The 61114-nt window shown below is 49.6% G+C and overlaps 2 protein-coding genes across 5 annotated transcripts; one reads left to right on the forward strand and one right to left on the reverse strand.

The window, feature by feature from the left end:
- The first annotated feature begins 16831 nt into the window (after positions 1-16831).
- LOC119340076 lies at positions 16832-22016 on the forward strand. Of its 3 annotated transcripts, XR_005164353.1 has the most exons (4): positions 16832-18493; positions 19048-19153; positions 19401-21449; positions 21601-22016. XR_005164353.1 is itself a non-coding variant. In XM_037611988.1 (3 exons), exons 1-3 carry the CDS (start codon positions 17158-17160, stop codon positions 21641-21643), a joined length of 1485 nt encoding a protein of 494 aa, XP_037467885.1. In that variant the 5' UTR covers positions 16832-17157; the 3' UTR covers positions 21644-22016. The 3 variants fall into 3 exon arrangements, 2 of the variants coding, with proteins under 2 accessions (XP_037467885.1, XP_037467886.1); XM_037611988.1 differs by lacking the exon at positions 19401-21449; XM_037611989.1 differs by lacking the exons at positions 19048-19153; positions 19401-21449.
- A 16516-nt stretch (positions 22017-38532) lies between these two features.
- Positions 38533-43017, reverse strand: LOC119337325 (probable protein phosphatase 2C 54). 2 transcript variants are annotated; one of them, XM_037609439.1, is made up of 4 exons: positions 42635-43017; positions 40662-40862; positions 39938-40149; positions 38533-39425 (listed from the first exon to the last, which is right to left on the reverse strand). In XM_037609439.1, exons 1-4 carry the CDS (start codon positions 42638-42640, stop codon positions 38855-38857), a joined length of 990 nt encoding a protein of 329 aa, XP_037465336.1. In that variant the 5' UTR covers positions 42641-43017; the 3' UTR covers positions 38533-38854. The 2 variants fall into 2 exon arrangements, with proteins under 2 accessions (XP_037465336.1, XP_037465335.1); XM_037609438.1 differs by having other exon boundaries at positions 42639-43016.
- Between the last annotated feature and the right edge of the window lie 18097 nt (positions 43018-61114).

Raw genomic sequence — 61114 nt, forward strand, 5'->3', positions numbered from 1 at the left:
GGCGCGCCCCGCGCAGCAGCAGCTGGCCCCGCCCGTCATGCCCGGCTTCCTCGCGCCGCCCCTGCCCGCGCCTGCCCAGTCACCAGCCCCGACGCAGCCGCCCCTGCCGTACGGCGGCGTGGGGGAACTCGCCCCTGACCTCCTGCTCGAAGGTACCGCGGTTCAGTCGATTTCTTCCTGACGAATGTTCAGTCGATTCAGTTGTTGTGTATATATGAGATATATGTTCGTTGTTCATCAGTCGTACGTACAGATTTACCAGCATACGCGGGCAGATCAATATATTTTTCTAGACGTTTTATTGGATCGTGAGATGATTGATTTAGTACTGCTACTAGAAAGAAGACTGAAAATGCTGGGCCAAGTGCACGCATGTTGGGAACGTAGTTAAATTGAGGAGTTTGTCCGTTGCTTGGCCTGGTATTTTTACCAAAAATGGTGTGAGTCCCTGTACTTATTATTAATGGGAAATCTTAACATCACACTGGGGTTTATTAGTCTCCAATTGTATATTCTCAGCACTCAACTGATTTTACTGATACTGTAGTGGACATGACACGTGAGCACCCCTCTTCAAGGAATGCAATGCTTGTTTCTGTTTTATATTACATGAACTAGAAGGAGCTTCCACCTTTGAGTATAGAAGTAGTATTGAAATTGAAGACCCTAGTATTACTGTCTTGTTTTTCAATGAAATGGGAGGCCCATGCAGTAAGTCACATAGGCACCTGGGAGGCTGGGATCATGTGTGCTTTGTAGAGTACTAGACCCAGCTCACCCTCTGTTAGATTACTTGTTGGGCTGCTACTTTGTGTTTGCTGTGCAGTATATTAGACATCCTGAATTTGGCATCTAGCCAAGAACAGAATGCAAGTTGCGCCATTCTTATTATTGCTAAACTGTTGTGACGCAATTTTTAAAGAATGCGATCTTCTAAGTATTAATCTGCTAATGCCTGTCCTCACTCTGGTCTTGACAAATATACCATATGAATATTTTCCATTTTGCAACCAGGGATTGCTGAGGATTCCATAGACAACATATTGTGGCTGCAAGTGAGCGGCTGGTATTTCTGCATGTTTTATTACTAGAATTATAATTGATTACCCAGGGGTCAAGTTATGTTCCCTTCGCGGTTGGTAGCATCACCCCCTTTGAACGTCGTGTGACTGTTAGTTATGCATCTGAGTGTTCAGTCTGTAGGATAATAGGATCGTCAACTCCCCTATTTCCTGTTGTTAGTAGTTAATCTCGGGGAAGAATTTTTATGGAAACATGGAGGACGATGCTTTTGCTGTGCAATTGTTTATCACCCCTCGTAACATGTATATTTAGCGGTTACTACTAAAAGCTTTGCATTTGAGTGCTGGGTAGGTAGGATCTTAGGATCCTCAACCCTTGTACACTGTTTTAACTGGTTCTGCATCTGTACATACATGTGTACAGCCGTAAATCCAAGTGTACATGCTGTTTTTTGCAGGCTTATTTCAGGTTGTGGTTGTTGGTCCTAAAATATATCCGTCTATTTTTTTATATCCTCGTCCACTAATCTGGGCACTCGATTTACTCGAAGCCTTGTGAATCAGGTTATGCAAACCTGTTGCATTTAGCACCATCAAAGCTTGTTACTACATCAGTTGCTTGCTCCAAGTGTCTTGTTCTTGGATTCTTTGATTTTATCCTGGTGTGCACAACGCTGGTATTTGTGGATAAGCTGAAACTAGTTTCTCCACCATATGCTATCTAGCTGTTGGGTGCTAATTATAGTTACTTTATATGAAGAAACACTTACCTTGCAGCCATCTAATATGCAATTCTAATAATATGTGATGCCCGCTTTTTTTAGTTGTATATGCCATTCGTGCATGAATTCCTTTTCTTATGTACCAACTTTAGAGATTCTAATTATCATCCCTGATTGACATACTTTAGAGATTCTAATTCATGTATGATGGTATCAAAGGGGATCATTGTACTCATAATAATAACTAGTGGAGTTGAGAGGTTTACTTTGCTCTGCATTCTAAAGTAACATATTTCTGATGCCCATATGCTACTTTGCTCTGCACAAAAATATCCTGTTAAATCATTGCATGTATTTCAGGTCTTTACAGTGGCATTGGATGGTCAATATTAGGTAAACTGCCTGGTTTGGGAGCACGTTTGGCTGCCTGGATGCTGCTGTCAATTTACTCTTGATCGATTTCTGCCTTGACAATGTAAGTACTTCCATTGTTCGACTGTTTGCCGCGTTCATCAGCTATCCCATTTGGTTTGTTTCCTCCAATTAACTGCTGCTCCTGCTGCTGTTACAGCTGGCTTGGTGGCCTTGTGTTCTCTTCCAAATCCTGGTAATTAAGCCTAATAACATGTCCACTCACTCACTTGCCTCTAAAATAAGCTCCCACTCCTTTTCTGAATTGAATTAGGTCTCTGAAATTTAAGCTTATAGAACCTACAGTGTCAATCAGGTCTCTAAAATTTAAGCTTATAGAACCTACAGTGTCAATCAGGTCTCTGAAATTTAAGCTTATAGAACCTAGGAAAAGATTAGAATTAAAATCTAACAGTGCTGACTGATGGCCACAGTGCTGTTTTGCTGTGCTTGATAAACCCGAGACTTCTTTTTATTGTAATATTGAAGTTGTTTGGTTCTGGCCTCAGCAGCAGTACACTCTAATTTTGGTGGCCTTTATGTTCATTATTTTACATGAGCTCCAGGCCTATTTTTTTGGAGTGTGAAGTCGTGAAGCCAAGTGTGAAGCTATGAAGCCAAGTGTGAAGTAGTACTTAGCAAAGAGTTTTTGGTTCTGTACTTAGCAAAGAGTTTTTGGTTCTGAAGTGTGAAGCCACGTGTAAATTGTAATATTGTAAAAGTCTAATGTAGTGTTAATGAATTATATCTGTTCTGTCCTATTTGAAATAATGATTATGTATGTTGAAAAGATGTGAAATGGAAACTTGACCAGTGGGACCCAGTTATTATGAATATAATCTGAGCAATTTTGAAATTTCTGACATGTGTGACTGATGTATGGCATTATGACTAGTGGGACCAGGGCCAAAATATAATTATTGAAATAGAAAATAAATGTTTGTAAGAAGGCTAAGGCCAAAAAATAAAGAAGCTGAAATATTGGGCTTGGCCGATGTAGCCAACAAGAATTTGTTGGGGAACGTTGCAGAAAACAAAAATTTTCCTACTCGTTTCACCAAGATCATCTAGGAGTTCATCTAGCAACGAGTGATCAGATGCATCTACATACCTTTGTAGATCGCGCACGGAAGCGTTCAAAAGAACGGTGATGATGTAGTCGTACTCGACGTGATCCAAATCACCGATGACCAGCGCCGAACGGACGGCACCTCCGCGTTCAACACACGTACGGAACAGCCACGTCTCCTCCATCTTGATCCAGCAAGGGAGGGAGGAGAGGTTGAGGGAGATGGCACCAGCAGCAGCACGACGGCGTGGTGTTGATGGAGCTGCAGTACTCCGGCAGAGCTTCGCTAAGCACTATGGAGGTGGAGGAGGTGTTGGGGAGGGAGAAGGAGGCAACCAAAGGCCAGGGCGTTCAGGTATGAAGTCCCTCCTCTCCCCCACTATATATAGGGGTGCCAAGGGGGGGTGGTGCGCAGCCTAGGAGATCCAATCTCCTATGGCCGGCGGCCAAGGGGAGGTTTCCCTCCCCCCCAAGGCACCTAGGAGGTGCCTTACCCTCCTAGGACTCTTGTCCCCTTAAACCCTAGGCGCATGGGCCTATGTGGGGCTGGTGCCCTTGGCCCATTAGGCCAAGGCGCACCCCCTTACAGCCCATGTGCCCCCCCGGGGCAGGTGGACCCACCCGGTGGACCCCCGGGACCCTTCCGGTGGTCCCGGTACAATACCGATAACCCCGAAACTTGTCCCGATGCCCGAAACAGGACTTCCCATATATAAATCTTTACCTCCGGACCATTCTGGAACTCCTCGTGACGTCCGGGATCTCATCCGGGACTCCGAACAACATTCGGGTTACTGCATATACATATCCCTACAACCCTAGCGTAACCGAACCTTAAGTGTGTAGACCCTACGGGTTCGGGAGACAAGCAGACATGACCGAGACGGCTCTCCGGTCAATAACCAACAGCGGGATCTGGATACCCATGTTGGCTCCCACATGCTCCACGATGATCTCATCGGATGAACCACGATGTCGAGGATTCAATCAACCCCGTATGCTATTCCCTTTGTCTATCGATATGTTACTTGCCCGAGATTCGATCGTCGGTATCCCAATACCTCGTTCAATCTCGTTACCGGCAAGTCACTTTACTCGTACCGTAATGCATGATCCCGTGACCAGACACTTGGTCACTCTGAGCTCATTATGATGATGCATTACCGAGTGGGCCCAGTGATACCTCTCCGTCATACGGAGTGACAAATCCCAGTCTTGATCCATGTCACCCAACAGACACTTTCGGAGATACCCGCAGTCTACCTTTATAGTCACCCAGTTACTTTGTGACGTTTGGCATACCCAAAGCACTCCTACAGTATCCGGGAGTTACACGATCTCATGGTCTAAGGAAAAGATACTTGACATTAGAAAACTCTAGCAAACGAACTATACGATCTTGTGCTATGTTTAGGATTGGGTCTTGTCCATCACATCATTCTCCTAATGATGTGATCTCGTTATCAATGACATCCAGTGTCCATAGTCAGGAAATCATGACTATCTGTTGATCAACGAGCTAGTCAACTAGAGGCTCACTAGGGACATGTTGATGTCTGTTATTCACACATGTATTACGATTTCCAGATAACACAATTATAGCATGAATAAAGACAATTATCATGAACAAGGAAATATAATAATAATGCTTTTATTATTGCCTCTAGGGCATATTTCCAACAGACATGACCTAGAACTATTCTCGGTCAATAACCAATAGCGGAACCTGGACGCCCATATTGGTTCCTACATATTCTACGAACATCTTTATCGGTCAAACCGCATAACAACATACGTTGTTCCCTTTGTCATCGGTATGTTACTTGCCCGAGATTTGATCGTCGGTATCCAATACCTAGTTCAATCTCGTTACCGGCAAGTCTCTTTACTCGTTACGTAATGCATCATCCCGTAACCAACTCATTGGTCACATTGCTTGCAAGGCTTATAGTGATGTGCATTACTGAGAGGGCCCAGAGATACCTCTCCGACAATTTCCTCTCTAGTCGGTGCTGGCACCTCAGGAACATTTTCTTGAGTTGCGCCATTTTCCGGTTCAAGAGGCAATACTTCATCAAGCTCTACTTTCCTCCCACTTACTTCTTTCGAGAGAAACTCTTTCTCCAGAAAGGACCCATTCTTGGCAACAAAGATCTTGCCTTCGGATCTAAGGTAGAAGGTGTACCCAATAGTTTCTTTTGGGTACCCTATGAAGACGCATTTTTCCGATTTGGGTTCGAGCTTTTCAGGTTGAAGTTTCTTGACATAAGCATCGCATCCCCAAACTTTTAGAAACGACAGCTTAGGTTTCTTCCCAAACCATAATTCATACGGTGTCGTCTCAACGGATTTTGACGGAGTCCTATTTAAAGTGAATGCGGCAGTCTCTAAAGCATAGCCCCAAAAAGAAAGCGGTAAATCGGTAAGAGACATCATAGATCGCACCATATCTAACAGAGTGCGATTACGACGTTCGGACACACCATTACGCTGAGGTGTTCCAGGCGGCGTGAGTTGTGAAACTATTCCACATTTTCTTAAGTGTGCCCCAAACTCGTGACTCAAGTATTCTCCTCCACGATCTGATCGTAGAAACTTGATTTTCCTGTCACGTTGATTTTCAACCTCACTCTGAAATTCCTTGAACTTTTCAAAGGTTTCAGACTTGTGTTTCATTAAGTAGATATACCCATACCTACTTAAATCATCAGTGAGGGTGAGAACATAACGATAGCCACCGCGAGCCTCAACACTCATTGGACCGCACACATCAGTATGTATGATTTCCAATAAGTCGGTTGCTCGCTCCATTGTTCCTGAGAACGGAGTCTTGGTCATTTTACCCATAAGGCATGGTTCGCATGTGTCAAATGATTCATAATCAAGAGACTCTAAAAGTCCATCAGCATGGAGCTTCTTCATGCATTTGACACCTATGTGACCAAGGCGGCAGTGCCACAGGTATGTGGGCCTATCATTATCAACCTTACTTCTTTTGGTACTCACATTATGAACATGTGTAGCATCACGTTCGAGATTCATAAAGAATAAACCATTCACCATAGGAGCATGACCATAAAACATATCTCTCATAAAAATGGAACAACCATTATTCTCAGATTTAAAAGAGTAGCCATCTCGAATTAAACGAGATCCCGATACAATGTTCATGCTCAAAGCTGGCACTAAATAACAATTATTAAGGTTTAAAACTAATCCCGAAGGGAGATGCAGAGGTAGCGTGCCGACGGCGACCACATTGACCTTGGAACCATTCCCGACGCGCATCGTCACCTCGTCCTTTGCCAGTTTCCGCTTATTCCGCAACCCCTGCTTTGAGTTACAAATGTGAGCAACTGCACCGGTATCAAATACCCAGGAGCTACTACGGGCACTAGTAAGGTACACATCAATTACATGTATATCACATATACCTTTTGTTTTGCCGGCCTTCTTATCCGCTAAGTACTTAGGGCAGTTCCGCTTCCAGTGACTGCTTCCCTTGCAATAAAAGCACTCAGTCTCGGGCTTGGGTCCATTCTTTGGCTTCTTCCCGGCAGCTTGCTTGCCGGGCGCGGCAACCTCCTTGTCGTCCTTCTTGAAGTTCTTTTTACCCTTGCCTTTCTTGAACTTAGTGGTTTTATTGACCATCAACACTTGATGTTCCTTCCTGACTTCTACCTCTGCTGATTTCAGCATAGCAAATACTTCAGGAATGGTCTTTTCCATCCCCTGCATATTGAAGTTCATCACAAAGCTCTTGTAGCTTGGTGGAAGCGACTGGAGGATTCTGTCAATGACCGCATCATCCGGGAGATTAACTCCCAGCTGAGTCAAGCGGTTATGCAACCCAGACATAGTGAGTATGTGCTCACTGACAGAACTGTTTTCCTCCATCTTACAGCTGAAGAATTTGTCGGAGACTTCATATCTCTCGACCCGGGCATGAGCTTGAAAAACCATTTTCAGCTCTTCGAACATCTCATATGCTCCATGTCTCTCAAAACGCTTTTGGAGGCCCGGCTCTAGGCTGTAAAGCATGCCGCACTGAACGAGGGAGTAGTCATCGAAACGTGCCTGCCAAGCGTTCATAACGTCTTGTTCCGCAGGGAGAACGGGTGCGTCACCAAGCGGTGCTTGTAGGACATAATCTTTCTTGGCAGCTATGAGGATGATCCTCAGGTTCCGGACCCAGTCCGTATAGTTGCTGCCATCGTCTTTCAGCTTAGTTTTCTCTAGGAACGCGTTGAAGTTGAGGACTACGTTGGCCATTTGATCTACAAGACATATTGCAAAGATTTTAGACTAAGTTCATGATATTAAGTTCAACTAATCAAATTATTAGTGAACTCCCACTTAGATTAGACATCCCTCTAGTCATCTAAGTATTACATGATCCGAGTTAAACTAGACCGTGTCCGATCATCACGTGAGACGGACTAGTCAACATCGGTGAACATCTTCATGTTGATCGTATCTTCTATACGACTCATGCTCGACCTTTCGGTCTTCTGTGTTCCGAGGCCATGTCTGTACATGCTAGGCTCGTCAAGTCAACCTAAGTGTTTGCATGTGTAAATCTGTCTTACACCCGTTGTATGTGAACGTCTGAATAAAACACCCGATCATCACGTGGTGTTTTGAAACAGCGAACTGTCGCAACGGTGCACAGTTAGGGGGAACACTTCTTGAATTTATTGTGAGGGATCATCTTATTTACTACCGTCGTTCTAAGTAAACAAGATGCAAAATATGATAAACATCACATGCAATCAAATAATAAACGTGACATGATATGGCCAATATCACACAGCTCCTTTGATCTCCATCTTGGGGCTCCATGATCATCTTGTCACCGGCTTGACACCATGATCTCCATCATCATGATCTCCATCATCGTGTCTCCATGAAGTTGCTCGCCAACTATTACTTCTACTACTATGGCTAACGCGTTTAGCAATAAAGTAAAGTAATTACATGGCGTTTCTTGATGACACGCAGGTCATATAAAAGAATAAAGACAACTCCTATGGCTCCTGCCGGTTGTCATACTCATCGACATGCAAGTCGTGATTCCTATTACAATAGCATGAACATCTCATACATCACATATAGATCATTCATCATTCATCACAACTTTGGCCATATCATATCACAAACCACTTGTTGCAAAAACAAGTTAGACGTCCTCTAATTGTTGTTGCAAGTTTTACGTGGCTGAATTAGGGTTCTAGCAAGAACGTTTTCTTACCTACGTTAAAGCCACAACGTGATTTGTCAACTTCTATTTACCCTTCATAAGGACCCTGTTCATCGATTCCGCTCCAACTAAAGTGGGAGAGACAGACACCCGCCAGCCACCTTATGCAACTAGTGCATGTTAGTTGGTGGAACCGGTCTCACGTAAGCGTACGTGTAAGGTTGGTCCGGGCCGCTTCATCCCACAATACCGCTGAAGCAAGAAAGGACTAGTAACGGCAAGAAAGTTGACAAATCTACGCCCACAACAAATTGTGTTCTACTCGCACAAGAAGAACTACGCATAAACCTGGCTCATGATGCCACTGTTGGGGAACGTTGCAGAAAACAAAAATTTTCCTACTCGTTTCACCAAGATCATCTAGGAGTTCATCTAGCAACGAGTGATCAGATGCATCTACATACCTTTGTAGATCGCGCACGGAAGCGTTCAAAAGAACGGTGATGATGTAGTCGTACTCGACGTGATCCAAATCACCGATGACCAGCGCCGAACGGACGGCACCTCCGCGTTCAACACACGTACGGAACAGCCACGTCTCCTCCTTCTTGATCTAGAAAGGGAGGGAGGAGAGGTTGAGGGAGATGGCACCAGCAGCAGCACGACGGCGTGGTGTTGATGGAGCTGCAGTACTCCGGCAGAGCTTCGCTAAGCACTATGGAGGTGGAGGAGGTGTTGGGGAGGGAGAAGGAGGCAACCAAAGGCCAGGGCGTTCAGGTATGAAGTCCCTCCTCTCCCCCACTATATATAGGGGTGCCAAGGGGGGGTGGTGCGCAGCCTAGGAGATCCAATCTCCTATGGCCGGCGGCCAAGGGGAGGTTTCCCTCCCCCCCAAGGCACCTAGGAGGTGCCTTACCCTCCTAGGACTCTTGTCCCCTTAAACCATAGGCGCATGGGCCTATGTGGGGCTGGTGCCCTTGGCCCATTAGGCCAAGGCGCACCCCCTTACAGCCCATGTGGCCCCCCGGGGCAGGTGGACCCACCCGGTGGACCCCCGGGACCCTTCCGGTGGTCCCGGTACAATACCGATAACCCCGAAACTTGTCCCGATGCCCGAAACAGGACTTCCCATATATAAATCTTTACCTCCGGACCATTCCGGAACTCCTCGTGACATCCGGGATCTCATCCGGGACTCCGAACAACATTCGGGTTACTGCATATACATATCCCTACAACCCTAGCGTAACCGAACCTTAAGTGTGTAGACCCTACGGGTTCGGGAGACAAGCAGACATGACCGAGACGGCTCTCCGGTCAATAACCAACAGCGGGATCTGGATACCCATGTTGTCTCCCACATGCTCCACGATGATCTCATCGGATGAACCACGATGTCGAGGATTCAATCAACCCCGTATGCTATTCCCTTTGTCTATCGATATGTTACTTGCCCGAGATTCGATCGTCGGTATCCCAATACCTCGTTCAATCTCGTTACCGGCAAGTCACTTTACTCGTACCGTAATGCATGATCCCGTGACCAGACACTTGGTCACTCTGAGCTCATTATGATGATGCATTACCGAGTGGGCCCAGTGATACCTCTCCGTCATACGGAGTGACAAATCCCAGTCTTGATCCATGTCACCCAACAGACACTTTCGAAGATACCCGCAGTCTACCTTTATAGTCACCCAGTTATGTTGTGACGTTTGGCATACCCAAAGCACTCCTACAGTATCCGGGAGTTACACGATCTCATGGTCTAAGGAAAAGATACTTGACATTAGAAAACTCTAGCAAACGAACTATACGATCTTGTGCTATGTTTAGGATTGGGTCTTGTCCATCACATCATTCTCCTAATGATGTGATCTCGTTATCAATGACATCTAGTGTCCATAGTCAGGAAATCATGACTATCTGTTGATCAACGAGCTAGTCAACTAGAGGCTCACTAGGGACATGTTGATGTCTGTTATTCACACATGTATTACGATTTCCAGATAACACAATTATAGCATGAATAAAGACAATTATCATGAACAAGGAAATATAATAATAATGCTTTTATTATTGCCTCTAGGGCATATTTCCAACAGAATTAACTTGAAAAAAGCTTGAATTGTTGGGCTAGGCCCATGTAGAAAACCGAATTGGACCGGGCTAAATCTTGTGCCACATCAGCTTGCCACACTGGATGCCTACGTGGCCTGGGGAGGTTGCTAGTGACCAAAACACCACAGTAGGAATATTTTGGTCGTAAACGTCTTCGACCATTCCAGAAGAAAGGTCGCTATAGTCAGTTTATGACGGCCAGCTTTTGACCTTCTGTTTTTGGTCACAAAAGGGTCGCAAATGGAAATTTGTGACCTTCCAGTGACCAATAGTGGTGGTCACAAGTTGACATATTTCTTGTAGTGAGGGTTTGGCCACTAGGGTTTCTCCGATCGCTCATCGTGTCATTAGCCCTTCCCAATCCGCTTTTATAAAAGGGAGATTCATACTGGACGGGGTTCTTTGCTTGCATGAGGTTGTTCATGACTTGCAGGCCAAGGGCACTCGGGCTGTAGTTCTTAAACTTGACTTTGAAAAGGCTTACGATTCGGTGAGCTGGAATTTCCTTCGTCAGGTTCTTCTTGCTAAGGGTTTCAAGGGTGCGGTGGTCCATCATTTTATGCAGCTAGTTACGGGTGGGCACACGGCGGTGGTGGTTAATGGTCAGACTAGTAACTTCTTTGCTAATGGTAGGGGCCTAAGGCAAGGAGATCCAGCATCCCCTCTGCTTTTTAACTTCATTGCGGATGCCCTCTCCCATATCCTTCCTCGGGCGGCTGATGCCGGTCACATTACGCCTGTTAGCTCCCACCTTATCCCCAATTGCATTCACCTTCAATATGCGGACGATACCATTATTATGGTGGAATTGAATGAGACCTGCCTCACAAACCTGAAGTTTATCCTCTTATGTTTCGAAGCGCTTTCGGGGCTTAAAATTAATTTCTATAAGAGTGAAGTGATTGTAACTGGGGTTCATACTGTGGAAGCATAGAGAGTGGCGCACCTCCTGAACTGCTCTCTAGGTTCCTACCCTCTCAAATATTTAGGCTTACCAATTTCTCCTCTCAAACTTTTGGCAAAAGACTTCGCTCCGGTAGTGACTAAGGTTGGTAATAGAGTTATGCCGTGGAGAGGCCGGTATAATTCCTAGGCGGGCAAGGTTGCCCTTACTAATGCGTGCCTCTCCTCCCTCCCAATGTTTCTAATGGGCTTCTATCTCCTGTCGCGAGGGATTCATGCTGGTTTCGATAAGCATAGGGGTGCCTTTTATTGGAATTCCTCTGACAATAAGCGCAAATACAGAATGATCAAGTGCGATTTGATCTGCAGGCCTAAGTGCATGGGGGGTTTAGGTATAATTAACACTATGGTTATGAACAATTGCCTCATGATTAAATGGTGGTGGAAGATTATGTCCCTCGAGGAGCGCCCCCTTTGGCTCTCTCTTCTCAAAGCTAAGTATTTCCCCTCCTCGGGTCCTATGTTCGCCTCCTCTGCGGGCGGCTCTCAGTTCTGGCGCCAGCTTGTTAAAGTTCGGCCTATTTTTCGTTCCCTAGTCAAATTTTTAGTTCGGAATGGTAAGTATACTCGTTTTTGGTTAGATTGGTGGGTAGGGGATTCCACTCTAGCGGTGGCTTACCCTGCCCTGTTTTCTTATTGCTCTGATCCTGAGATCTCTATCTTCGAGCTCTCGGCTCAGGGCTGGGTTCTTGATTTCTGTCGCTCTCTCTCTCCCATGGAGTTGGAAGACTGGCAACGTCTTACTGCCTGCTTCCCCTTGCTCTCGGAGGAAGAGGATGCGGTTAGCTGGCCTCACTCTGCTTCTGGGCGCTTTTCAGTGAAATCTGCTTACTCCAAACTTATCTCAGGTGCCCGTACTGCTAAATTCAAGGACATTTGGCTCGCTCGTATTCCTCCTAAGATAAAAAATTTTCTCTGGCAAGCCCTCCGGCGTAAACTTCCTGCGGCTGACCAAATCAAAAAGAGGAACAGGCCGGGTTCTGACAAATGCGCTCTTTGTGGAGCTATTGAAAACACCGAGCATATATTTTTTCACTGCTCTTTGGCTAAATTCCTTTGGAGCTGCATCAGACTCTGGCTTCATGTTAATTGGTATCCCTCCTCCTTTGAGGACTTAAGGCTTTATGTTAATACCTTAGCAATGCGTTCTAAAAGGGTGTTCTGATTGGGATGGGCGGCGATATGTTGGTCGCTCTGGACTACGAGAAACAAGTTCACTATTGAATATACTTTCCCCGCTAACCTAGTCAGTTGCTTATTTAAAGCCAATATCCTTTTGCAGCAGTGGAAATCATTGACTAAGGAAGAGGACCTAGAGGCCTTTGATGACATGCTATCTATGATGAGATCTACGGCGTCTTCTCTGCTGCGGCTTTCTAGGAGGATGGCTTAGTTTCGGTTAATGTGGGAATTTCTGCTGTCCTGCGTGCCTTTCCTAGCTGGTTGCCATGTATTTGCACTATTTATCTTGCTGTGTTCGGATGGCCGTTTGGTACTTACGTGTGACTCTGCCTGGTGGCTTTATTTATAAAGTCGGGCGTATGCCTTTCCTCTAAAAAAATAAGAAATGAGGGGTGTGCATGCTTTTAATGACTTGAGACTATCAAACACGACATGCAATGGTTAGTTTATTGCATGAAATACTATTAATTAGCAAATAAACATTAATTTCTCTCGTTTTCCCATCCTCCTTGGTCACGGTGCACAACCTAAGATGACTTACTCACCTAGACGGAGGGAGTAGTTTGGTTGGGCTCTGGTCCCTGAGGTTGTGGACTTGTGTAGGCTGGATTGTAATTCCCTGGATCCTTGATTAATACAAGTCATACTCGCAAAAAAAAGCAGGAGATGATTGTCAAAAAAACCATAGAAGAAGATGCTTCGCGTACTAAGAAATAAGAGCATCTACAGCCGGGCGCCTATATCCGTCTCATACACCCGGGCAGGCCGTCCGGTCATTGACCGGTCACAAAAAATCGACCCAACCGAAGCTCTCAAACGGGACTCAAACACCCGGACTGACCGGCACCCCTCATATCCATCCCAAATGTAGGGTGGATATGAGGTGGCCCGGGCATGCCCGGGCGCATCCGCCACATCAACCCGGCCCACCCTGATCCCACAAAAACCCCGCCTGGCAGAAACCCTAGGTCACTCCGCTCCCCTCCCCTCCCCGACGCTCCCATTTTAACAATCCGCAAAATCCCTAGCGCCGACGAGCATGTCCAGCACCGGTAGTCACTACGATAGTAGCTCCGGAGGCGAGGAGGAGCTGGCGCTCCGTATCGCTCTTGAGCGGTCACGGGTCGATACGGGCGGCAGCTCCAGGTCCGGTGCGACGCCACCTGTCGTCCGTCGCAGCAGCACCGATGCCGGCGCCGACCCTTCCTGTCCCGTGCGCGGATCTGCGAGGCCTGCCCGATCTGCTCCTTCCGCCCGATGGCCTCCTCTACCTCCAGCCGTTGCTCCGCGCGAGCAACGTTGAGTTCTAGTGCCCACTCCGTCGACGCCGCGGATGCGGACTCCGGAGTTGGAGGCATGTGCCGCCCGCCGCGAGAGGCAGAGGTCAAGGGAGATGGTGGGCGGGTATGACGGGTCTGTGTAGTCCGCCCGTCGCAGCCGGGTGCCCGACGATGAGGACCGTCTCTTCGAGTGGACGTGCCGCCCGTTAGTGACTGAGGCGGAGACGAAGGCTCGACAGCTCTTGAGGCTCAACGCCAAGCAGCTCCGAGTCGACATTGAGCAATCCGAGCGGGACGCGGCGGAGGCAGTGCAGGAGGCAGCGAGGGTGGCCAAGCTCAAGCGCAAGCAAGACCACGCCATCCGGCGCTTGCAAGGCTACATCGTCATCTCCGATTCCTCCTCCGACACAGGTCTGAAGGCTCCGATGTGGACCCACCTCCTGCCGCAGACTCCTACAGCTGCGCCCGCCACCGGAAGGGCAAAAGGCCTACGAGGAAGTGGTGAAGATCCGTCTTAATTTCAAGTTTTTAGATGTAGTTTGAACTTGTCCGCCGTATTATGTGTATTATGTGAACTTTGACTATCTTTTGATGTCCCGACTGTGATCTTTTGATGAATCGATTGTGCATTTGTATGTCTGCCCATGATCTACGTAATTCTTATCAACGTTGCATGGTTTAGTATTAATATAGGGGAGCAAATATGAGATACGAGCGGGTGTGGAGACGTGTATGTAGAGAATACCCCGTCAGTGTCCGTGGGCGTGCCCGGGCACATCCACGGATGTATAGGGGGGGCGGATTTGTCAAAGTCCGGCTGTAGATGCTCTAATGGGCCTAATTGGAAATGTCGTTTAGTAGCTGGCCAAACAGGCCGTGCTAACTGGGCCGGCCCGGTAGCACGCAGGAACGGCACAACCCAGGCACGGCACGACCCAGGATAAACGGGCCAAGCATGGCACGCGACACGCCATGGGCCATGCCTGGGCCTGAAGGTTGGGCACGCGGGCCGGCACGACACGACCAGCTTAATTATGTTTTGAAATATATATGTCCTATATAAATACCTAGTACTCTAATATGTTCAATAATTCTGTAGTGTACGCGTACATTTGTAGTGCTCTAATATGTATTTTTTATCTTTTTATAATACTTCACCATACTTTTTATATTTTTTAGCTTTTTCCCGTGTTATTTGAAGGTATTTCGCAGGAAAAAATAATCAAACCGACATGGGCCCGCGTGCCTAAGCATGCCACGGGTCGGCCCACTTAACTCCCGTGCCGTGCTTGGGCTGCTGCCTGCAGCACGTGGGCCGGCACGACACGGCCTGATGTGCCGTGCCAGGCACGTTTACGGCAGGCCGGGCCGTGCTGTGGGCCTGTTTGGCCAGCTCTCTGCCTCCCGGCCCTCGATATCCTGCTACCACTAAAAAAAAGGGCGATGCTAGGAGCCGGTGCACCGGCCGAACGTTTCGGCCGATCCAGCCCTAGCCGTTCGATGCGAGCCGCGCGCGGTTGGATCTGGAGCAAAAAAAAACTCGCCCCCAGCTTCTTCTTCCTCGGCTCAATCCCCTCGCTCGGGCTGCGCCGCGCCGCGCCTCCTATCCCTCGCCGCCCATCCCCGTCGACGCTTCCAACCCTCGCCGCCCGTCCCCGCCGCCGCTTCCAACCCTCACCGACCGTTCTCATCGTCGCCGCGACACATGAAACAACGACATCTGCGGTTGAGCTTGCAGCGGCGACGCTTGTAGCTCTCCCCGGTTGTAGCTCCGCCGCCGACCCTCGTCGTTGATGCTCATCGCTGCACGAAATTGCGTCGACGATGGCCGTTAGCCATCCACTGTGTGATTGCGGCTCGGTGGCGACACGCGCAGGTTGAAGCATTTTGCACATACGAATGAAGCTTTCTCTACAACGGATGCAACTTTTCTGGTTATGCAGTGTATGGTTGTAGCTTTCTTTTTCAATGGTTGTAGCTTTTTTCATCTACGGTCGAAGCTTTTCTATCAAACGGTTGCAACTTTTTTCTTTGTGGCAGCCTTGGTTAATGCTTTCTATATTGTTTCGGGTTGAAGCTTTTTCATCAAGGGTTGTAGCATTTTATGTCGACGGTTGTAGCACTCCGCCATGGCAATGACTGCTTGCAGCTTTTGATGTATCTAGTTGAAGCTTTTTTCATCTTGGTTTGAAGCATTTTATTGAACGGTTGTAGCATGAGGGCGTGCAGCAGGTTCTGCAATGCTTCCGCCATGTCTGCAGTGCGAGCGCCGCCCTCCTTGCAGCTCGCCGTCACCATGCTCGCCATCCATGATGGCAGCTCTCCTGGGCACCGGTTGCAGCAGGCCACGTCAGCTTCCACCGGGGCCGGCGAGCGAGGACGGCGAATGGCAACGGGGACTGCTGGCGCGGGTGCCCACCGGCGATGAGGACGACCGACAGGGGCGGCGAACGGCGCCGGCCAACTGAGATAGAGACCGACGAGATGAAATAGAGAGAGAGAAAGCAGCGTAGCCGCGTGGGGTGTTAATGGCGAGCGATTTGTGGGCCGATGGAAGGGGATGGCACAGGTCGCGCGTGACCGGCCGAGTGGTTCGGCCGGTGCCCCGGCCCCAAACGTTTCCCAAAAAAAAGCCCTCGTCCCTGCCACCCTAAAAAAGGAAAAAATAGCCCTCGTCCTTGCCACTCTGCGGAAAAAAATACTATAAGACCAGGTCTCACGGATTAGCAGGTGAGACCCATTCTGATGGATGACACGTGACATTCACAAATCACAAAACATGTCATTCATCAGAGCGGGTCTCACCTGATTTATATGAGACGTGGTCTCATATAATTTTTTTCCCCACTCTGCACCTCTTCTCCCTCGTCCCCTTCCCCTCCATCTCAATCCCTTCGCTCTCTCCTCTCGTCCCCTCACTGAATCCCCACTCGGCAAGAATCTCTCACTCACCAACACAAAATCAACCAATGCTGGCTGATTCCAAGATGGATCCAACGAATAGCAGGCAAGGGTCTTGTTCTTGAGCGGAGCAGCGTGAGCTTGAGGCCGGCGGCGGCGGCGGCTCTTGGTCCAGCGGGCCGGGGAAGGGGCGGAGGCTGCGACCTCACGCGGCGGCGCCAGATCTTTCTGATTCCGACTCGTTGGCCTCTCAATCTTAAATCTTTGCCTGCAAGCACGGCCCGCGATGCCGCCGGCGCGTGTGCGGGAGTTGGGGGAGATGTACGAGCTCGTGGAGGAGATCCTGCTCCTCATCCCGCCTGAGGAGCCCGCGGTCCTCATCCACGCCTCCCTCGTCTGCAAGGCGTGGTGCCGCCTTCTCTCCAGCCACGCCTTCCACAGCCGCTACCACACCTTGCACAAAACACCTCCAGTCCTGTGCTTCTTACAAAGGTGGGAGGACAACGTGGAGCGCTTCGTCCCCACCACAAAGTTCCGCCCCCGCAATCCCGAGCGGCGAGACAGTTATGTGCTCGACTGCCGCCATGGCCGCATTCTTCTTGGGTGTAGGTGGTACGATGAGGGGGAGGAGGACGATGAGGAGGAGGAAGCTGACGAGCAGTTGGAAGAGGAAGAAGATGATATCGAGGAGGACGGTGAGGGGGAAGAAGCTGACAAGGAGGAGGAAGAATATGATACGGATGAGGAGGGGGAGGAGGACGACGACGAAGATGAAGATGAGGGGGAGGAAGATGACAGGGTCTTGAAGATGGTCGTCTGGGACCCCGTGTCGGGAGGCCGAACCAAGTTGCGCAGCCCCGACATCTTCGACCCTGACGTCAATGGCGCAACCTATTGGGGCACGGTGCTATGTGCGGCGGATGGCTGCAACCATGCTTCCTGCAACTTGGGGCCATTTTTCGTGGCTTTAATCGGCCTTGACAGCTACCAGCCGTATGATGACGATGATAAGAGGCTGTGGGCGTCAGTATACTCATCAGAGAGCCGGGAATGGACCTCAACAGCCAGTATTCACATCGGTGGCGTTGGAAGATTTGAAGACTCCATCATCGGAAGGCCCAGTGTCTTTGTTGGACAAGCGCTCCACTTCCTCCTTCACGGGGATCCAACTGTGGCCAACATTTTTATTCTCAAGTATGACTTTCGTAGGCATCGCCTATCAGTCATTGATCTGCCAGAGCCGCGTGTTAGCAGTTGGACCCCCCTCCTCATCTCGGCGGATGACGGTGGGCTAGGGCTGGTCCACCTAGACCAGGATGGGCTATGCTCCATTTGGTCGGTGGAGGTGAGTGTTGATGGAGTAGCGTCGTGTATCCAACTCAAAGAAACGGACCTCAAGACACTTGTCCCCATTGGCAATCCCATGAGCTCAGACTCACTAAAGTTGGTTGGCTGGGTGGAGGGCACCGATATCATCATTGCAGTCACAGATCTTGGTGTGTTCACAGTTGATCTCAAGTCTTTGAGGTTGAGGAAGTTGTCGAGTAAGCCGTATAATTTCACATTCAAGCGAGATTCATTTAATAACCTCTTTCTCTACACGAGCTTCAACAATCCACCAGGTATATGTATATATGGTTTCTTTGAGACATATGCTACGTTTCGCTTGAGAAATTCGTCAAGTTAAACAAAGAAATTCACCTCCCATTGATGTGTTACTCAAAAATTCACCTCAGCAGTTTGAATCTCGGGCAAGCCGTTGAAGCATGGAAGTTGAGTTTGATCTTTTTGTGGTGGTTCTCATTCTGAGTCTTATCCTATGTTTGATATGGGAGTCTTAGCTGTGGTATCTTGTCAAGGGTCAGTTGTAAGTTGGTTACCCAGCATGCATGCATGCTTGCTCCTCTTTGCATGGCTTATCACACTGTACTTCCAGTAACTGGTGGAAGATATGGTCACAAAAATTGTCAAGCTCTTGTTCCTTCAGTCATTTTGTTGGCCTGTCATTCTGTTCCCTTCAACTCCCTTTCCCAGGCAAAATGCTTCCTGATTCTTGATATAAAATACTTACTGGGAGCCAGGCGTGTGTGTGCTTATGCTTTATGCTAGGTTCAATTTTGCTGTAACATAAGCTATTATATGTGCCTGGTTTTCAACTCTTGAAATAAATATGCAGGAGCGCCTGCAATTACAGTTATACCACTATATACAACTCAAAACCAGAAAAGCAATATGCAGGAGCACACCATTTCGATGTCCCTGCAAAAGGAAAAGGAAAAAAGGTACTCCTTCCGTCCTGAGAAAAACTGTCCTTATAATATAAGATCGTTTTGGTGTAGTAGTTTCAATAATATCGTCGCCAAACACAAAGCAGAGTATCTGGCCAGAAATACTGCAGCATTTCCAGCCATGCTCCTCAGCCATACAAGAGCCTCTGCACCAATCCAATGTAATTTATAGTTCTTTGACCAGAGTGTCGTCAACATGTTAGTACTAACATCAGCTATGTTTCTCCCCTCTCTTCATCAGGGCAAAAATGAGAAATAAAAATAAAGGAATCACATCTTGGGTCGTGGTCTTGCCATAGCAGCAGCACCATCCTTCCTCATCATGATCATCTAAGGAAGAAGGTGGAAGAAAAAGAATGGAGAATCCAGGAAGAAATCTGCTCAGTGGTGCCTGGCGCTATGGCCCCTGGGGCCATAGTAGTCCACATGGACCTCAGGCATCCTATGACCTGCCCTCTCTTTCTCTTCAGAGACGGCCTCCTCCACCTCTTCCCCTGATGATGGCTCAGCACCATCAGCCTTGATCGCCACCCCTTTCTCCATGGATTTCTGTGACCGATCGAAGAAAGCACGCAAGGTTAGAGAACGATCATCGCGCAACAACACATCGAATCACCGGAGACGACAGCCGCAATCACTTACATTGAGCACAGGGTTGCTGAGTGCCGTCTTGCTCACCGCATCCAGCCTGATGCCCTGGGCCATGGCCACCATCAGGAGCAGAAGCACAGCGGCCGCAGCCATCGGCAGGCATGTCTTCGCCATCTTGTGCGCCCAGTATCTTTATAAGGACCTTGAAACAGTTGAGCTGGGAGACGAACGCTGTTTCAAGCCTTCAAACTCAGCTCAGGTGGAATGGAACAACAGTGGGTCAGTCTCAGTGAAGAGCTGTGGACTCTGTTGTCTGAAGAACCATTTGACCCTGAGAAGACCATATATACTAGACACTTACACAGCAGACACACAACTTTGGTCAAGGGCACCGGCCCGGGCCCACCCGGTGATTGGTGTACTCATGTCTGCAGCCAAGGGTCTAACCTGAAGTACCAATGCAGGAATGTGGCCATTGTTTATGCACTCCCTGCTATGCTTTGGAAGAGTCTGTCTGCCCTCAACCATGGAGCCATGTTTATTAGGACGCTGGACCCCTGGATTAGGCGTGTAACGCCATGGGAAGGATGGAATTAAGAATTCTGTCAAGTGCACCTCAAGCAAGTACGTAATAATGGACACATCTGCTCCTCAAAGTTGCCTGCATGTCCTGGAGATGCACCGGGGCGCGTATATTTGCTCGCGCGTCCCTTCAGAAAACTGTGGGAGAAACCATTTGAATTTGGGCTGTTTAACTTTTTTCGCGCAAAGATTCTGTATCTTTTTATTGATAGAAGGAATCAAAATGAGTATAGACAAGGATACAACACATGACACGAATGCAAGGAGACGTGAACATAATGCCCGGAGCGGAGGGACAAGAGATGCTCATCCCGATCAGAGGAAACCACACAGCTAGACTCACAAAGCCCCGAACAGGAGAGGCGTACCGAACAAGTAAGACGTCTAACATCGTCAAAACGAACACCGGGGACACCGCGAGCTTTTATCTGCTTTGAAGATGAAGACAAGTATGAGCATGAAGATGAAAGGTATGTGTGGGCGTCCGTATACTCGTCGGAGACCTGCGAGTGGAGCTCGCCGGTTCACATCCAGGTTGGAATATTTGGAACCTGCATCGTGGGAAGGCCTAGCGTCCTCGTCGGACAAACGCTCTAGCGTCCTCGTCGGACAAGCACTTTACGTCCTCTTTGATCACCATGAACTAGTACGTCATACTAATACTAATTATAGTGTTTTCAAGTACGACTTGCCGACTTGGGTAGGCATTGTCTATCAGTTATGGATCTGCCGGTGTCGTGTGACTCCAACCGTCTCCTCATTTCGCCAGCCGACGGTGGGCTGGGGGCCATCCATCTAGACTCGCATAGGCTATGCCTCGTGTGATCGATGGAGGTGAGTCTTGATGGAGCAGTGTCATGGATCCAACTCAGAGAAACGGACCTCAAGATGCTTCTTTCTCCTGTTCGCAATCCCAGCTGGAAATCAAAGTCACCAAAGTTGGTTGGATTTGTGGAGGGCACCAATATCATCATTGTGGTCACTGATCTTCGTGTGTTCACACTTGATCTCAAGTCCCTGAGGTTGAAGGAGTTGTCGACTAAGAAGTACACACGCAATTACAAATGGTGATTGTTGGAGAACATCTTTTTCTACATGAGCTTCAACAATCCATCAGGTATGTCTAACTTAACCCTTTATGTATGGTTTCTATGATGCGATGATTGATTCACCAACATATGTTAATTTTTCCGTAAGAAATTCCCATACATTGCACCAAGAAATTCTCGTCCTACTGAGTACTGACCCGTTCTCTTTGCTCCATTTAGCGGTGGCTGGTGTTGTGGACGAGGACAACCCAAGGCCAAGTAAAGCAGGACGTATTGATGGCGGCAGTTTAAATCTCGAGCAAGCCGTTGAAGCATGGAAGTTCAGTTTAATCTGTAGGTGTTGGTTTTCATCCTAAGTCTTATCCTTTATGTTTGATATGGGAGTCTTAGCTATGGTATATTGTTAAGCGTCAATTTTAAGTTGGTTACCCAACATGCATGCTTGCTCTTCTTTGCGTGGCTTATCATGTTATACTTTCAGTAGTAAGTAGTAACCGGTGGAAGATATGGTCACAAAATTGTCAAGCTCTCGTTCCTTCTGTCATTTTGTTGGCTTGTCAGTCTGCTCCCTGCAACTTCCTTTCCCAGGCAAAATGCTTCCTGATTTTGTATATGAAATACCTAATTTGGATCCAGGCTTGTGTGTGCTTACGCTAAGTTCAATTTTGCTGCAACTAAGCTATTTTACATCCACGGTTTTCAACCCTTGAAGTAAAAATGCAGTTGCGGTTATACTACCATGCTACTACTCATGGTGCCATTTCGATGTCCCTGCAAAAAGAAAAGAAAAAAGGGGGCCATCTTGGTGTAGTAGTTTAATAATGTTGTAGCCCAGGCACAAAGCAGAGTACTTTGGCGAGAAAAACTGCAGCATTTCCGGCCATGCTCCACTAGTCAGTCATTTATACTCCACTAGTTTTTTCATCATATGTTGTCAACAAGTTAGTAGTACATCAGCTATGTTTTCCCCTCTCTTCATCAGGGCAAAAATGAGAAATAAAAATAAACGAATCACATCCTAGGTCTTGGTCTTGCCAAACAGCAGCATCCTGCCTCATCATGATCATCTAAAGAAGAATGTGAAAAAAAAGAGGAGAATCCAGGGACAAATCTGCTCAGTGGTGCCTGGCGTTATGACCTCTGGGGCCATAGTAGTCCACATGGATCTCAGGCATCCTGTGGCCTGCCCTCTCTTTCTCTTCAGAGATGGCCTCCTCCACTTCATCACCTGATGATTGCTCAGCATCATCAGCCTTGATCACCACCCCTTTCTCCACAGATTTCTGTAACCGATGTAAGAAATTTACACAAGTTAGAGAACCATTCCAAATAAGCAGAAGCACGGATCATCGCGCAACGACACATAGAAACACCGGAAACAACAGCCGCAATCACTTACCTTGAGCACCGGGTTGCCGAGCGCCGCCTTGCTCTTGTTAGAGAATATGTTTCCGTAACATCTCAAACTCCTTTCCTTCTCCTACTCAAACTCCTTGTAATATTCCTTGTACTCCAAGCTTGGCTTCGGCCGCGTCAATCAATATAAACAGAACCGCGGCTCCCCTCGTGGGAGTAGGAACGCTTATTGTCTTTCATGGTAATCAGAGCCACCTCTTCTCCTACATCTAGCCACAAATCAAAACCCTAGAACCACATATCATCGTCTCCATGGCTTCTTCGTCCGGCGTCGGCCTCAACCTCGGATCGCCGCCATCTGAGAAGCTAGCAAGAGGAAACTTCATCCTCTGGAAGACCCAGGTGCTCCCAGCCCTGCGAGGTGCGCAGGTAACTGGGCTCCTGGACAACTCTGACGCCGCTCCACCCAAGACTGTGGAGATCACGAAGGCGGACAAGACGACGACCCTCAAGCCGAACCCTCTGTACGGGCCCTGGATCGCCAAAGACCAGCAGGTCCTGTCATATCTTCTCAACTCCATGTCTCCAGAAATCCTTGCGCAAGTCGTAGGGAAGGACTCCACCTATGAGCTCTGGACGACGGTAAACAATCTCTTCGCCTCACAATCACAGTCCCGGATCACCAATCTAAGGATCGCGATCACCAATACCAAGAAGGGCACAATGTCGAGCTCGGCGTATATGGCGAAGATGAAAAGCCTTGGGGATGAACTAGCTGTCGCTGGTCGTCCCGTCTCTGATCCGGAGATGGTGGACTACATACTCGCAGGACTCGACCGCGACTACGACTCCGTGGTGGCGGCGATCGGCGCTGTCAAGAACACAATCACCGCCGATGACCTCTTCGCTCAGATCTCCGCCTTTGATCAGAGGATGGAGATGCTGGGAGAGTCGTCTTCAGGCGGGTTTCATTCATCTGCCAACGCCGTCTACAGAGGCCGCGGCTAGTCCCGTGGTAGATCCCGTGGGCGAGGAGGAAGAGGGCGCGGCCGCGGTGACCGCGGTGACCGCGGTGACCGCCAGCCTTCTCCTGCAAATAGAGGCGGCGGATTTAGAGGACGCCCTCGACAACAACAGCAACAGCAGGTACGCGAGCAGCAGCATGACTATCCTGAGTGCCAGATATGCTATAGACATCATCCAGGAGGTGCACGTGTCTGCTGGTGGCGCTATGAAGAGAATGATCAAGAAGAGAAGGAGGTGCATGCTGTCTCCTATGGCGTGGACACTAATTGGTACGCAGACAGTGCAGCAACAAATCACATCACAGGTGAACTTGACAAGCTGACAGTACGGGAGAAGTACAACGGAGGCGACCAAATTCGCACGGCAAGCGGTTCTGGTATGAATATCACCCACATTGGTAGTTCAATTGTTCAAAACCCCATGAAAAATTTGCACCTTAAAGATGTCTTGCATGTTCCTCAAACTTCCAAAAATCTTGTTTCTGTTCATCGATTCACCCTTGATAATAATGTTCTTATAGAATTCTATCCTCATTTTTTCTTGGTTAAGGATTTGAGCACAAGGAGAATCATTCTTAGAGGACGGTGCGTGGGAGGCCTCTATCCACTCATATCATCATCATCATCTTCATGGTCCAATAAACAAGCAAATATTGTCACCAAGCCATCAATATCAAGGTGGCATAGTCGATTAGGTCATCCATCTTCAGTCATAGTTAAATATGTTCTTAGCAAAAATAAACTCTCTTATGAGAATAGTGTTGAGTCAGTTTGTGATCCGTGTCAACAAGCAAAAAGTCATCAATTACCCTATCCCATCTCTACTAGTGTGTCTACTGCTCCTCTACAACTTATATTTTCAGATGTATGGGGGCCAGCCCCTACTTCAGTTGGGAGATTTTCTTACTATGTAAGCTTCATTGATGACTATAGTAAATTTACTTGGATTTACTTGTTAAAGAAACGGTCTGATGTATTCCAAGTCTTCATCAATTTTCAAAACCTTGTTGAACGCAAACTGAACTCCAAGATCATTGCTATGCAAAGTGACTGGGGTGGTGAGTATGAAAAATTGAACTCTGTCTTCCAAAAACTTGGTATTTCACATCATGTTTCTTGCCCTCATGCTCACCAACAAAACGGATCTGCTGAAAGAAAGCACCGTCACATAGTTGATATGGGGCTAGCATTGCTAGCAAATGCATCCATGCCACTCAAATTCTGGGATGAAGCATTCTTAACCGCTACATATCTTATCAATTTGCTTCCTAGTAAAGTCATCAAATTTGAAACACCCATTACACGACTCCTGTTGGGGAACGTAGTAATTTCAAAAAATTTCCTACGCACACGCAAGATCATGTGATGCATAGCAACGAGGGGGAGAGTATTGTCTACGTACCCAACGCAGACCGACTGCGGAAGCGATGACACGACGTAGAGGAAGTAGTCGTACGTCTTCACGATCCAAGCGATCAAGCACCGAAACTACGACACCTCCGAGTTCGAGCACACGTTCAGCTCGATGACGATCCCCGGACTCCGATCCAGCAAAGTGTCGGGGAAGAGTTCCGTCAGCACAACGGCGTGGTGACGATCTTGATGTACTACAGCAGCAGGGCTTCGCCTAAACTCCGCTACAGTATTATCGAGGTATATGGTGGCAGGGGGCACCGCACACGGCTAAGGAATAGATCACGTGGATCAACTTGTGTCTAAAGGGTGCCCCCTGCCCCTGTATATAAAGGATGGAGGAGGAGGAGGCCGGCCAAGGCAAAGGTGCGGCCAGGATAGGGAGTCCTACTAGGACTCCAAGTCCTAGTAGGAGTCCACCAAGAGGGGAGGAAGGGAGAAGGAATAGGAGGAGAAGGAGAGGTGGCCGCCCCCCTTTTCCCTAGTCCAATTCGGACCAAAGGGGAGGGGGGCGCAGCAGCCTTTTTCCTCTTCCCACTAAAGCCCATCAAGGCCCATTACTTCTCCCGTAACTACCTGGTACTCCGAAAAATACCCGAATCATTCGGAACCTTTCCGATGTCCGAATATAGTCGTCCAATATATCGATCTTTACGTCTCGACCATTTCGAGACTCCTCGTCATGTCCCGATCTCATCCGGGACTCCGAACTCCTTCGGTACATCAAAACTCATAAACTCATAATATAACTGTCATCGAAACCTTAAGCGTGCGGACCCTACGGGTTCGAGAATAATGTAGACATGACCGAGACACGTCTCCGGTCAATAACCAATAGCGGGACCTGGATGCCCATATTGGCTCCTACATATTCTACGAAGATCTTTATCGGTCAGACCGCATAACAACATACGTTGTTCCCTTTGTCATCGGTATGTTACTTGCCCGAGATTCGATCGTCGGTATCCAATACCTAGTTCAATCTCGTTACCGGCAAGTCTCTTTACTCGTTCCGTAATACATCATCTCACAACTAACATATTAGTTGTAATGCTTGCAAGGCTTATGTGATGTGTATTACCGAGAGGGCCCAGAGATACCTCTCCGACAATCGGAGTGACAAATCCTAATCTTGAAATACGCCAAACCAACATCTACCTTTGGAGACACCTGTAATGCTCCTTTATAATCACCCAGTTACGTTGTGACGTTTGGTAGCACCCAAAGTGTTCCTCCGGCAAACGGGAGTTGCATAATCTCATAGTCATAGGAACATGTATAAGTCATGAAGAAAGCAATAGCAACATACTAAACGATCGTGTGCTAAGCTAATGGAATGGGTCATGTCAATCAGATCATTCGACTAATGATGTGACCTCGTTAATCAAATAACAACTCATTGTTCATGGTTAGGAAACATAACCATCTTTGATTAACGAGCTAGTCAAGTAGAGGCATACTAGTGACACTTTGTTTGTCTATGTATTCACACATGTATTATGTTTCTGGTTAATACAATTCTAGCATGAATAATAAACATTTATCATGATTATGAGGAAATAAATAATAACTTTATTATTGCCTCTAGGGCATATTTCCTTCAGTCTCCCACTTGCACTAGAGTCAATAATCTAGATTACATTGTAATGATTCTAACACCCATGGAGCTTTGGTGCTGATCATGTTTTGCTCGTGGAAGAGGCTTAGTCAACGGGTCTGCAACATTCAGATCCGTATGTATCTTGCAAATCTCTATGTCTCCCACCTGGACTAGATCCCGGATGGAGTTGAAGCGTCTCTTGATGTGTTTGGTCCTTTTGTGAAATCTGGATTCCTTTGCCAAGGCAATTGCACCAGTGTTGTCACAAAAGATTTTCATTGGACCCGATGCACTAGGTATGACACCTAGATCGGATATGAACTCCTTCATCCAGACTCCTTCATTTGCTGCTTCCGAAGCAGCTATGTACTCCGCTTCACATGTAGATCCCGCTACGACGCTTTGTTTAGAACTGCACCAACTGACAGCTCCATCGTTTAATGTAAACACGTATCCGGTTTGCGATTTAGAATCGTCCGGATCAGTGTCAAAGCTTGCATCAACGTAACCTTTTACGGTGAGCTCTTTGTCACCTTCATATACGAGAAACATATCCTTAGTCCTTTTCAGGTATTTCAGGATGTTCTTGACCGCTGTCCAGTGATCCACTCCTGGATTACTTTGGTACCTCCCTGCTAAACTTATAGCAAGGCACACATCAGGTCTGGTACACAGCATTGCATACATGATAGAGCCTATGGCTGATGCATAGGGAACATCTTTCATATTCTCTCTATCTTCTGCAGTGGTCGGGCATTGAGTCTTACTCAACTTCACACCTTGTAACACAGGCAAGAATCCTTTCTTTGCTTGATCCATTTTGAACTTCTTCAAAATTTTGTCAAGGTATGTGCTTTGTGAAAGTCCAATTAAGCGTCTTGATCTATCTCTATAGATCTTAATGCCTAATATGTAAGCAGCTTCACCGAGGTCTTTCATTGAAAAACTTTTATTCAAGTATCCCTTTATGCTATCCAGAAATTCTATATCATTTCCAATCAGCAATATGTCATCCACATATAATATCAGAAATGCTACAGAGCTCCCACTCACTTTCTTGTAAATACAGGCTTCTCCGAAAGTCTGTATAAAACCAAATGCTTTGATCACACTATCAAAACGTTTATTCCAACTCCAAGAGGCTTGCACCAGTCCATAAATGGATCGCTAGAGCTTGCACACTTTGTTAGCTCCCTTTGGATCGACAAAACCTTCCGGTTGCATCATATACAACTCTTCTTCCAGAAATCCATTCAGGAATGTAGTTTTGACATCCATCTGCCATATTTCATAATCATAGAATGCGGCAATTGCTAACATGATTCGGACGGACTTAAGCATCGCTACGGGTGAGAAGGTCTCATCGTAGTCAATCCCTTGAACTTGCCGAAACCTTTTGCGACAAGTCGAGCTTTATAGACAGTAACATTACCATCAGCGTCAGTCTTCTTCTTAAAGATCCATTTATTCTCAATTGCTCGCCGATCATCGGGCAAGTCAACCAAAGTCCATACTTTGTTCTCATACATGGATCCCATCTCAGATTTCATGGCTTCAAGCCACTTTGCGGAATCTGGGCTCACCATCGCTTCTTCATAGTTCGTAGGTTCATCATGATCTAGTAGCATGACTTCCAGAACAGGATTACCGTACCACTCTGGTGCGGATCTTACTCTGGTTGATCTACGAGGTTCAGTAGTATCTTGTTCTGAAGTTTCATGATCATTATCATTAACTTCCTCACTTATTGGTGTAAGTGTCGCAGAAACAGTTTTCTGTGATGTACTACTTTCCAATAAGGGAGTAGGTACAGTTACCTCGTCAAGTTCTACTTTCCTCCCACTCACTTCTTTCGAGAGAAACTCCTTCTCAAGAAAGTTTCCGAATTTAGCAACAAAAGTCTTGCCTTCGGATCTGTGATAGAAGGTGTATCCAATAGTTTCCTTTGGATATCCTATGAAGACACATTTCTCCGATTTGGGTTCGAGCTTATCAGGTTGAAGCTTTTTCACATAAGCATCACAGCCCCAAACTTTAAGAAACGACAACTTTGGTTTCTTGCCAAACCACGGTTCATAAGGCGTCGTCTCAACGGATTTTGATGGTGCCCTATTTAACGTGAATGCGGCCGTCTCTAGAGCGTATCCCCAAAATGATAGCGGTAAATCAGTAAGAGACATCATAGATCGCACCATATCTAGTAAAGTACGATTACAACGTTCAGACACACCATTACGCTGTGGTGTTCCGGGTGGCGTGAGTTGCGAAACTATTCCACAGTTTTTCAAATGTACACCAAACTCGTAACTCAAATATTCTCCTCCACGATCAGATCATAGAAACTTTATTTTCTTGTTACGATGATTTTCAACTTCACTCTGAAATTCTTTGAACTTTTCAAATGTTTCAGACTTATGTTTCATTAAGTAGATATATCCATATCTTCTCAAATCATCTGTGAAGGTGAGAAAATAACGATATCCGCCACGAGCCTCAATATTCATCGGACCACATACATCGGTATGTATGATTTCCAACAACTCTGTTGCTCTCTCCATAGTACCGGAGAACGGTGTTTTAGTCATCTTGCCCATGAGGCACGGTTCGCAAGTACCAAGTGATTCATAATCAAGTGGTTCCAAAAGTCCATCAGTATGGAGTTTCTTCATGCGCTTTACACCGATATGACCTAAACGATAGTGCCACAAATAAGTTGCACTTTCATTATCAACTCTGCATCTTTTGGCTTCAACATTATGAATATGTGTATTACTACTATCGAGATTCAATAAAAATAGACCACTCTTCAAGGGTGCATGACCATAAAAGATATTACTCATATAAATAGAACAACAATTATTCTCTGATTTAAATGAATAACCGTCTCGCATTAAACAAGATCCAGATATAATGTTCATGCTCAACGCTGGCACCAAATAACAATTATTTAGGTCTAATATTAATCCCGAAGGTAGATGTAGAGGTAGCGTGCCGACCGCGATCACATCGACTTTGGAACCGTCTCCCACGCGCATCGTCACCTCGTCCTTAGCCAATCTTCGCTTAATCCGTAGCCCCTGTTTCGAGTTGCAAATATTAGCAACAGAACCAGTATCAAATACCCAGGTGCTACTGCGAGCATTAGTAAGGTACACATCAATAACATGTATATCACATATACCTTTGTTTACTTTGCCATCCTTCTTATCCGCCAAATACTTTGGGCAGTTCCGCTTCCAGTGACCAGTCTGCTTACAGTAGAAGCACTCAGTTTCAGGCTTAGGTCCAGACTTGGGTTTCTTCTCTTGAGCAGCAACTTGTTTGCCGTTCTTCTTGAAGTTCTCCTTCTTCTTCCCTTTGCCCTTTTTTTTGAAACTAGTGGTTTTGTTTACCATCAACACTTGATGCTCCTTTTTGATTTCTACCTCCGCAGCTTTCAGCATTGCGAAGAGCTCGGGAATAGTCTTGTTCATCCCTTGCATATTATAGTTCATCACGAAGCTCTTGTAGCTTGGTGGCAGTGATTGGAGAATTCTGTCAATGACGCAATCATCTGGAAGATTAACTCCCAATTGAATCAAGTGATTATTATACCCAGACATTTTGAGTATATGCTCACTAACAGAACTGTTCTCTTCCATCTTGCAGCTATAGAACTTATTGGAGACTTCATATCTCTCAATTCGGGCATTTGCTTGAAATATTAACTTCAACTCCTGGAACATCTCATATGCTCCATGACGTTCAAAACGTCGTTGAAGTCCCGATTCTAAGCCGTAAAGCATGGCACACTGAACTATCGAGTAGTCATCAGCTTTGCTCTGCCAGACGTTCATAACATCTGGTGTTGCTCCAGCAGCAGGCCTGGCACCCAGCGGTGCTTCCAGGACGTAATTCTTCTGTGCAGCAATGAGGATAATCCTCAAGTTACGGACCCAGTCCGTCTAATTGCTACCATCATCTTTCAACTTTGCTTTCTCAAGGAACGCATTAAAATTCAACGGAACAACAGCACGAGCCATCTATCTACAATCAACATAAATAAGCAAGATACTATCAGGTACTAAGTTCATGATAAATTTAGTTCAATTAATCATATTACTTAAGAACTCCCACTTAGATAGACATCCCTCTAATCCTCTAAGTGATCACGTGATCCAAATCAACTAAACCATGTCCGATCATCACGTGAGATGGAGTAGTTTCATCGGTGAACATCATTATGTTGATCATATCTACTATATGATTCACGCTCGACCTTTCGGTCTCCGTGTTCCGAGGCCATATCTGTATATGCTTGGCTCGTCAAGTATAACCTGAGTATTCCGCATGCGCAACTGTTTTGCACCCGTTGTATTTGAACGTAGAGCCTATCACACCCGATCATCACGTGGTGTCTCAGCACGAAGAACTTTCGCAACGGTGCATACTCAGGGAGAACACTTCTTGATAATTTAGTGAGAGATCATCTTATAATGCTACCGTCAATCAAAGCAAGATAAGATGCATAAAAAGATAAACATCACATGCAATCAATATAAGTGATATGATATGGCCATCATCATCTTGTGCTTGTGATCTCCATCTCCGAAGCACGTCATGATCACCATCGTCACCGGCGCGACACCTTGATCTCCATCGTAGTATCGTTGTCGTCTCGCCAATCTTATGCTTCTACGACTATCACTACCGTTTAGTAATAAAGTAAAGCATTACATCACGATTGCATTGCATATAATAAAGCGACAACCATATGGCTCCTGCCAGTTGCCGATAACTTGGTTACAAAACATGATCATCTCATACAATAAAATTCAGCATCATGCCTTGACCATATCACATCACAACATGCCCTGCAAAAACAAGTTAGACGTCCTCTACTTTGTTGTTGCATGTTTTACGTGGCTGCTACGGTCTTAAGTAAGAACCAATCTCACCTACGCATAAAACCACAACGATAGTTTGTCAAATAGACTCCGTTTTAACCTTCGCAAGGACCGGGCGTAGCCACACTTGGTTCAACTAAAGTTGGAGAGACAGTCGCCCGCAAGCCATCTATGTGCAAAGCACGTCGAGGGAACCGGTCTCGCGTAAGCGTACGCGTAAGGTTGGTCCGGGTCGTCTCGTCCAACAATACCGCCGAACCAAAGTATGACATGCTGGTAGGCAGTATGACTTGTATCGTCCACAACTCACTTGTGTTCTACTCGTGCATATAACATCAACATAAATAACCTAGGCTCGGATGCCACTGTTGGGGAACGTAGTAATTTCAAAAAATTTCCTACGCGCACGCAAGATCATGTGATGCATAGCAACGAGGGGAGAGTATTGTCTATGTACCCAACGCAGACCGACTGCGGAAGCGATGACACGATGTAGAGGAAGTAGTCGTACGTCTTCACGATCCAACCGATCAAGCACCGAAACTACGGCACCTCCGAGTTCGAGCACACGTTCAGCTCGATGACGATCCCCGGACTCCGATCCAGCAAAGTGTCGGGGAAGAGTTCCATCAGCACGACGGCGTGGTGACGATCTTGATGTACTACAGCAGCAGGGCTTCGCCTAAACTCCGCTACAATATTATCGAGGTATATGGTGGCAGGGGGCACCGCACACGGCTAAGGAATAGATCACGTGGATCAACTTGTGTCTAGAGGGTGCCCCCTGCCCCTGTATATAAAGGATGGAGGAGGAGGAGGCCGGCCAAGGCAAAGGTGCGGCCAGGATAGGGAGTCCTACTAGGACTCCAAGTCCTAGTAGGAGTCCACCAAGAGGGGAGGAAGGGAGAAGGAATAGGAGGAGAAGGAGAGGTGGCCGGCCCCCTTTTCCCTAGTCCAATTCGGACCAAAGGGGAGGGGGGGCGCAGCAGCCTTTTTCCTCTTCCCACTAAAGCCCATCAAGGCCCATTACTTCTCCCGTAACTACCTGGTACTCCGAAAAATACCCGAATCATTCGGAACCTTTCCGATGTCCGAATATAGTCGTCCAATATATCGATCTTTACGTCTCGACCATTTCGAGACTCCTCGTCATGTCCCCGATCTCATCCGGGACTCTGAACTCCTTCGGTACATCAAAACTCATAAACTCATAATATAACTGTCATCGAAACCTTAAGCGTGCGGACCCTACGGGTTCGAGAACAATGTAGACATGACCGAGACACGTCTCCGGTCAATAACCAATAGCGGGACCTGGATGCCCATATTGGCTCCTACATATTCTACGAAGATCTTTATCGGTCAGACCGCATAACAACATACGTTGTTCCCTTTGTCATCGGTATGTTACTTGCCCGAGATTCGATCGTCGGTATCCAATACCTAGTTCAATCTCGTTACCGGCAAGTCTCTTTACTCGTTCCGTAATACATCATCTCACAACTAACATATTAGTTGTAATGCTTGCAAGGCTTATGTGATGTGTATTACCGAGAGGGCCCAGAGATATCTCTCCGACAATCGGAGTGACAAATCCTAATCTCGAAATACGCCAACCCAACATCGACCATTGGAGACACCTGTAGTACTCCTTTATAATCACCCAGTTACGTTGTGACGTTTGGTAGTACCCAAAGTGTTCCTCCGGTAAACGGGAGTTGCATAATCTCATAGTCATAGGAACATGTATAAGTCATGAAGAAAGCAATAGCAACATACTAAACGATCGGGTGCTAAGCTAATGGAATGGGTCATGTCAATCAGATCATTCTACTAATGATGTGACCTCGTTAATCAAATAACAACTCATTGTTCATGGTTAGGAAACATAACCATCTTTGATTAACGAGCTAGTCAAGTAGAGGCATACTAGTGACACTTTGTTTGTCTATGTATTCACACATGTATTATGTTTCCGGTTAATACAATTCTAGCATGAATAATAAACATTTATCATGAAATAAGGAAATAAATAATAACTTTATTATTGTCTCTAGGGCATATTTCCTTCACCGGCCACCTCTCCTAGTCCTAATAGGACTAGGGGAAGGGGGGGCGCGCAGCCCATCTAGGGCAGCCCCTTCTCTTTTCCACTAAGGCCCACTATGGCCCAAATAGCTCCCGGGGGGTTCCGGTAACCCTCCCGGTATTCCGGTAAAATCCCGATTTCACCCGGAACACTTCCGATATCCAAATATAGGCTTCCAATATATCAATCTTTACGTCTCGACCATTTCGAGACTCCTCGTCATGTCCGTGATCACATCCGGGACTCCGAACAACCTTCGGTACATCAAAATGCATAAACTCATAATATAACTGTCATCGTAACCTTAAGCGTGCGGACCCTACGGGTTCGAGAACAATGTAGACATGACCGAGACACGTCTCTGGTCAATAACCAATAGCGGGACCTGGATGCCCATATTGGCTCCTACATATTCTACGAAGATCTTTATCGGTCAGACCACATAACAACATACGTTGTTCCCTTTGTCATCGGTATGTTACTTGCCCGAGATTCGATCGTCGGTATCCAATACCTAGTTCAATCTCGTTACCGGCAAGTCTCTTTACTCGTTCCGTAATACATCATCTCACAACTAACATATTAGTTGTAATGCTTGCAAGGCTTATGTGATGTGTATTACCGAGAGGGCCCAGAGATACCTCTCCGACAATCGGAGTGACAAATCCTAATCTCGAAATACGCCAACCCAACATCTACCTTTGGAGACACCTGTAATGCTCCTTTATAATCACCCAGTTACGTTGTGACGTTTGGTAGCACCCAAAGTGTTCCTCCGGCAAACGGGAGTTGCATAATCTCATAGTCATAGGAACATGTATAAGTCATGAAGAAAGCAATAACAACATACTAAACGATCGTGTGCTAAGCTAATGGAATGGGTCATGTTAATCAGATCATTCGACTAATGATGTGACCTCGTTAATCAAATAACAACTCATTGTTCATGGTTAGGAAACATAACCATCTTTGATTAACGAGCTAGTCAAGTAGAGGCATACTAGTGACACTTTGTTTGTCTATGTATTCACACATGTATTATGTTTCCGGTTAATACAATTCTAGCATGAATAATAAACATTTATCATGATTATGAGGAAATAAATAATAACTTTATTATTGCCTCTAGGGCATATTTCCTTCAACTCCTTGGTGTCACACCCAACTACACATCTCTTCGTGTTTTCGGTTGTGCATGTTGGCCCAACCTCAGACCCTATAACACACGCAAACTCGCTTTTCGCTCCAAAAAGTGTGTCTTCTTAGGCTATAGTCCCATACACAAAGGAGTTAAATGTCTAGATGTTCCTACTGGTAGGGTCTACATATCCAGAGATGTAGTTTTTGATGAGTCAGTGTTCCCTTTTGCTTCCCTTCATCCCAATGCTGGTGCACTTCTCCGCAAGGAAATCCTTCTTCTTCCTCCACATCTTCGGTCTTTTGATCATGGGGGCGACAGTTGTACTAACCAAAGTGATGATATTCCTGCTGGTATTGGTTCTTCTCTGTTGCCTGTACAGGTCCCTGGTGAAAACGACGCTCAAAATGATCAAAATTTCGAAAATCAAGCTCAAGATCATCTTATATTTCATGCTGAGGAAGGAGACGAACCTGGCACAGATGACGAAGCTGATCCGGCGGCGCCGCAACTCCTGTTCGTACGCAGACCTCGAATCCCGCGGCCAAATCAGCCTCGGATCGCGCTCCCACCACCCGCAGCGCTGATTCAGCAGCAGGCGGGACCAGCTGCGGGGTCGGCTGCGGGGCCGAATCCGCCTCGCCCAGCGCGCGCCACTCCCACGCCGCCACCTCAGCAGCAGGCGGGACCAGCCGTGGGGCCAAATCTCCCTCGCCCAGCACGCGCCTGCAACCGCGGTCGGGCGGTCGATCCGCTGTGCCGGCTCGGGCGGCTGGCACCCGTGTGGTGGACACACAAGCGGCCACACCAACGGCTACAGGATCCTCTGCGCAGGTGGCGCCAGATTCGCCTGTGTCATCACATGCAGCTTCCTCGGGATCTTCTGCGGCGAGTGCTCCTGTGGTCCAGCCAGCAGTTTCTTCACGAGTTATGACTCGATTACAGAAAGGTATACGGAATCCTAAAATAAGAAAAGATGGGACTATACCATATGGAATATTGTGTATTTCAGGAGAACCAACAACATTGAATAGTGCACTTGATGATCCTAAGTGGAAGAAGGCAATGGATGAGGAATATTCTGCACTTATGAGGAACAAGACATGGCATCTTGTACCAAATCAGAAAGGTAAAAATATCATCGATTGCAAATGGGTTTACAGAATTAAAAAGAAGGCAGATGGCTCCATTGACAGGTACAAAGCACGTCTCGTTGCGAAGGGTTTTAAACAACGTTATGGTATTGATTATGAGGACACTTTCAGTCCTGTTGTTAAAGTTGCAACTATCAGACTTGTGCTAGCCATTGCTGTATCCAAGGGTTGGAGTCTACGACAGCTAGATGTACAGAATGCGTTTTTGCATGGCATTCTAGAAGAGGAAGTGTTTATAAGACAACCACCTGGTTATGAGGACAAGAAGTCACCACATTATGTTTGCAAGCTTGACAAGGCACTCTATGGTTTAAAACAAGCACCCAGAGCATGGTACTCCAGATTGAGCTTACAGTTGAAATATCTTGGTTTCATTGCCTCCAAAGCTGATACATCTTTGTTTATTTATAACAAGGCTGGAGTAGTCATTTTTGTGCTTATATATGTTGATGATATCATAGTTGCAAGTTCTTCACAAAATGCTACTAATGCACTTCTGCATGATTTGAGCTCAGAGTTTGCCTTGAAAGACCTAGGTGATTTGCATTTCTTCCTAGGTATTGAGGTCAAGAAAACTCAAGATGGAATTGTGTTAAATCAGGAGAAATATATCACTGAGCTTCTGTCTCGCATATGGGGATGAAGAATTGCAAGCCAGTTCCTACACCTTTGTCTTCCTCAGAAAAACTTTCAGCATATGAAGGTGTGCCACTTCAGGAGGAGGTAAGTACAAGGTATAGGAGTACTGTGGGAGCATTACAATATTTAACTCTCACACGTCCAGATATCTCATTTGTTGTCAACAAGGTTTGTCAATATCTGCATGCACCTACTTCTGCACATTGGTCAGCTGTCAAGAGAATTGTAAGATATGTAAAGCATACTATGAAAATAGGACTTCATTTCAAACGGTCTAATTCCTCTCTTGTGAGTGCATTCTCTGATGCTGACTGGGCAGAATGCAGTGATGACAGAAGATCAACTGGAGGCTTTGCAGTATTTTTTGGGTCTAACCTTATTTCTTGAAGTGCCAGAAAGCAAGCCACCGTGTCACGGTCAAGCACAGAAGCTGAATATAAGTCCTTGGCAAATGCAACTGCAGAAATCATTTGGGTTGAATCACTTCTTGAGGAATTGGGAATCAAGAAGAATCGTATCTCATGTTTATGGTGTGATAACTTGGGAGCAACATATTTGTCCGCAAATCCTGTGTTTCATGCAAGGACAAAGCACATCGAAATTGATTTTCACTTTGTGCGAGAAAGGGTTGCAGCCAAGAAACTTGAGATACGGTTTATTCCCTCCAAGGATCAAGTAGCAGACGGTTTTACAAAGGCATTGTCATCGAGACCATTTGAGGAGTTCAAGAGTAATCTTAATCTAGGGTAGTTAAGATTAAGGGAGGGTGTTAGAGAATATGTTTCCGTAGCATCTCAAACTCCTTTCCTTCTCCTACTCAAACTCCTTGTAATATTCCTTGTACTCCAAGCTTGGCTTCGGCCGCATCAATCAATATAAACAGAACTGCGGCTCCCCTCGTGGGAGTAGGAACGCTTATTGTCTTTCAGCTCTCTGTGTCCAGCCTGATGCCCTGGGCCGTCGCCACCATCAGGAGCAGAATCACGGCAGCCGCAGCCATTCGCAAGCAGGTCTTGGCCATCTTGTACGTCTATGCTTTGAAGGATCTTGAAAGGGTTGAGAGGGTTGAGCTGGGAGACAGCGTTGTTGCCTCGGGTCTTCAAACTCAGCTCAGGTGGAGTGGAACAACAGTGGCTCAGTCTTAGCGAGGAGATGTGTACTCTGTTGTCTGAAGAACCATTTGACCCTGAGAAGACCATATATACCACACACTTACACAGACACGGAGCTTTGGCTAAGGGCACCAGCCCGGGCCCGCCCAGTGATTGGTGTACTCATGTCTGCGGCCAAGGGTCTAACCTGAAGTACCAATGCAGGAATGTAGCCATTGTTTATGCAGTCCTCTGCTACACTTTGAACAAGTATGTCTGCCCCAACCATGGAGCCGTGTTTATTAGGACGCCGGACCCCTGGATTAGGCGCGTAATGCCACGGGGAGGACGGGATTAAGAACTCTGTCAAGTGGTTCTCAAGCAAGTAATAATGGACATCTGCCCCTGGAAAGTTGCCTGCATGTCTCCCAGGAAACGCGTAATATATTTGCTCGCTCGTCCCTCCAGAAAATTGTCCGGAAACCATTTGAATTGGGGTCGTTTAATTGCATGCAGAGAAGTGTCCGGAAACCATTTGAATTGGGGTTGTTTAATTGCATGCAGAGAAGTTGGACTAGTTTTATGTACGTGCAGTTTGGCGTTGTTGCTCTGTTCTCCAAGCCCTTATCACTTATCAGGCAATATTTTGCTCCTTTGTGTTCAGCTCTGTACACTTTTTTGTGTGCTTTGACACCTGGTAATTGACAATTCATGAGACAAGGGACACAGAAAAGACCATCGATTCGACGACACATTCACGGCGATGGAGTTACATGATCGAATTTCAGTTGCCCCGACAATCTTATTTACAGATGAAAACAGGGAAATGTATGATACAACAGGGCACACAACCTCTTCTTCTCCAGGACATGCCTAGTTTCCAGCAGCTAAGAAATGCTCACAAGCGTGAGCTCACATGTTCGTTGGCTTAATTACCAACAAGAATAACAGCCACTGCCTCAACAACAATGGGGTAACATAACAACAGCTAGCAACAACAGTGAAGCACCAACACAACTACATACAATTAGAGCTCAGAAAGTACCAGCACAGCAGCCGACCACGGCGCGGGAAGAATGCCGTCATTGGCTCCCCAGGAGTATCCTGAGGCTGTTGAGCCCATCGGCCGAAATGCTCCGCGCCACCCTGCGAGGCTGGCTTGCCCTGATCTGAGGAGGTGCCACAAGGTGGAAGGACACCAGCACCGCCGTCAGGTTGTCGGTGGCGCCCCGCCGTATCGCCTCCTCAACAATCTCCCTGCAGCAGAGCTTCACGTCGTTGTGCTCCTGGAGGCGCCGCCGGGCGAAGTCCACGGCGTTCTGGTTCGAGAAGACGTCCCAGAGCCCGTCGCTGCCGATCACCAGGAACTCGTCGTCCTTGGTCAGCGTGGTCAGCTTGATCTCCGGCTCGGCGCTCAGGGGGCCTCCCCCGGGCCTGCTGGCCTCTTTCATTCCCTCGAGGTGCCAGTCGCCGAGGGCTCTGGTGACTCCTAGCAGACCGTTCAGGTAGCCGTCGTCCACGTAGCCGCCGAGCGACTCGACCCGCAGCTTTTCGCTGAGGCTGCAGGGCCTGTGGTCCATCGACATCTCCATTGCGATGCCACACCGGGAAAGTACAGCTCTGCAGTCACCAGCGTTCGCGACCAGAAGGGACCTGCAGCAGACATAATAATGATCAGCATTGGTTATTATTAGGAAAGTCAACCAGTGCAGTGAAATTTAAAGATATGGAAACCCAGCAAAAGCTCATATAACATAAAAAAAAGGAAGATCTTAATGTTGGACAAATGTTTGCAATATTATGCCTTTAGAACTATCTCCAGGGATAACTAAAGATGCATATATATAAATCATATGCTTGGGATGAACATTCAAAGTATGCAGAATCTCTCTAGTTTATCATAGTTGCAGTTTACAGAACACTCAAGGTAAACCATGCAGCTCAAAAACAGTATAGAGTTTAAACTTCAACAGTATCATGATGCCATTTTACGATGCATTTTCATTGTTTGTTCATATATAGATATCCCTTGTGTTCCATCCCATATCATAGATGCTGAACAATGGGACCTCCTAAACAAAGGAAGTGTATTGTATGGTTTAAATGACCGGCTCAATCAAAGATGTTATATAGAAAGGAGACAGTTATATGTGCCAGAGAAGTACCTTCCAAAAATCATTGCCGTAAGTGCCGTTGTGCCAGACGACAGAGTTCTCTGGTGAGAGCATTTATCTGCAAACTGACTATCAATCTGCACAAAGGATCTGCTCACTACTTTCTCAAGCTCCAGAGGAAAATCAGCATCTTCCACAATGACCCTTGGCAGATTATCGCGAACGAAATGGGCAGCATCTTTTCCACCATGCCCATCAAAGACCTAGAAAATGAGAAGTGCAAAAACTTACTTACAGGAACACAATGTCTCGTGATTCATATAAACAGAGAACAATTAAAATGATCACCACATGTCATTACACTTCTATACTGTTAAATAAAAACTGTACTTTCAAGTACTACAGCACAACAATTACACTCAGAGAACCACAGTGTGTACTGCATTCTGTACAAAAACAATGAAGAGAACTTTATTGGATGATGGCATGACAGAAATGTAGATCAAGGTTCAAGGATCGAGCATAGGATTGACTGTGGATAGTTCTTGAAGATAGAGGATCTGTCTGTACATACTTTATACAAGTTTCCTGGTACACAAATACAACTCGAGATTTTCTATTATTGGCTACATGGATCAAATCTGCAATAATTTTATCCTTTTCATGTGGGAAATTGCGGTCTAGCTAATTGCGGTCTAGCTAGTTGTAAATTTGAATAGACTTGATTTCTGTGTCAAAATGAGCAAAAAGTGAAAAAGAGAAAGCATGTACATACCCCATAAAAGGAAACAACTTCTTTATCCACCGTTGGATAACCAAAGTTTTTAGCTAGATCGGCAATACACACATGGGTATCTTCCATGTACTGGCGACTTCCAATATCTGACCAACCGCCTGATCTAACATTTGGAAGGAAATTTCCAAAGTTACTCTGCTTGAAATCAGCAGTTGTGGTGTTCTCACAAACACTCTCCATCTGTATGTTCAAAAACGCATTAGTATAACTAAGAATGTAAGTAAAGTAGGTGCACTCTATAACTGAGAGCAGAAACAATAGGAAATAATTCTGATGAAAAAGATGAAGCACCACTTTGCATAATGATGGCAACCCATGACAGTAGTTAGCAACACTGATATAGTGCAGGCACTCCATAGTATGCAATCAACATGGATCATTGCAAGAACAACATGTCCTTCACTTAGCACAGCATTAGGGCCATGTTTGGTTCACTTCAGCCTTAACTAAGAATTTTATGAAAAATAACATGTAACAAATTACTACATGTGATTATCAGGTATTTTGACCATAACTGCCATTAGCCAATTTGGGGAGACAGTCCTATTGTTACTAGCATTGGTTGTAACTTGTAATTGTTATATTGTGTTGCCCCTACCATGTCTAGTTTAGTACCATTATTCTCTGAAATTTGAATAGTAACTGGGAAATATGAATAAGCTGCATTGATTAGTAAAGCATCTAGTTCATACACAAATGTTCAACTTAGTAACATCAACAATGTTACCTTCAATGAACTGATTATTTCTACTAATCATTAGCGACCCATAAATTGTTAACACGAGACCATCAGACTTGACTACTCAAGAAAGTGTGATGCAGCAATGTAAAATCCATATAACTATCTGCTGATTAAATAAGCAAAGCCATATATACATAGATAAATAACCTGAAATCAGATGGTTCAGCACTAGCATTACACAAACCAATGACGGCAACCCATGGCAGCAGTAAGCAACACTCACGATACAGCCAGGTCGATCACTGACATAATGCAGGCACTTCAAAGTAAGCAAATCAACATGGATCATTGCAAGAACAACATGCCCTTCACTTAACACAGCATTAGGGCCATGTTTGTTTCACTTCAGCCTCAGAGAGGAAAAAAAAAATCTTTGCAGGTACCAAGTGCTCCAATGCACATGGAGTAGTAATTATTCCTGTTTGCTAGGTATTCCACTAGTACAATGGTCTGAAATTGGTACCTCCCTCCCTGACACCCTGTGGCATTAGACTAGCCATAATGGGTAGTAACATAGAGTAGTAACATGGGCATGTTACTACTCTATGTTACTACCTCTATAGTGGGAAGTAACATATATGTGGTAACATTTGCAATACTTCATTTATTATGCTATAGACTCATCTTACCTTGATATGTGTGATGTTCCAGTTACTAGAACCACCTCTCTCTTCATTAACTCATTGCCACATAGACAAATTTGCTGAGTTGGACTTGAAGTTACTGCTGAAGTTACTCCCACTATGGCTAGTCTTAAATCTCATCATCACGATTATCTAGCAAATGATTGGGCACAGCGTGTACACCCAGTACAGCTACAGTCTTACAGAGTAGTAGTAGCACTAGTACTACCGACGGAGAAATGCGATGGACGGTCAAACAACAACCTGTCACTTGTCACCAGAAATCTCCTACCGAACGCGGGGAGCTTGACACTCTGTCCTGTTGAACGATTCAAAGCGACTTTCTTCCAGATTTTAAGAAACGGAAGCACCAAACGCGTGCGTGCAAAGCCAACACGCGGCCTGGTTCCGGCTGCTTCCAGCTCAATCCGTCCCCTTGGCGCCATGATGGGACACAGCTCAGGATAGAAACCATCAAATTCCCCGAACAAGAGACGAGATTCATCTATCTAGGCTAGCAAAGAAGCGCCCTCCCGAAATCGAATCTTACACTGCAGAGAGAGATTCAGAGAGACAGAGGGCGGTACCCACATGAGGCGAGGTGAGCTCGGCGGGCTTCTGCGCTCCGGCGTCTGCAGAATCGGGCCTGTCGGCGTCGTCCACGCACATGCCGGCCTGCCTCCGGCGTTTTCTTGGCAGAACTGGCGCTCTGCTGGAGTGCTGGTGGGAAGATCGGGCACGAGGGAAAAGCAGAGAGAGAGAAGGGAAGAATAATACGGGCGGGTAGGAGCAGAGTAGGAGGGGGGCAGGGGAAGAGGAATCCGAGGAGGAGAGCAACAGGTAAAGAAAGGAGATGCTTTGGGAATATCTGTGGCGAAAGAAATGGCTCGGGGTCGGGGCAGGAAGGGAAAGGTGGGGAAGAAGCTTGAGGTGGTGGTTGTTTGCTGGAGCTCGATTTTTTTATGGGGGCAGAGAGAGGGAGGGAGTGGAGAACAGAGCGGCGGGGGGAGAGTGTGGGGGAGGAGGAAGAGAGGCACGTGGTGCACGAGCGTCACAAGTGACGTTGATTGGGCTTCAACCTCTTTTTTTTTTCATAGGATCCAATTCTTGGATCAAGGGCAACGGGCCGACGCATTTCGTCCGCTCGCGTCCGCGCGGACCAAAATGCAGGCCCAAGGGCCCAGTTTGTGTCCGCTTAGACACGCCATGGGCGCCCGCGGCATCCTCTCCTGGCCCCTTTCGGTGGCGTAGCTCGTGGCCCTCACCCCTACCCGAGGTCGCTGGCACCCTCGGCACACCACCGTCACCTCCATGGTAACCGTAGAACGCAGGGTTCGACAAACCGTGTTGCTTGAATGAGCCAAGGTAAGGGTCATTCGCTGACCGAAACTCATCCATGCTCGCAGTCATGGTCGCCCACAAGGTGTTCGGCAGATTGTCCGGCCAAAACTCGTCCACGCCCGCCAATGTCTTATGAGGTATGGATTCATCACTCCGAAGGACCATGGCAGATAGCTCGGGTGAGTTTTTTTTTCAATGACATAATATGTTCATCAACGTCCGACGATGAGAGTGATGATGTGGTTGCTAGTAATGACATGCAAGCCACACATGGTGGTGTAGCACTTCGTGTATGTATCCCAAATAGTTGTTGGCTCAACGAAGCGTTGAGAAGAGTATTTATGAGCAACATCTCTGCCACACACACAAAGTTATCACAACTCTTGTGATTCTGCAGTCGATGTTAGTGTTTCAAGAGTCAAATAAATCAGAATAGTAAGATGAGAGGGTTGCAGCTAGAATAATAATGACTTGGAAGTAAAGAGCATAAAGTAAAGATTGAAATAAAAGTGTTTTCCTTCAGTAGAGAGATTAGGTGTGGAGAAACTTCGGATCATGGTATACCTCAAGTGTGTCAGTCCAATGGTAATCCCAGTAACCTTGTATCATGAGTTTAGTATTTGATTTTCTTGTTCTGTAGGCAGATCACCTGTCGGAGTTATGGGCCACGGGTAGGCTAACCCGGGTCCCAGGACCTTTCAAGACATCGGGGCCGGCCGCGCCCCTCAGGCCGAGTCCCAGAAGCGACCCTGAAATATGCCGAGTCTCAAACACCGACTCCAAGACAAGCCGAGTCCCAGACGGCGACTCCGACATAAGCCGACTCCAAGCTGGCGACCTCCAGGGAGGCCGACTATGGAGAGTCGGCCCATGACTCCTCCCTCATCTCGAAGTACGATGCGGGGTACGGTCACGGCATGGCCGTTCCCCCTGCTTACGAGGGGCCGGCATGGCTACAGTGAACCGTATCGCTGGAAGATCTCCGGCGAGGCGCGGCACTGTCGCCATGCCTGCCTTGACCTCAGCCACAGTGCGCGGCACACTGTGCCCACGACGCCGGCATGTACGACCCGAAGGCGGCGAGGCCGCCTGTCAGTGGGTGAGCCAAAGGCGGCCCGAGCGCCCCGAAGACGACCCTGTGGGAGTCGGCCTCCCTGGAGTCGGCCGACTCCCCCCCCAGGGCCCCACGAGCCATTAACCAGATAGGACAGGGAATGACGACAGTGATCGCCCGATAGACGGCGGCACTATTGCCACGACCCAATGACCAAGCCTGCGTCATCAAGAGTGCCGCTACAATATCGAGCCTGTCCGCGGGACCCGCTAGTCGGCGGGCCCCAGAAGCCGGCGAGGAAGACGGCGGCCTGAGAGACAGACGGCTGGGACCCGCGCCCAGCCGGATTACTATTGTACCCCCGGGGGGTAGGCCTATATAAACCCCCCGGGGCACCCATGCAAAGGGTTGAGACCCAGATAGAGATAGACCAGATAGCACAGGGAGGAGAGAGCTAGCCTTGCCCTCTCCTGCCTCCAGAAACAGCTCCAGGAGCCCCATTATAGCCACTTTGCCCTAGTGATCATGCGGAGACCCCGCAGAGCAGCAGTAGGGGTGTTATCTCCTAGGAGAGCCCTGAAGCTGGGTAAGTTCCGCCGGCGTGCATGTCTTCACCTCATCCGGCTTCCTGGCACCGGCGACGTTCTACTCGCCCCCACCATGATAAGCCATCCTTTGGCATATGTCGTATCCAACCCCCGACATTTGGCGCCCACCGTGGGGCCTGGTGCACCGTCGTCCGGAGACCTGCTCTGGACGGGAACCCTGTTCCTTCCCCGTGAGCACAGCCAGCCCGGTACGCCGGATGGCGTCTGTGCCGACGCGCTGCACGGCGCTGAGATCGCCTGTGCGGCCAGTTGCCTCGCCGATCTTATCGGCGAGGTCTGCCTCTCCGATGAGCCTGCGTCCGACGCAGGCACAAGTGGCCCCGAGAGCCTCCTCGCGGGCCTCCTCGACCAACTCCACGTCGCCGGCGAGCCTGCCGCGGACCTGGAGTCCATAGGATCTACCGACCCGATGCTGGTCGACTCCGACACCGCGTCGCTCGATGCGTTCCCCACCAACGTGGTGGTCTACGACGAGCCGCTCTCTCACGAGGGGAGCGGCGGAAGCGTCATCACTGAGGTCCTCGTCCTCGATCACGGCGAGCGCTCCGGCGAAGGAGCGCACGACCCGCTTGACGCGGCCCTGCGAGACCTCGCAGCACCGATCCCGGAAGACGCCGACACCGAGACGCTGGAGGCGCTCCGCCTTCAGCTCGTCGAGGGTGCGAAGAAGCTGGCAAGCATGAGGCGCTTGTCAGAAGCCTACCAACGCGAGATGGATCACGCCGTAGGCAGCTCGCCGGCTCCGACCGGGCCTAGCCGCCTAGGCGCGGTCCGACAGCGCGGCGTGGCAATCGCCAACCTCTTCGGGGCTGATCGCCTTGTGTACGCCACGCCCGCAGAGAATATCCGTGCCGCCCAGGCGGCGGCAGACGAACTCGATAACTTCGACGGCGAAGAGCGCCGCATAATGATGGAGCGAGTCCAGCAGCTCCTCGACGCGGCTGCTGTGCAGAATGATGCCGGCTGCTGCACTGAGGCGCCGCAGCGCCAAAACAACGACCCACCGCCTCACCGAGACCAAGGTGCGACGTCTCGGACGACGACTGGCGGGGCCCGTGGGAAGAAGGAGAAGGAGCCGGCTGTCAGCCACAATCGGACTCACATCACCATCGAGCGCGACCAAGACGGCCGCCCCAAAGCGGTGGAACAGCGGGACGACTACCTGCCTCCCCCTCCTCGCAGAGAAAGGCGAGTCTCCCCGCCACCCGTGGAACATCCGACTCTCGGCGACCACCTTGGTCGCCGAGAGGGAGTCGGAGAGAACGACGCCCGCCACCGGATCGACCGACTCCACCGATCCCTAGCGCTGGAAGAAGAAGACGAGTTGGGTCCCCCCTGCTTTGGACTCCGCATCCGAGATGAGCCCTTCCCCAAAGGGTTCATGCTCCCCCGAGACACGCCCAAATATACCGGCACCATGAAGCCGGAAGATTGGCTGATCAACTACTCCACAGCCGTCAACATAGCGAACGGCAACAAGCGTGTTGCCGTAAGATACGTCCCGCTCATGCTCCAGGGCTCGGCCCGGACGTGGTTAAACAGTCTGAAGCCTCGCAGCATCAACAGCTGGGTCGACTTCACCGAGGCTTTCGTCCGCAACTTCACGAGCATGTACAAGCGACCTCCCAAGCCGCGCCAACTCTCCTTGTGCGTACAAGGCCCTGACGAGTCTACTCGCGACTACCTCACGCGCTGGGGCAAACTCCGGAACTCCTGCAAGGGCGTGCACGAGGTACAAGCCAACGAGTACTTTACTGTCGGGTGGAGAGAAGGCACCCTCCTCAAGCACAAGATCCTCCGCGACGAGCCGGAGACCCTCGATGAGCTGCTGATCACAGCGGACAAGTACGCCACGGTCGACTCCTCCATGAAGGCGGAGATTCGGGTCAGCACAACAGGCAAAGTCGCCCCTCAGACTCCAAGAACTCCGGCTGGAGACACCAGTTGGCGGCAACAGCAGAATGACCAGAAGCGCAAAGCCTCGCAGCCGACTTCCAGCAGTCGGCAAGTGGCAACAGCAGAAGACCAGCAGTTGGAGGGGCCGCCTCCGGCGAAGCGACAGAAGGGCGGCAAGTCCAACTGGCTGCCGGCTTTCTCCTACGAGCAGACTCTGGATGGTCCCTGCAAGTTCCATAGCGGCGCGAAGCCGTCCAACCACACCACCAGGAAATGCCACTGGCTGACCAGAATCGCCAAGGGGGACGGCCTGCTCCCTCCCCCTCCCGCTGGGCCACCTCCTCCACAGCCGCCCCAGCAGCCGGCTGTCAGGCCAGTCGGCGCGATACAAGACGAGTTCCCAGACGAGCACGGAGCCTATGTGGTGTTCACCAGTGTAGCAGATGACCGACGCAGCAGGCGTCAACAGCAGCAAGAAGTAAATGCAGTCGCATCCAGTACTCCAGAGTTCATGCATTGGTCCGAAAGGCCTATCAGCTGGAACCGAGCTGATCACCCAGAGGTGATGCCGAGTCCAGGCTCCTACGCCTTGGTCTTAGGCGCCACACTCGCCACAGATAGGCGGGCCACTCGCTTCTCGCGAGTACTGATAGACGAAGGTAGCAGTATCAACATCCTGTACAAGGATACAATGGAGAAATTAGGAATCAAGCGAAGACAGCTTCAGAGCAGCCGGACTGTGTTCCACGGAATCGTCCCTGGCCTTTCCTGCTCACCGATCGGCAAGATTCTGATAGACGTCCTCTTCGGAGACAAAGATCACTTTCGCCGAGAGCCAATCTGGTTTGAGGTGGTGGACCTTGAAAGCCCATATCATGCACTGCTTGGCCGACCCGCCTTGGCCAAGTTCATGGCGGTCCCCCACTACGCCTACCTCAAGATGAAGATGCCGAGTTCCAAGGGAATCCTAACCGTATCCGGCGACTACAGGAAGTCGTCCGCCTGCGCGGCTGAAAGCAGTCGGCTGGCCGAGTCCTTGGTGATCGCGGCTGAGAAACGGCTTCTTGATCGGGTTGTGGCGATGGCCGGCAAGCAGCCCGAGTTATCGCCCGACCCCAAGGAGTCGGAAGCAAAAGGATCATTCAAGCCGGCCAAAGAAACAAAGAAGATACCGTTAGACCCGGAGCACCCGGAGAGGTACACTGTCATGGGCACGGGCCTTGACAGCAAATAGGAAGGCGAGCTCGTCGATTTCCTCCGTGAGAATCGCGACATCTTCGCATGGTCCCCCAAGGACATGCCTAGTGTCCCGACGGAATTCGCCGAGCATAAATTACACGTCCGATCTGATATGAAGCCCGTCAGGCAGCCCTTGCGCCGCCTGTCAGAAGAAAAAAGAAGAGTTGTTGGAGAAGAAATAGCCCGGCTCCTGGCAGCCGGCTTCATCATGGAAGTGTTTTTTCCAGAGTGGCTAGCGAACCCAGTGCTGGTGCTGAAGAAGAACAAGCAATGGCGAATGTGTATCGATTACACAAGCCTCAACAAAGCTTGCCCCAAGGACCCATTTGCTCTGCCCAGAATTGATCAGGTGATAGACTCCACAGCCGGATGCGAGCTGTTGAGTTTCCTAGACACATATTCAGGATATCACCAGATCAAGCTGAACCCGGCCGACAGACTGAAGACCGCCTTCATCACGCCGTTTGGAGCCTTCTGCTACCTGACCATGACGTTCGGCTTGAGAAACGTCGGCGCTACCTTTCAGCGTTGCATGCAGAAGTGCCTCCTGAAGCAACTCGGCAGAAATGTCCACGTCTATGTGGATGATGTAGTGGTGAAGACGGAGAAGCGCGGAACCCTGCTGGAGGACCTCAAGGAAACTTTTGAGAACCTGCGCCGATTCCAGATCAAGCTCAACCTAGAGAAGTGTGTTTTCGGAGTACCATCTGGCCAGCTCCTCGGCTTCCTGGTCTCCGAACGCGGCATAGAGTGCAAGCTGTGAAGATCAAGGCCATCGAGAGGATGGAGGCACCCAGACGACTATTAGATGTGCAGAAGTTCACCGGCTGTTTGGCATCCATCAGCCGATTTATCAGTCGGCTGGGCGAGAAGGCTCTCCCCTTGTATCAGCTCATGAAGAAGACGACCTTCTTTGAATGGACTCCCAAGGTGGACGAGGCTTTTCTCCAACTGAAGAAGATGCTGACTACTCCCCCTGTGCTGGCGGCTCCGACTCCCAAAGAGCCCATGCTCCTATACATCGCCGCCACCAGCCGAGTAGTCAGCACAGTCATTGTAGTCGAGCGCAAGGAGTAAGGCAAGGCACTACCTGTCCAGAGACCAGTATATTACTTGAGCGAAGTACTGTCGGCCTCCAAGCAGAACTACCCCCATTACCAGAAGATGTGCTACGGCGTGCATTTTGCCGCCAAGAAATTGAAGCCTTATTTCCAAGAGCATCCAATCACTGTGGTCTGCACAGCTCCGCTGGCCGAGATCATCGGAAGCCGAGATGCCTCTGGCCGGGTGGCCAAATGGGCCATCGATCTGGCCCCCTACACCATCTACTACGAGCCCCGCATCGCCATCAAGTCGCAAGCACTGGCCGACTTCTTCGTCGACTGGGCCGAGACCCAGTATCTGCCGCCAGCACCCGACTCCACCCATTGGCGGATGCACTTTGACGGCTCCAAAATGTGCACCGGCTTGGGAGCCGACATCGTCCTCACTTCCCCCAAGGGCGACAAGCTCAGATATGCGCTGCAGATCCACTTCGCCGCCTCCAACAACGTGGCCGAGTACAAGGCGCTCATCCACGGGCTCCGGCTTGCCAAAGAACTCGGCATCCGCCGGATCCTGTGTTATGGCGACTCTGACTTGGTGGTTCAGCAATCATCTGGCGATTGGGACGCCAAGGACGCAAATATGGCAAGCTATCGTTTCCTCGTCCAGCAACTCAGCGGATACTTCGAGGGGTGCGAGTTCCTCCACGTGCCAAGGAACGACAGTGACCAAGCAGACGCCTTCGCATGAATCGGCTCCACCCGCCAGGCAATACCATCTGGTGTCGCCCTCCGGCGCCTCCTCAAGCCTTCTATCAAGCCGTCACCAGAATCAGATTCAATCTTTGTGCCGGCTCCGCCCGAGGAAGACGGATCCGACTCCAAGAAACACACAGTCGAAGCCGGCCCGGGGACTTCGGAACCCGGCCCGGGGACTGCGGTGGCAAGATCGAAGACTCCAGAGCTCGGCCCGGGGACAGCTCCAGTCGGCCCCGGGACTTTGTCAGCAAGCGGCTGCGGACTCCAACCCGCTGCCTCCCAGCCCGGCCGCCCTTATCCAAGTCGCATCAGTGGTAGTTGAAGAAATAGCAGCACCTTCATGGGCCCAGCCCATCCTTAGGTTCCTTGTAAACAGAGAGCTGCCAACTGATGAAATCTTGGCTCGGCAAGTGCAACGCCGAGCAGCAGCCTACACCATAGTCAACAGAGAACTGGTCAGGCATAGCGTTACAGGCGTCTTCCAACGCTGTGTCGAGGCAGAACAAGGCCAAGCAATCCTTAGAGACATCCATGAAGGCGAGTGCGGTCACCACGCGGCCTCAAGGGCACTCGTCGCCAAAGCCTTCCGGCACAGTTTCTTCTGGCCAACCGCCTTGGAAGAGGCCAAAGAGTTAGTCCAAAAGTGCAAGGGGTGCCAGATTTTCCGTTCCAAGCCACTTCAGCCAGATTCTGCACTCAAGACTATCCTCATCGCCTGGCCTTTTGCAGTCTGGGGCCTGGACATGGTGGGACCATTCAAGACGACACGAGGTGGTTTGACTCACCTACTTGTCGCAGTGGACAAGTTCACCAAGTGGGTGGAGGTGAAACCCATCAAGAAGTTGAATGGTCCGACTACAGTGACCTTCATCGCTGACATTACAACTCGGTACGGCATCCCACACAGCATCATCACCGACAATGGCACAAATTTTGCCAAAGGCGCCTTGGCCCGTTTCTGCACGACACAGGGCATCCGACTGGACTTAGCGTCCGTTGCCCATCCGCAGTCAAACGGCCAGGTGGAGCGAGCGAACGGCTTCATCTTATCTGGCATCAAGCCTCGACTCATCGTACCGCTGGAGCGATCTGCCGGCTGTTGGCTTGAGGAGCTGCCAGCCGTCCTCTGGAGTCTGCGCATGACTCCAAACAAGTCAACCGGCTTCACACCCTTCTTCCTCGTCTATGGTGCCGAAGCCGTCATCCCAACGGACATAGAGTTCGACTCCCCGCGAGTCACCATGTACACCGAGGAAGAAGCAGAAGAAGCACGTCAAGACGGCGTCGATCTGCTAGAAGAGGGCCGACTGTTGGCACTCAGCCGGTCCAGCATCTACCAGCAGAGTCTGCGTCGATACTACAACAGGAAGGTCAGGCCAAGATCTTTCCAAGAAGGCGACCTTGTGCTCTGGCTGATCCAGCGAACAGTCGGCCAGCACAAGCTGTCGGCACCTTGGGAAGGCCCCTTTATCATCAGCAAGGTGCTAGGGAATGACGCCTACTATCTGATCGACGCTCAAAAGCCCCGAGCACGCAAGAGGGACGACTCCGGCAGAGAGACAGAGCGCCCGTGGAATGCAAATCTTCTTCGAAGATTTTACAGTTGATGCAGTATGTATCACACTACCTCTTTGTATTAAAGTACTAAGACTTTGGGCCCCCCGAGATGAGCTCGGGGACTGCCCTTTTGATTATCTGTATGATAAGAATTATGCCTTCGAGTACATTACTTTTATTACAAGCCGCTTGGCACCGGGCCAGACTAGTCGGCCCGGGGACTCGCCGCCTTGCGCTATGAGAAGCTTCCCACAGTCAGACAAGTAGTGCGTGGTGCCCAATCCGCCTCCTGGCAAAGCCGCAGCTCGCAGAGCGACTGTAAGGCGGGAAGGAGTGAGGAAGAGCGGGTGCCCACACGAAAAATGGCTAAGGACCTAAAGCGCGAACATAGCGTAAGACGGCCTCCGGCATTTCTGAAGCAGAAAGCCGACTCATGAGTAGCCGGATCGCCGTCTTTATTAAACCTCTATCAAGGACGGCCGACTCTTGGGTAGTCGGCCTGTCGCTTTCCATCCGACTTGCTAAAGAAACTCTAAACGGCCAAGTACTTGCCTTCCCGAAGTAGCCAAGCACTTGACTCAGCGACAGTCCGCAGAGCGGCTGTCCGACTAACAAGGCAGCGACTAAAGGAAGGCGGCAAAGGGAAAATCCTAAAGAGCGGTAAGCAAGGAAAGACGGAAATCGGATAAATATTTACATAGGCCCTTGGCCGAATCTTCGAATAGAAGTTAAAGATACACCCCACGGGTGGAATTGTTCGAATCTAACAACGTTTTCAAAAGATTACTAAGATAGACAAGGAGAGGCGAAAAAGACAGCCTAGGAGATGGCATCTAGGATCGGAGGGTCGGAGGAGACGGCGGTGTCAGGCGCCGGGGCAGTCGGTTGGGCGGTCTCGGCTCGATCGCCTCCGGCGGCAGCCGCCTTCTTTTGACGCAGCTCGTTGCTAGAGGCGCGGTCGAGCTGAGGCTGGCCGCCTGCTCCGTCTTCTGGTACCTCCGCCTCGCCTTCGTCCTCCGCCTCATCCTCCTCCTCAGCGCTGGAGTCGATCACCTCCGCCGAGTCCTCGCCATAATCTGGGTTCATCCCGAACCACTCTGGCGGCACTTCCTCGCCGCCTTCAGCCCGCTCGGGGACGAAGACGCTGGCGTCCGTATACTCGGCGATGGCCGCCACACGCTCGATGAGGGCGCCCTCCATGGCCTCCAGCTCAGCCTAGGCCTCTGACCGGAACGCGGCCAGACGGTCCAGGTCCAGCCCTGGATACCACGCTTTGACAAACTCCAAGGCCCGGCGCGCTCCGGCCCGGGCCGAGGAGCCCTTCCAGGCCTCAAGACGGCCGGCAGCGACCTCCAGCCAGTCGGCAGTACGGCCGGCGGTGCGCAGAGCCGGCGTGCCTATCCAAAGGGCGGCAACCGCTTGGGCGCCGGCGCGCTGAAGCCGGCGCATCAGACGGTGAGCCGGACGAAGACGGGCTTCAATGCTCAGAAGCTGCTCATCGACGGTTCGGGGGGCTTTGGCGGCGATCTCCTCACCGTTTGCCCTCCGCGCCTCACGATCAGCCTCGATGGCCAGAGGGACCGCCTGCGAGTGACCAGGGAAGAAGTCTGCCAAGACGAAAAAGAAGCAAGTCGAAAAATCAGAGGTCGGCCTGACACATAGTCGGAAGCCCGAAGAAACAAAAGAAACTTACCATCGACGATGTCCTCGATCTCATGGAAGCCGGAGGTCAACATCGCCTCCCTGTCAGTCCAGGAGGAGCGCTCGCTCTCGAACTCGGCCAAGAGAGCGGTCTCCCTCTTCTCGGCCTCGTCCTGCGCCTTCTTGAGCAGCTCCTTCTGCTCGGCCAGCTGCGCCACCAGCAGGTCGCGCTCCGCGGCAAGCCTGCCACACTCCTCCTCCTTGGCACGACGGGCGGTATTGGCCTCGCCCAGCTACTCCTGAAGAGCGGTGTTGGCCCCTGAAGAATGAAAGAAAGACACAAATAAGTCGTCAGCAAGAAGATCACCAGGAAGATCCGGCCCGACTGCTCGGTAGTCGGCCCGAATCTCGGGGACTACAGCCCGTGGGCGCGTCAGCGCGCCCCCGCGAAGAAAGAAGAACAACAAGAAGAAGAAGATCGCCAGGAAGATCCGGCCCGACTGCTCAGCAGTCGGCCCGAATCTCGGGGACTACAGTCCGCGGGTGCGCCAGCGCGCCCCCGCGAGGAAGAGAGGGAAAAAACTTACTCCGGCTTTCCGATAAGTCGGCAGTCCGCTTGTTCAACTCCTCAATGTTGCGGTTGAAGGCAGTGATGCGGAGGTTGTGATACTCCTGCAACAAGTCATTGAAGACAAAGTTAGTATTTGGAACTCGCCAGAGGGAGTTCCGAACCGCCTGCTCAGCAGCCGGCCCGGAACTCGGGGACTACACCCAGTGGGTGCGCTGGCGCCCCCCACAGAGGAAAACAAGAATCAAAAAGAGAAAGAAACTTACCCGAACAGACGTTCGCGCGGCCAGATGCGCCCTGGTGCAGGATTGAAGGGCGTCGCCTTCAGCGCGCAGCTTCGCCTGAATATCCAGGAGCAGTTGATTTAACGGCCCGGTGCCGCCTCCGTGCACCCACCCAGTGGGCGCGGCGCTTGTGGCCTCGGCGTCTAGGGTTGCCGAGCTGGCAGTGCCGGCCTCCCGAGGTCGCGGCGCCGAGGTCGCCCTCTCAAGTCGGCGGCGCACCGGTGAGACGACCTGAAGAAGCAGCCGCGCCTCGGCCTCGTCCGCAATTGCGGTCGGCGGCTCCGACGGACCCACCGGCTGTTTGCCGTGCGGTCTCCCAAACGGCGGCGGAGGCGGCGGCGGCGGCGCATGAGTGTACGACATGGAGGTCTCGCCGCTCTCCTTCTCCATGTCGGGGTTCTCGATGCCGGCCTCGCCGGTCTGCCCCGTGAACTCCGGAGGCGGCGGTGTAGACGACAGTGGGGGGATGAGCATCGCCGATCGACGACGCGCGGCCTCCTCGGCGTGCCGCCTCGCCGCATGGGCGGCTTCGGCCTCCTCCAGCTTCTTGTAGGCGGAGGCGGCCGCCCTGTCGGCCTCCGCCTTCTCCAGACGCTCGACCTCCTCCTCCTCACGCTTCTCCCGCGCGTTCTGCTCCGTCGCTTCCCGGAGGTCGGCGGCGGGGTCAGGACGCCGGGTATTGGCAGACGCCTCTGCCGACCCCATGACGGAGGGGACGGCAACTCGCTCGAGGGAAAGAGGGGCCCTGAAGAAGAATGGAGGAAGTATAAAAGAAGACTCGGACAAGATTCAACTAAGGAAAATAAAAAAGCGTAAAGACTTACGCAGAGACTAGCGGCGGCCTTCTCACTTCCCTTCGGAAGCGGTTGGCCTTCGCAACCGCCTCCTCCCGTCTGGTCGCGGCGGCTGCCCCCTTTATCTTCTTCAGTTTGCCGCCGAGCACACTCGGCTCGGCGTGACGCCTCTTCAAACCGCCTTGGCCGGCGGAGGAGCCGACCTTCGGCTGATGGCGCGGGGCGACCTCCCCTTCGGCGTCGTCAATAGGCCAGTCGGCGAAGGTGGTCGAGGGCCTATAGTCGCCTTCTGCCCCTTCCCCCCCGCCTTCGGCGTCAGCTTCCATCACCGCCGCCCCCAAGTCGGGGTCGTCGACGTCGCTCTCCGCGCGATCAGGAACATACTCGCGGGGCTGTCGCGTGGCACCGGCTGCAGGCTGCATAAGGGGATTCTAGCTCAGAAAAATCCGACAAGAGTCAGATGCCGGAGTCAGCCGCAAGAAAGACGAAATAATAGGGGGACGCGACTTACCACTGGCGGAGGGTTGTCGCGCGAGTACGGCTCCTTGCCGAACTGCCAGTCCTCGTCGAACTCGCAGTGCACGATATGATTCACCAAGTTCGCCACCTCCTTGCGGGGCATCTCCCTGGTGCTCATCCGACTTGGGTCTCGGAGGCCGCTCATCTGGCAGATCAGGTGAGGCCGGCCTTGGAGCGGGAGAACTCGGCGTGCCACGAAGGCGGCCAGCAAGTCGGCCCCGACGAGACCCTCCGACTGCGTCAAGACTCGGAGTCGCGCCACAGTGGCGGCTCCGGCCGGAGTCAGCGTCTTGACTCGGTGAGACCAGCTGGGGAGCCTCCCAGTTAGGGGGGCAGCGTTGTAAGGCGGCAGGTTGACCCAGTCGCCGTCGGAGGAGAGGTTCTTCACGTAGAAGTAGGAGCGCTGCCACATCTTCACCGACTTGATCAGTGTGATGGGAGGAAAAGGGTTGTCGGCCGTCGAGCGCCGCACCGCGATGCAGGCGCCGCACTGAGCCGGCACGCCGACGACGGGTGTGCCGAGCTTAGAGGAGAAGAATTCTCCCCACAGCTCGATTGTGGGGAGAACGCCAAGGAAACCTTCGCACAGAGTGGCGAAGGCGGAGAGCAACACCACCGTATTCGGAGTGAGCTGGTGCAGCTGAAGGCTGTGGAACTCCAAGAACGAGCGGAAGAAGCCGCTCGCCAGCAGCCCCAGGCCGCACATGAGGTGCGAGCGGAAGATAACCCGCTCGCCCTCCTCCGGCGCCGTCCGGATCTCCCCCTTCGGCGCGGCGCGGGCGTGCACGAGGTCCGTGCTGGGGAGACAGCGTGTTCGGCGGAGGAACTCGATGTAGTCATCTTCTACCTCCGAGCCATCCCAGAAGCCAGAGCGCATGGCGGGGGCCGCGGCGGAGGAAGAGCTCATCGCCGTGGTGCGGAGTGTTCTTGCTCAACGGCGGAGGCAGGAGGAAGAGGATGCAAGACGAGGCGGGGGAGCGAGGAAGAATGGCGCGCGTGCTGTGCCGCTCCGCTCCCCGTGTCTACTTATAGCCCTGCGGGCTGAGAAGCCGAGGGGGCGGGCGTGGGATTAACTGCGCGCGATGCCCCACGCCGCCCCACGATTTACCCCACGAAGTTACTGCGCGCAGTAACGACGTGGGAAAACCAACTGTCCTCGGCCGCAACGGATCCGTTCGTGTGCCGAGGCACGGTAGTGGCGGGCCCCGCCTGACGGCCCGCCCCGTCGCGCGCGTGGGGAGGCAGACTGTCCTCTCCACGTGGCGCCACGCGATAGGACCGCCTGATGACTGTGGGGAAGCGTATCAGGCACGCCGCCTGGTTCCCCGCCGCGACTTTCGCGCTGCGGCTCTCCGCTAAAGCATCCGACTCTCGACAGTCGGCCCAAGAGAAGACGGCGGCCGAGTTTCAGAGTCCGCTCCGGGGAGGTTGAAACTGTTGAAGCCCCACAATGCAACGTCCGCAGGGCTTCACCAGCTTCGGGGACTACTGTCGGAGTTATGGGCCACGGGTAGGCTAACCCGGGTCCCAGGACCTTTCAAGACATCGGGGCCGGCCGCGCCCCTCAGGACGAGTCCCAGAAGCGACCCTGAAATATGCCGAGTCTCAAACACCGACTCCAAGACAAGCCGAGTCCTAGACGGCGACTCCGACATAAGCCGACTCCAAGCTGGCGACCTCCAGGGAGGCCGACAATGGAGAGTCGGCCCATGACTCCTCCCTCATCTTGAAGTACGATGCGGGGTATGGTCACGGCATGGCCGTTCCCTCCTGCTTACGAGGGGCCGGCATGGCTACCGTGAACCATATCGCTGGAAGATCTCCGACGAGGCGCGACACTGTTGCCATGCCTGCCCTGACCTCAGCCATAGTGCACGGCACACTGTGCCCACGACGCCAGCCTGTATGACCCGAAGGCGGCGGGGCCGCCTGTCAATGGGTGAGCCAAAGGCGGCCCGAGCGCCCCGAAGACAGCCCTGTGGGAGTCGGCCTCCCTGGAGTCGGCCGACTCCCCCCCCAGGGCCCCACGAGCCATTAACCAGATAGGACGGGGAATGACGACAGTGATCGCCCGATAGACGGCGGCACTGTTGCCACGACCCAATGACCAAGCCTGCGTCATCAAGAGTGCCGCTACAGTATCAAGCCTGTCCGCGGGACCCGCTAGTCGGCCGGCCCCAGAAGCCGGCGAGGAAGACGGTGGCCTGAGAGACAGATGGCTGGGACCCGCGCCCAGCCGAATACTATTGTACCCCCGGGGGGTAGGCCTATATAAACCCCCCGGGGCACCCATGCAAAGGGTTGAGACCCAGATAGAGATAGACCAGATAGCACAGGGAGGAGAGAGCTAGCCTTGCCCTCTCCTGCCTCCAGAAACAGCTCCAGGAGCCCCATTGTAGCCACTTTGCCCTAGTGATCATGCGGAGACCCCGCAGAGCAGCAGTAGGGGTGTTATCTCCTAGGAGAGCCCTGAAGCTGGGTAAGTTCCACCGGCGTGCATGTCTTCGCCTCATCCCGCTTCCTGGCACCGGCGACGTTCTACTCGCCCCCACCATGATAAGCCATACTTGTTACCTTTGAAGACTGTACATCTTCCAGATGGTTAGGCATCAAGGTCTAGAGCATCCAAGGGGAATTGTGGATCGCCGAGTGACCAAGTCTGTGTGAAGGTTTGGAAGTCACCTTGAAGACTTATCATGAGTGATTGGGCAAGGTCTGTGTGACCTTAGCTCAAGAAGAATACAGTAAGGACTGTGTGTCCTTTGGCTTAAATACCAAGCCGCTCCAACCATACATACAACCGTCACAGCAGTTGGAACTGGTCTACCAAATCACTGTCTTCACCGAGATACTGGTTCTATTTCCTCAACTCTTCCAATTCCTCGCTTATTTGTTGTTGAACTAGATTGTTACTGTTTGAATACTTCGACTGAAGACTTTCTCAGTTTCCTCAACCCAAATTCTTCAGTCACCTTGTCTTCTGCCTGCTTATCCTATTTACATGCTACTTGTGCTCTGTACTTTTTTCATCTCATCATGGTGACTGCGTTACTGCCATGTTATGCTTGCACCTGAATACTTTTTCCGCTGCTTGTATCTCGTCACTTAGCAAATTCCTCAAGTAGTAATTCCTCAGTGACGAATTTGTAAAAATCGCCTATTCACCCCCCTTTAGTCAATATAACGCACTTTCATAAATAACTGAGAAATGATAGAAACCCGATGAAACCAAGTCAAAACTCCTTATAAAAGGCACAAATTCTAGAGCCATCAGCTACACTTGCCGTCAATGAGCCCATTTTGAGGCAGCAATCATTGTTTAGGGGAAAGATGCCAGGCGATGTGCCTAGGTTGAATCGTAACATGGAAAACGGCCATGTACTACTCTTTAACGATTACTTCCATCACAAAAAACCACTAAAAATTCTAGACCAAGATTTTTTGGTGATGCTCTCAAATCCACGCACAGAGGGCCCAGGTACATTCGCACATAGCGGGTCTCATGCTGGCCCTACATGTGTCATCTAGCTACAAAACGCAATTCATGATTAGATGGCACAATTTATGAAAGCATAGATACATCCATATATGATTATTGCATTAACAACTAACATGATGATATAAATATGCAAGGCCAACAAACCCCAGCTGTACTTAACTTCCCAGTCAGCAAGGAAGTCAAGATACATTCACAGGGCAATGTTGCTCGAGCAATCTGGAAAAGTGACCTACGATAGGAGATACCACAAGTACTCCCTCGCATAATGCTCCACAATCACCGTGTTGGCATCTTGCAGGCGTCCTGACATGTTATCAATGAGCCAATTGAAAGGGACACCGGATGTCTCGTTGTCCATCTTGGGATCGGCACCCTCATAGATAGAGGCGAGGCAACCACCAATGAGATTGATAACCCTCTGACACCACATAAACTCCACTCGTCCAGTCAAAAGTTTTCGTTGGAGCAGAAGGCCAGTGATCATGCCGAAGTCCTCCAGGGTGATGGTCATCTCGCCACAAGGGCAGTGGAAACTATGTGTCTCTGGCCACCAACGGTCCAGCAGGGCTGTGAGAGTTGCGTGGTTGACCACCGACAATACACGCTTGAACTAGAGAATGGATGGTAGGAGCCTAGCTTTCTCAAAGAACGGCTCGAACCGCATGTTCTAGACCATCTCGCGGGCCTTTGTGTGACCCTCATTCACACTATTCCTGGCTCCTGTCAAAATTTGCACAAATTTATTAGTACCTTCCTATTTCAAATGAAAAATAGCATGAATATGATCATGGCATTGCTCATTGTCCATCCATTCTCGATAGCATGTGAGCGATGCCCCTTGTCGAAGGCAGGGTCAAGCATATTATACCAAGGCTTGTTATCCTCATCATCAGCCATCTTAACACAATTGAAAATTCAAATAAATTATTTGACAACATGTGAATTGCAAATCCTTATATCCATACACACTGTAAACATAGGGAACAAATTTACAACCTATATAGCAATTCACAACACATTGCAAACACATTGTATATCCAACATCATCCATACACATTGGCAAAAAAGTCCAACATATCCATGCAATTTATTATCCATACAAATTAGAAAAAAAATCTAATCCAACTTGACCATATAATCTACTCAAAATTAAATAAAATATCTACTACAATTATCAATACACATACATCCATTCATATGAATTCATCTAATTTCCATATATCCACATATGCATTCATCTAATGCATATACGAATCTATCCATACACATTCATAGATACATATCCATACATATGCATTTCTCTAATTACAATACACATTGAATTTTTTAAAAAATCCAACATATCCATACAATTTTTTCATCCATACAAAAATAATTACAAATCGAATGTATCCATAACAACTATTCATATGTACATCCAACATCATCCACATACCTCTATCACTACCTCTACCTCATATCCATTCTAAACATAAAACAATTTCAAACAATTTTATGAAGTAGGGTTCACCTAGTGAGAAACAATGCATCAAAAATAAAAGGACTTGACAAAAACTAATTGGAGGGATGGAAAGAGCTTACTTTCCTCTTTGATTTGGTCCCAAGATCCACTACTGGAATCAAGATCTTTGCCGTCAGCCAGGTCTTTGCCGTCAGCTAGCTGATGGCAAAGAAGGTCTTTGCCATCAGTATACAGAAAGCTGAAGGTAAAGAAAGAGCTGACGGCAAAGAGCGCATTTGCCGTCAGCCATCACTACAAAAAAAGACACATCCGTGACATTTTGGGCCGAACGAATTTTTTTCCTGTCATACATATGACACTTCTACGACGAAAAATTGTGACAAAACCCGGTATCATCATAGATGTGGTGGGCTCCTACTTCTATGACAAAAAATCATGACAGAAAATGGGCTTTTCGTCCTGGGCGGGCCGGAGACGCAGCTGCATGACATTCTTTGGGCCGTCGATGACGGAAAAAACCGTGGTAGAAGCGAGGGCGAGGAAAATTTCAGGGAGTTCCCGGTTACGGTGGGTGGTCGGGGTTCGAGCGATGTGCGTTTCTCTCATACACGTACGCGCGTGTGTGCGAGGCGTTGGCTCTAACTGAACCCGAGCGAGGCGTTGGGCTCTAACTGAACCCGAGCGATTGCTCTGCAGGCTACGCGTTACTGAACCCGAGCGATCGATCGATGGCTGTTAACTGAACCCGATCGAGCGATTCCTTCGCTACTGCTGCTAACTGAAGCCGATCGATGCTGCCTCTT

Source organism: Triticum dicoccoides, chromosome 7B, assembly GCF_002162155.2.
Source record: "Triticum dicoccoides isolate Atlit2015 ecotype Zavitan chromosome 7B, WEW_v2.0, whole genome shotgun sequence".
Classification (NCBI taxonomy): domain Eukaryota; kingdom Viridiplantae; phylum Streptophyta; class Magnoliopsida; order Poales; family Poaceae; genus Triticum; species Triticum dicoccoides.

What these genes read in the sequence shown, in the direction of transcription:
- LOC119340076 (XM_037611988.1), top strand. Translation starts at nt 17,158, where the DNA reads ATGCCGCCGGCGCGTGTGCGGGAGTTGGGGGAGATGTACGAGCTCGTG. An exon ending in GAGCTTCAACAATCCACCAG is followed by an intron (nt 18,494 to 19,047) that starts GTATATGTATAT and finishes ATAAATATGCAG; the next exon opens with GAGCGCCTGCAATTACAGTT. An exon ending in CAAAAGGAAAAGGAAAAAAG is followed by an intron (nt 19,154 to 21,600) that starts GTACTCCTTCCG and finishes TGCTCCATTTAG; the next exon opens with CGGTGGCTGGTGTTGTGGAC.
- LOC119337325 (XM_037609438.1), bottom strand. Translation starts at nt 42,716, where the DNA reads ATGTGCGTGGACGACGCCGACAGGCCCGATTCTGCAGACGCCGGAGCG. An exon ending in CCGAGCTCACCTCGCCTCAT is followed by an intron (nt 40,863 to 42,638) that starts GTGGGTACCGCC and finishes TTGAACATACAG; the next exon opens with ATGGAGAGTGTTTGTGAGAA. An exon ending in AAGTTGTTTCCTTTTATGGG is followed by an intron (nt 40,150 to 40,661) that starts GTATGTACATGC and finishes CTCATTTTCTAG; the next exon opens with GTCTTTGATGGGCATGGTGG.